At 49.7% G+C, this 70,089-nt stretch overlaps 3 protein-coding genes across 6 annotated transcripts; all 3 read right to left on the bottom strand.

Moving 5' to 3' along the window:
* Window positions 1-13,682: 13,682 nt before the first annotated feature.
* Window positions 13,683-24,958, bottom strand: BUB3 (BUB3 mitotic checkpoint protein). Of its 4 annotated transcripts, none has more exons than XM_043597789.1 (8): window positions 24,729-24,958; window positions 24,068-24,262; window positions 23,368-23,437; window positions 21,379-21,530; window positions 18,600-18,758; window positions 16,755-16,932; window positions 16,252-16,468; window positions 13,683-15,273 (listed from the first exon to the last, which is right to left on the bottom strand). In XM_043597789.1, the coding sequence occupies exons 2-8, from the start codon at window positions 24,260-24,262 to the stop codon at window positions 15,258-15,260; spliced, it is 987 nt and encodes a 328-aa protein (XP_043453724.1). In that variant the 5' UTR covers window positions 24,729-24,958; the 3' UTR covers window positions 13,683-15,257. The 4 variants fall into 4 exon arrangements, with proteins under 4 accessions (XP_043453724.1, XP_043453725.1, XP_043453723.1 ...); XM_043597790.1 differs by having other exon boundaries at window positions 13,683-14,029; window positions 24,729-24,840; XM_043597788.1 differs by having other exon boundaries at window positions 13,683-14,029; window positions 24,676-24,798.
* A 3,547-nt stretch (window positions 24,959-28,505) lies between these two features.
* On the bottom strand, window positions 28,506-36,877 carry HMX2 (H6 family homeobox 2). The gene is made up of 3 exons (XM_043597786.1): window positions 36,754-36,877; window positions 30,528-30,796; window positions 28,506-29,592 (listed from the first exon to the last, which is right to left on the bottom strand). Exons 2-3 carry the CDS (start codon window positions 30,793-30,795, stop codon window positions 29,039-29,041), a joined length of 822 nt encoding a protein of 273 aa, XP_043453721.1. The 5' UTR covers window position 30,796; window positions 36,754-36,877; the 3' UTR covers window positions 28,506-29,038.
* Window positions 36,878-39,816: 2,939 nt separating this feature from the next.
* Window positions 39,817-42,917, bottom strand: HMX3 (H6 family homeobox 3). Its single transcript, XM_043598178.1, has 2 exons — window positions 42,518-42,917; window positions 39,817-41,890 (listed from the first exon to the last, which is right to left on the bottom strand). The coding sequence occupies exons 1-2, from the start codon at window positions 42,915-42,917 to the stop codon at window positions 41,217-41,219; spliced, it is 1,074 nt and encodes a 357-aa protein (XP_043454113.1). The 3' UTR covers window positions 39,817-41,216.
* Between the last annotated feature and the right edge of the window lie 27,172 nt (window positions 42,918-70,089).

The raw sequence follows: 70,089 nt of genomic DNA, 5'->3' as shown, positions 1-70,089 counted from the left end.
TAAGTTTGTACGTATCCCCATACTGCTTATCTACCTATACTTCCGATATCTCTAGGCTTAAGAAAAAAATACCTAATTCGTGCCTCCTTCCTCTTAGCCTCAGGCCACTTTGCTGGCTCAGGTGTCTGCCCCTGCCCCACCCCAGTAAACTGTAAGCTCCTTGAAGACAATGATTATATGTGATCCATATAATTGACTAATAATAGTTACATATCAATAAGGCTGGAAAAAATAACAGCCGTTGACAATGTGTACTATCAATATGCCATATACGGGTGGGAATCACTTTACACCCATTAGCTCATCTAATCCCTAGGCTGTTATCACCACATAGATTAAGGACACACAACTCAAGTTATTTAGCAACCATAGTTACTCATAGTTAGTGAGTCCTAGCATCTGCATTCAAACCTGGCAGGTCTACTGCACAGCCCATCCTTCTAAACCCAATGCTATGTCCAAGGCCGGTCACTCAGCAGTGTGAAGATCGGGGATGGATGGATAGACGGATGAATGCATGCATGGATGGATAGATGGATGGATGAATAAGCAGGAGGGTGGGTGGATGAAAATGTTAGGAAAACAAAAACAGTGACCCACAAAGGGCATACTTTGGTGGCCAGTGGGCTTAGCAGCATTAAGGCATGTTCCCGAGTGAGGTTAAGGCTATGGGTTTGCTGTATTCCTAGTCTTGCTAAAACCTAAAATCCCCACCACTGGTCCTAAAAGCATAAGAGGTCATATGAGAAGGAAAGGATGAAGGACAGACAGAAACATGTGAGTGTCCATTCTCTTTTATGAGCTTTCACAAATCCAAACTTGTCTGGATCAGCATGAACCCACCTTCACAAATGGTAGGGAGTCAGAAGGGTCATCTTCATATAAAAAAGGACATCTCATTATGTCCCAGAGACCATGGAAGCAAGGCAAAAAGGTTTTAGCACTTTTGTCCACCACTAAACACTTGCCCTTAACAACTTTAAAAGCAAGAGGCTTTGAAAGAATGAGAGCCCTTTCGAAAAAAAGATTTCACACTTGCTTCTAATTCTCTTACTTCTTGTGTTAGTCAGGGTTCAGGAGGAGAGCAGAGACCCCACGAGAAAATGGAACGGGACTTTCTTGTAGGAATCTGACTGTATAGATACAGTTAGGAGAGGAGCTGGGCGAGGGGTATGAAGATCCAAACGGGTGCTGGAAGATCAGCAGTCACCTGTCAACCAGAGAGGGCAGGCACGTCCAGCTACAAAAGGGACCACAAAGGGGAGCTGGACAAAGGCCTCTGCGTCGCTGCTGTCCTGTGGGTCTGCAGCCACACAACTGGCGGTGGGTCTTAGGCTCTAGCTGGGCATCAGGGCTTCGGGGCTTCGGGTCAAGAAGAAACGCTGGATGCAGATGAGAAGACGGCAAGGATAAGCAGGGCACCCATTACACACTTCTGCAGCCATCCATCTCTGCACCTGACAGCCGACAAACCTTGAAGAATGATGGCCATGTTTCTGGTCTGTGTATATTCCTCTTTGGGCCAACTTTAACCCGGAACCATACAGGCAAGGGGATGCTGGGAAACGTAGTTCTCAGCTTAAGCAAGGCAACCCAGCCTAGTCCACCAGACTCCTTTAATTAAATATAGAATACTTAACGTTATTATTCATATCTTTGGGGAGACTGTACATTTTAATCATAATTACGTGATAAATATTTCATGGTATATATCTTTGTCATATAATTAGGAATAAAAAATGTAATCTCAAAAAGATTCTAAATAATTCAACTGGCTGAGGATGTGATTAAAGCCATGATTGAAATATGGTCAGAGGTAACTCAAGGTCTTCAAGCATGATCTCCCAAGAAACATGTCACAACTAGGTGTTTTACAAAGGGCACTGAAATGGAAATGACGCAAAAGGAAAAAATCCGGGTGCTTTAAGTGTGGGGTAAAAACCTAAAGAACATATCCAGCTCATGTTATAATCTGGCAAGAAACAACCTAGTCAGTTTTATGAAATCAATATCCCTTCTTCTCTGGCCATTGTTGAGGCAGGGGCATTCATTTTACTCATTCATTTTGAAGATTATCTTCTTTTTTTCCCAAACCCCTTGAGGTTAGGGGCTGTGCTGTTACTTCTAAGGGCCCTCACAGCACCTAGTACCAGGACGACTGGCATTTAGAAAACATGTCTTGGCAAATTCCAATCTAATTCCGTATTTACTGCATCCTACTTCACGCAAAGCACTATGTTTGGTGATGGGGAGCTGCGAACCAGTGGGGTTCCTGACCTCTAGGGGCTCATGAGCCAGCACAAGAGACAAGAGACTACTCGTGCACAAAATATACTCTGAAACAGAAATAAACTGGACTTTGAAAAGTACAAGGAAACATGCTTTGGGGAATACGGGAAGAGGTGAGATCAATGTGATGTGAGAAATCTGGGAAGGCTTCTTACAGGAGGTGGCAGGAGCAAGGCCTCGAAGATTAAAACTTCCAAAAAAGGTTATACATGTGTATGAGAGACAGACTGGCAGAGAGACGAGAGGGAGAGGAGGTAAGGAGGGAGGAGGGAGACTGAAGAACCTGTTTGGGGGTAATTTGGGGCCTGACTTATCAGTGGATCACCTAAAACATTCTCCATGTGTCTCCCTTAACCTACAGCAAAGTGAGTGCCCATGGCTTCCCCCACTAGATCCCAAACATAGTAATAAACACTTCTATCAAGGGTTACACCCTGGGTTTAAAGAACTCATGCCCCATGGAGGAAACTAGAAACTCTCAGATGGGTCAAGCAAACTCTTGTACCATCCAACGACATCCACCCTTTCGGGCAGTCATTCATGCAGCATACATGTATTTACTGAGCACCTACTCTAGTCCAGACACTATAGAAAAAATAAAAATCAAGACACAGTCCTCGTCCCAAAAGAACTCACTACCTAGCAATCTGGAACTTAGTATGGGTCAATAAATATATACAAAATGAATGAATGTGTGAGTGAATGAACAAATGAATGAAAGGGAAATAATACACATCATCATCAACTATTTAGGTACAGAGAAACAAAATGGTGTAGTGGGTTAAGTGCTCAGGCTCCAGAGTGAGGCCAGGTATGAATCCTGGTCCTACAGACAGTAAGCTGTATGACCCAGAGGATGTTAATTTCTTGTTGACTTGGGGGGTTATTAATATCATCCTCAGGGCGCTTGGGTGGCTAAGTCGGTTGAGCGTCCGACTTCAGCTCAGGTCATGATGTCTCGATTCATGAGTTCAAGCCCCATGTCAGGCTCTGTGCTGTCAGTGCAGAGCCCACTTTGGATCCTCTGTGCCCCTCTCTCTCAAAAATAAACATTTAAAAATACATATGTGTTTAAAAAAATAGTAATAACAACATCATCCTCATTGATTTGAGAGGTAACACTATGCAAGGAAAAAAATGATCCAGTGTCATTTAGGAAAGATGGATAAAATCATTTAAGGGCTCTGAGCAGGTAGAGGTAAATCATTTCGGTTTTTAACTTTCAAGCTACTCAAACATTCAAGAAACATTACAAGTCCGTATTTGTAGAAGCTGAGAACCCCTGCCTTCCAAAGGCAAAGGGACAGCGTGTTAGGCCATGCCAGCATGGAGAGGAGCCTGAGAGAGCCAGAGAAAAAGCTGCAGCCTCAGGTGCCCCCGGCACCCCAGGGCACCCAGCTGAGTGGGCCAGAAGCATGTTCTGTTCTATGTGAGCCATGCAGAGAAGCAGGGATGAGAGTACCTCCTAAGCGATTGCCTGGAAGAATCCTTCCACGATGCATGTTGTTTTTGTGTTTTCGTGCACTGAAGATAAAATGTGCTATTTCACGGTTCCCTCAAATAGCCCAGTTATTTCATGGCATCACATATGCCAGACTGGATCCAACACTTGGTCTCATGGGCATACACTGGGCTGACTGTCCATTGCCACCCACCAGCGCCTGGACCAAATGGCACAGTGGGGTCTCGAGCACCTACTTCAGAAATCCACCAATGGCCTTACTTTCCTAAGCCAACTTTTACACAACTGCTGTTTTGTTTTTAATCTTATTTATTTTGAGAGAGAGAGCACGAACGAGCGGGGGGGGGGGAGGGGGGCAGAGAGAGGGGGAGAGAAATCCCAAGCAGGCCACGCTGTCAGCGCAGACCGTGACATGGGGCTCAATCTCATGAACCGTGAGATCACGACCTGAGCTAAAATCAAGAGTCACATAACCGACTGAGCCACCCAGGTGCCCCACAAATGCGTTTTATGATCCGCCCGTGGATTGAAGGGAAGGGAAAAAGAGAAGTAAGAGAGGAACAGAGGGAGAAAAAAAGAAAAGTGAAGGACTGTGACCCCTGAATTACAGATCTGCAAGATTAGCCCTAAGCAGTAGCCAAGAGACCTTGAATCCTGTGCTATGAATCATTCAGCCTGGCACAGGCTTCTGATCTCTGAGGATGAGGAGGCTCTTGTGAAAGACCCCTGTTATTCTTTCCAGCAAGCACTTGGCAGTAATGGAGAGTTCCATGAGAAAAATGGCCACGACTTCATGTTTTCTGTAAGGCCCTCAACATTCAGTAAGAGGCCAGGCCTTCAGAAGCTTTTCAGATCTCTGTTCTCCAGATGTCCAAGGCTTTGGGTACCCCTCGCTCAGCAAGTTCTGACAGAGGTTGAAGGCGGCTTGTTTCGAACTGATTTCTTCAGTTTCTAGTTCCTGACCTTTGTATTTCTGGAGGGCTAAGAAAAACAAAGAGGAACTTCTGCCAAAATTACTTCTGCCAAAAGTAATGACAATCCCACCCACAAATATAGGCATAGGCTCTGGTACATGGTCGCCCCTTCCAACGCGTCCACTTCTCTCTCGCCAGGTTCGTCTCCCAAGTTGCCAAAACAGAACCTTTTACAGGCATTTTTGTCTCTTTAACTCCAAATCTACAATTAGGTGCTCAAGGCAACAAGAATTAAAAATAACTTTCCCTAATTTTATTTTTTCTTCTCCGCTAAGAAGCTCTAGTCAAGGAAAAACCCTTAAAAAGATGAAGTCAACCAAGAAATTTGCTGACAGAGATCTAAACACTGTCCAAAAGGAAATAGAAATCATCTTCCCTTCTGGTTTTTACCTTTTCTAAAATAGTCACTTGGTGGCCAAATTAAAATTTTGCTTACAGAGCCCAATTTAGATTTCAGGTTAGTCCTATTGTTTCCCAATGAATCCCAAGAAGTTAGTCTCTGCAAGTTTCCCCAGGTTAGTCCCCACTCACCAGCTGAGAGGTCTGGGGTAAATCAAACTGTTTCACTATTTTCACCCAAAAAGTGTTTCTTTAGAAATATTAAACATGCCCAGCCTCAGTAACAGAGATGGCTACCAAGTGTTTCCAGGCAGTGGCCCTGTTTGATGCACGGATCAAATTATTACTACTATTACCAATAATGTGTTAATCGCCATGAAGAATTCACCTTTCAAGAGTCCAGTATATTTCCTCTGATCTCATTTGCTTTTTCTCCTGTTGACTTACCACAAATTCTCTGTGAGTCCAACTGAGTGAGATTTCTCTTCCTCTTCAACAGCTTCAGATCTGAGTCAAAAGTAAACCTCCGGGGGTGCCTGGGTGGCCCAGTTGGTTAAGCGTCCCACTAGTGATCTCAGCTCAGGTCATTTCACGGTTTGTGAGTTCGAGTCCCACATCCAGCTCTGCATTGAGAGCACAGAGCCTGCTTGGGATTCTCTCTTCCTCTCTGCCCCTCCCTCGCTCACATGCACACGTGTGTGTATTCTAAGTAAAGAGACAGTTTTTTAAAAAATAAAAGTAAATAAGAGCGCCTGGGTGGCTCAGTTGGGCAGCCAACTTCAATTTCGGCTCAGGTCACGATCTCACGATTCAGATCTGGCTGGTTGCTGTCAACGCCAAGCCTGCTTCAGATCCTCTGTCCCCCCTCTCTCTTTACCCCTCCCCCATGTGCGCTCTCTCTCCCTCTCCCTCTCCCTCTCTCTCAAAATTAAATAAACCTTTAGCAGCGCCTGAGTGGTTCAGTCGGTCAAGCCTCCAACTTTGGCTCAGGACATGATCTTGCAGTTTGTGAGTTCAAACCCTGTTTTGGGCTCTGTGCTAACATCTCAGAGCCTGGAGCCACTTCAGATTCTGCATCTCCCTCTCTCTCTGCCCCTCCCCCGCTCGCTCTCTCTCAAAAATAAACAAAAAAAAAACATTCAAAACAATTTTTAATAAAAATTTTTTTTAAATAATAAACCTTTAAAAAAATGAAATAAAAATAGAGCAAATCCTGGATAATGATGGACAGCACAAGCACAGGATGTTTTGAAATAGTACATATTACTGCAAAGATGAAGTCCAGCATTGACCAGTACACGTGCTTGTGACAAGCAGAAAGCCGAGCCGCCAAGGAAGGACCGAGCTCTCAACGAACAGTACCCATTCTAGGCTTCCGCTAGGAGCTGAGGTCAACGTTCACCTGCCGGACTAGAGCAACAAAGGGCAACGTGCTGAGAGCCTACGTGTTAACACACTTGTCCTCCACGTGTAGGACCAGCTACGTCAGTCACATCCGGGAGGCTGTGCTTCTCCATGATATCGCCAGCAATCTGGGTGAACTAAGAGTGAACCCGGCCACAGAGCTGCTTCCACATCCGAAGCCTGAAGGTGCACACTGCCATTATTCTGACCAAGGGTATTTCTGTAAATGGAGAATGCTAATAACTGACTGCCATGTTAAGCTGTGAAATAATGAAAGAATTGAGTGATTTTTGTCAGGTGATTCAGTAAGAATGTTAGGCCTTACCGGCTGAGGGGATATGGCTAATAAAACACCAAAGACAAATCGTCTGGGCTCTTTAAGAATACATGGCTGGTACTAAGAAAATCTTCGAGAGCCAAGTATTTTGAGAATTATAAAGTGATGTTATAACAAGGTCAGGAGTCTAGGTACATAGGTTTTAAATTACTGCAATAGCCTGTAACAGAGTCCTATAAACGGGATGAAAGGTACTTCATTACAACATTGGAAAAGCAAAGTTCGGTGCTTCTGAGACCAGGAGGTATAATTTGTACGGCGTCTTCGGGTGTGTTGGCTAGGATGGTCAGGGGTCAAAGAATACTTCTTGGGAAATTAGCTAATGAAATAAACCACTGGAAATGAGCCTTCACGTACTCTGGTCCAACGCCCTGCTACATTAAAGCGAAGGAAGGCAAAACATCTCTCTTGCCACGTCTCTATTCAAGTCAGGGGATTCAGAAAGTCATTCCCCCGGGGGTGTATTCAAGGAAAGCAAAACAACAAAATAAAACCAATTGCTTTTCATTGAAAATAAGTTCTGAAAGCCAGCTGCCAAACCCTGAGTTACACTAAACGGCCAAGCTAACTTGTGTTGTTTTCTCTCAATGACCACTCTCTGCCCAGTCAGTCACGGTACAGTCTAGTCTTTACCTGCAGATTTCTTTCCATCGGGATACAAAATTCTTCCCAGCTAAGAAGCCAACGCCCCACAACCCCACAAGTTCTGTGGCTATCCTTCGAAAACGAAAGCATTGTTGCAACGCGCCTCTTCTCAGGGGAAAAGTGCCCTTGTGCCACCAGTCCGACGGGCGTTTGGGGGCAGCGGGCTAAGCAGCTTTCGTTCCTCCTTGCGCTAGTTCCGAAGCAATATGGCCAGTCAGGTGCCATTGCTTTAAGGAAAGTGCTAGAAATGGGCCTAACAGCTTAAATAAGTTCTTTCCCAGGTGAAAGATGGCGGCTGATCTCACTCATAGGAGAAAGTGGGCACTTAGCTCAGGCACTCCACCGTATAACCTGGCTCAGCTGTTTCCCTACGAATGATCCTGTCTTTGTCCCTTTCCTTCTACACAGTAACCACTTGATGTAGAATAGGGTTGGGCTCATTCCGGGATAGAAACAGTATACCATCTCTGCACCTTTTAAAAACAGGAGCAATGGGGCGCCTGGGTGGCGCAGTCGGTTGAGCGTCCGACTTCAGCCAGGTCACCATCTCGCGGTCCGGGAGTTCGAGCCCCGCGTCGGGCTCTGGGCTGATGGCTCGGAGCCTGGAGCCTGTTTCTGATTCTGTGTCTCCCTCTCTCTCTGCCCCTCCCCCGTTCATGCTCTGTCTCCCTCTGTCCCAAAAATAAAAAAAACGTTGGAAAAAAAAAAAATTTAAAAACAGGAGCATTACCACAGGAGCATGAAGGCATAAGTGAGTACACTTCAGAAGAATGGAAAATGGGAATGCAGTGAGAGAGGGCTACAGATGAGGCCTCAAGTGTGTGCAAAGCTTTATTTTAAAGATAAGCAATTAAGTAAATATGGCAATGTTAACATGGCAAAATCTGGATGGTTCTGAGTATTTCTGAAGGCTTGAAAAAGCTTGCCAATGTTTTTAAAAAGATACATATACTGACAAACTTAAGAACTAGGAATCTTGCTCAACGTCACTCATCATCAGGGAAATACAAATCAAGGCCACACTGAGATACCACCTCACGCCGGTCAGAGTGACTAAAATGAACAACTCAGGAGACTACAGATGCTGGAGAGGATGTGGAGAAACAGGAACCCTCTTGCACTGTTGGTGGGAATGCAAACCGGTGCATCCGCTCTGGAAAACAGTGTGGGGGGTCTTCAAAAAATTAAAAACAGAACCACCCTATGACCCAGCAATAGCACTGCTAGGAATTTACCCAAGGGATACAGGAGTGCTGATGCATAGGGGCACGTGTACCCCAATGTTTACAGCGGCACTTTCAACAATCGCCAAATTATGGAAAGAGCCTAAATGTCCATCAACTGACGAATGGGTAAAGAAGATGTGGTTTATATATACAATGGAATACTCCTTGGCAGTGGGAAAGAATGAAATCTGGCCATTTGCAGCAACGTGGATGGAACTGGAAAGTATTATGCTAAGTAAAATAAGTCATCAGAGAAAGACAGATATCGTATGTTTTCACTCATATGTGGATCTTGAGAAACTTAACAGAAGACCATGGGGGGGGGAGGGAAGGGGAGAAAATAGTTACAAACAGAGAGGGAGGGAGGCAAACCATAACAGACTCTTAAATACAGAGAACTGAGGGTTGATGGGGGGGGGGGGAGAGGGGAAACTGAGGGATGGGTATTGAGGGCACTTGTTGGGATGAGCACTGGGTGTTGTATGTAACCGATGAACCACGGGAATCTACCCCCAAAACCAAGAGCACGCTGTACACACTGTATGTTAGCCAATTTGACAATAAATTGTATTTTTAAAAATAATAAAAAATAAAAAACTAAAAGCAAAACCAATATAAAATCCTTACTATGCACACACACACAAACACACACACACATACATACACACACACACACACACACACACACACACACACACAAGAACTAGGAATCTTATAGATAACCTGAGAACTACATTAGTATACTAAAATGAAAAATAAAACTTAAAAGTCAATTATTAAGACGTGAGAGCCATGAATTGAATATTTTTTTATCCAAGGAGAGCCAGGATTTGCTATTCATGGACACTGTCAGGCAAACTTTCTGCTATATACTCATTTGTAACTCCATGAATTAGGTGTTTTCTCCATTTTCTGGCTCAGAGATTACCTGACCACAGGGGCACCTGGGTGGCTCAGTCCGCTGAGGGTCCGACTTTGGCTCAGGTCATGATCTCACAGTTCGTGAGCCCAGCCCAGAGCCTGGAGCCTGCCTCAGATTCTGTGTGTCTCTCTCTGCCCCTCCCCACCTCATGCTCGGTCTCTCTCAAAAATGAACAAACATTTAAAAAAAAAAAAAAAAAGGAAAAGAAAGGAAGAAATTGACCTGACCACTGTTACTCAAGGGGTCAAGCAGAAAAGTGAGGATTCAGTCAGGTTCGAAGGCTGGACTCAAGCTGTCTCATCACACTTGCCAAAAAAAACCAAGCAGGCACAATTCTGGAGGAATAACAGGCCAAACAGGTGAGGGGGCTCTAAGACTACAGGAACTCGCAACACTCTTTCCTCTTTAAAGTACTAACCAGAAAGTTCTTGAACAGGGGCTCTCTGTCCACACTGCTCTTCCTGGTGCCCAGGCTGTTACAGTGTCTGCGTTATTAATGAGTTCAGGTTTAAGAGCAATCACCAAACCGAACTGCCCCCTTCACTAACAGGATAGGTGTGAGGACCAAAGGTCAGCCAAGTGCTTGAAAGCAAAACCTGGTCACACTAGGGCGTCACAGCACTTGCCAGCCAGAATTGCCTGCGTGCTCATCACTGCCCGCCACAATCCCTGCCCCAGACTGGAAACCCAGCAAGAGCAGGTACTTTATCCTACCTCCCACCGGAGCCTCGACACACAGCAGTGCCTGGCATACAGCAGGGCATTAAATATTTGTTCAATATTCCTACTAGGTGGCAATTAAAAATAAGGCAAGACACAAACTATGAGAAAATTTCCCCCATTTAAGTGTATAAAGCAGGGTTCTTCTATATGACCCAAGTTTTATCAAATGATATATGCCAAAGCCCTCCACCGCCGTGTCGCTCAGGAGCATCTTAGATGCAGGCACCTGCAGCCTCTCTGGAAATGCCGAAAGAGTGAGGCCATGTGAGAAGCAGCTCATTTACCAACTGTCACCAGCCATTTGGAACACCTGCCCAATATGACACTTGGGGGTGCAGATTTGAAATCCGTGTCTTGAGTTCGCCAGGGCCAGACTCCTCTCGGCCACCGCCGTAAGATCGCTCGCACCCAGGCTTCAAATGCTCTAGGGGCTGACCAGCCACCGACGACTTCAAAGCACGCCTAGGCCGCCTCCTCAAAGTAAATGTCACAAAGACGCATGGCACGTACCATAAATCAAACCATCTCAAAGAAAATCTCCAAACACGTTCACCCAGGCATTTTCATTTGATGTGGTTAACAAAAACGCTTATTTACAGGAAGATGTGCACAGAAAATTCTGAAGGATGGATATTCTGAGTAACCAAACTGTCATCTCCTATTGTAGGACCAGGTGATGGTACAATTCATTTTTTGCATGCAGTTATCCAAATCTGTCTACCATAAACGTTAATTCTGTACCAGTTGTCAAGTGCTTATTGAATTAACAAAGCTAAAGATCACACGTCCAGCGCACTGGACACCGAAGGGCTATTCCAAAATTACACTGAAAATTATTCTGAAAAAAGAGATCACCCCGATCATTCAACAACACCGAAGTGGTGCAGTGCTCATGTGCCAGAGCATACAAAACTGTGTGCTCCCCACTTCTGATGGAACGTAACAGGTGAGGTAAGGTGCAGACATACTAAACAGGTACAATGCCAGGCAGCATATGCTAAAGGTATACAGACAAGAGGTGCTTCCCGCAAGCTTCGAAGAATATACTCTCGCGAGCTGCAGTGACGAGGGTTTCATGGAAAAAGGGATCTCGAACGGGACCTTACAGAAGGATTCAAATGAAAACTCAAAGAGCAATTCAGAAAAGGGAAAAGTCTGAGCAACACTGTGAAATCTGGCAGTCAGCACGTGTACCTGAGTAACAGTAAAGCAAACAGCCCAGCACTGAGTACAAAATCCTGATCTTTTTTCTGGGAACGGTAAAATGTACAGTGTTGGGGGGACAGGGAAGGGGGTGTGGGAACAAGGGACGAGGGGAAAGAACAGAGGCTCAGGGGCAAAGAAATTTGGGAAAACTAGGTTTAACAAAGTTAACAGGCACGTCTTCGTTGCTGGAGTTCTCCAAGCTCTTAACAAGATAATGTGCATTGAGCTTCCGCCCCTGGAGAAGAAATCTAGTCGTATTTGACCACACAATCCTTTTTCACTGAAGAGATTAATGGACAGCAAAACACCTTGGGAAACACGTTTAACAGATAACAAACGCAAAACAAGAAAGGGCTTGAATGCCAGAGGCCAAGTGTGTAGTCTGGCCTCGGTCCTTCCAACAGGGCCAGGATTTTCCCCAGAACAGAGGAGGAACTGATGTACCCCTAAGTTTCTACACAGAACTCAGAAGCAGGTGTCGCTGCCACCACATCTCCATCCACTTGTCAGAGTCCCCAGCGGTCAGCCCCCTTCTTCTGCGAGCAACGGGACAGTCAGCAGTGGCTTCCTGGTGATCTGCGGGCCTCGGACACACACCTTCCCGTAAAGTGACGCAGGGACGTCTATGAGCAACGGGGAGCACTTGACAATCCCAAGCACAGCGTGAGTAAAAAAGCAAGTGTGTTTAAAGTCTTCAGTGGTATAGAGCAGCTTTTTCAAATTAGAGGTGGCAAGGCATTTGTTACACACACACATCAAGGGGACGTAACCAGCATTTCTTTAGAAAAAGAAAAAAGACAAGCAGATGCGTCCCAGGCACAAAGGGCAAGTTTATGAAACGTGTGTCTGTTACACATACTGTATCGACCTCTGTGTTCCAGACTGCGGTTCAAATAGATTTCCTCCTGGGATCACAGCTAAAAGGTCTGAAAGTCACTGCTCCACAAGACGGGAGAACTTAGGACAGAGACCGAAGGCTGCTGCACGCCCCCAGATGGGCGGAAGACCCTTTTAAGACAGTGGGAGAGCAGCAGCACAAAGAATCATCGGAACTGGGGCACCTGGGTGGCTCAGTCGGTTGAGCACCCGACACCTGACTGCGTGCGGCTCAGGCCATGATCTCCCGGTTCGTGGGATAGAGCCCCAGGTCAAGCTCTGTGCAGAGCATGCTGGGGATTCTCTCGCTCCTTCTCTCTCTGCCCCTCCCCAGCTTGTGCACACACACTCTCTTTTCTCAAAATAAACAAATACACTTAAAAAAAAAAAAAGAAGAAGAGAAACTTAAAAACCATGACGAGACCGTGGAGAAGGGAAATCACTGAAAACACTAAGGAATTACACTGGGTCATTTGGGGGGGGAAGCAGCTGTCATCATAAGCAGGCAAACCGCGAAGTGGCTAACGGTCCACAGGGGAGGCAAGGAGACACATTCAGGCTGAGACGAGTTTCAGGAGAGAGGAGAGGACATCCACACAGAAGTACCAAAAAAAGCTCTCCCACACCACCTACTTGAAACAGGTCCCAAACGTTGCTTTAATTTCAGTCACCTCTGACAATACCGTATTAATTCTCTTTCAGTTAAACAATGGTTTAAATTTCTGCTCTGTCCACGACCAAGTGGTTATGACTCTAAAAAGCACATAATCACACTAAAGAACCAATACCGTCAGTTAGTCTCTGGCTGTTACATTATTGCCCATCCCAAGGGCTTCACTTTGATTTAGCATCTGATGGAGAAGTACAGCCGGGTCTGTCATCTGGCTCTGCGTGCGCGTGTACGGGGACCGCGCCAGCCCAGGGATGTATGGGCCACATGTGCCCTCCCGCACCAGCACCAGGAGAGCGCCAGGCCAAAGGGCGCCCGTCAGCCGTGCACGGTCCGTGCCCCCCCCCCCCCCCGTGACGCAGCCCAGGCGGCTCAGGGGCCCCGTCGATCCAGAAGAGGGCACCAGGGAAATGGCACAACTCCAACAGATCACTTTAGCCAGGACTGAATCCCCAACGTACACCAGAATAGGCATAATTAAACGAGGCAGTGTGGACTTAAAGGTACAATGTCATCCCCACCAGGCCCTTGATGGAGGGAGTTTTGCTTTACAGAAGCCTTTTTATGAAGTAAATTACATTAATTACCAACGTTTAAAAACATCCAACATTTAAGGGTTCTGAATCTCTGATTTATTAGGCAGCACGGAAATAACAGGTTTAGATTATTTTACAAAAAAGAGCTCAAGCTGCTCATAAACAACCACGGGGCTTGCTGGGGTGGGGACAATTCTTCAGACCACCGCACGAGGACACAAAGACTCCTCACCCTACACAAAGTCAGCATGAAAGGGCACACAGACAAGTTGTTTTAAGACAGAAAACTGGGAAATCCACATACTAAATAAGGTGTCCACAATGACTATAACGCATCCCTTAGGGGATAAGTATGCATTTGTAGGAAGCAAAACAAAGCTTTCCACAGAGAAACCACTTTCACGAGATGATTACGTGGACCTGCAATGAAGAAAATACATTTCAAAAGATGGGTTCAGACTTGTACTAAGTTTCCACTGAAACACTTAAAAATAAGACCTTTCTCTGTTATCAAAAGAATTTTTTTAAAAACACGTCATGGATCAATTTCAGTAGACGTCCAAGTCCCATTCAAAAACGTACATGTGCAAAGAATACATATGAAACACCAAAAGTTTGACAACAGAAATACTATCTGGAACCAGCTAGAACAGGCCAAGCCAAGTTCGTGTTCTGCTTCAGGGCATTACATTAAAGTGAATCTCATTCTCACTATAATTTTTTTCTTTTTAACCTTAATCACCAGCGGCTGGGCAACTGAAATGGACATGAGAACTATATAAATGTCAGAGAAATATGTAAACCTCATTAATGTTTCCAAAAATTCATTTAGAGATAGAAACAGGTCCAAATAGATGCCTGTCTAAATGTACTGCAATTACGTTACAATTATTTTTCCAAATACACAGATATGCTCTGTCTTTTCTCAGCTCATTACTGACTCAAACAATTTGCCCTTCTGGGATCAATTGTTTGCTAATAAATAATTGTTTACAGTCACAAAATGAAGTTAGGAGGTTTTCTTATTAGTTTTCCTTCTGCACCCTAATAAGATTGAAAACTAGCTGATTCCCAGGAGTCTAACCTTAACCTCGCTTTGTTGAACAGCCCAGGAAACGATGAACCATCTGCTTCGGAAAATAATGGACGGCCAAGAGGAAATACTGTTTAATTGTAGATTAACCTCCTCATGAGGCAGTCTGAAGCAGCTTTAGAATTAGCAACTACAACCAGCAAAAGAAACAAATGGCTCAAGAGCCTTTTCCTCCACCATTTAAGGTCCAGAAAGAATGCAAAGGGGTTTTTATTACCTGTGTTTATTTACAAACATGTTATTTCCACAGTGGAAACAAAAATTATCAAGGTCAAAACTGACTCTCAAAAGTGCAATCACTGCCCTCCAATTTTGTTTGCCCGAATACCTTTAATGCAGCAAACCATCAACCGTCTCATGCACTTAAGAGTGTTCGGTTTAAAAGAAAAAAAAAAAAAAAATCAATAAAAACCACTTTTCCATTATTTTCAGGTTCTTATAATATTAAGATTAATATATTTCCCTGGTTTCTTTGTTATTAGTAATAAATCCACCATTAGGCAGTACGAATTGTTTTATTATCATCAACATGGCACTTAAGTAAATGAAATCTTGTCAAGTACATGGTGACCTACAAGTTCAAAAGAAAAAAAGAACAGCATGAGATCAAAATGGCCGGCCAGGACAAGAAACACAAAAGTGAGAGATTAAATGCAAACACAGCCCTTTATCCAACAGGCTTCACATACTAAGTCTTTTCTAAAGTCAAATCTGTAAAAATATGCATCATATGAAATATTTAACACTCTGCCCCTTCTCTGGGACTCAACCAATTTAGCAAGGATGTTAAACCATTTTAACTCAGAAAAGCAGAAGAATCTTGAAAACATTCAGTCATTCTATATTTACTGAGGCCTGGGTAGAGAGGGACAGAGAAGAGGGACAAAGACCCGCAGGGGCAGGTATTTTACGGTTTAACAAGCACCTAAGTATCAGTTTTCCCTTAGGCCTGGTACAGGTAATTAAGTAAAGAGCTCTGCCCTGTTGGTACCAAAAAAAATGTCAATTGTTCCTCTCTGTCAACAGTTACAACCAAGAGCCAAAGACAGCTATGAAAATTTCAAAACTACGGAAATCTGCTATTCCAGGCAAGGCCATATTATTCTGGGTTTCCAGTAAGACCTGAAGGTCATTCACTTTGTGTAAATATTAAAGGAACAACCTCGGTGGAGAGGAAAGATTTTTGGTGGTTCAAATTCTCAAATATCTTAAACAGATTCGCTAAAATAAATTATTCTTGAATTCCTCAACTTAATTTTGAAGCAATGTGCTAGTAATAACTCCAGAGATTCAAATAATAGTGCCTATTCAAGAAGAATGAGAGTTTGACATTCTTCTCTACCAAACAACTGGGCACAATTTTATCCATCAGACGTCTATCAACCTACGGATATTGAAAGCTTGGGAGAACAAGATAAAATCAACTCCAACCCTACAGTCAGCTGTAATATCGAGCAGGCATCAACAATGCTATTCGTGAATTTAGAAAAATTAATAAATCCTGGGTTGAATGCAAGAAAAGGCTCAAATACAGGTGAAGCATACTCACTTGGGTTTTGTTTCGGCATCTGTCACTTGGCGAATGAAGATACCATCTTCAGGATGTTCCGTGTCATCCATTTCATACATATACGATGATGCTATTGCGAGCGTGGTCCCATCATTACTGAAGGCAAGCGATGCGATGCTGGTGGGGTACCGATGGAACTGGCACAATCGCTTTTTGTTAAACGGATCCCAAATGTTGACAAATCCATCAGAGCCGCCTAGAAGTCATTTCAAAAGAGGTAAAAGGGTTCTTAAAAAGCAGACACAGGGAAGAAGAAAAAAAAAAAAAAAAAAAAAAACCAGGACCTTTCACGGTTAATTTTTAAGATCACATGAGTTACATTTTCCCCACAGAGGATCACATAAAATTTCTGCTCCCTAAATATCAGAAAAAGCAAGCACAATTTTTTTTTAAACCCTGCCTAAGTATAAATGCCTCATGTTCAATTACAGCAAAATCTGTTATCTCAGTGATGCGATGCAGGTTCACCTGCCATCCCGTACCTGTAGCAAATGTATTATGGATGTTGTGAAAGGAAATGGCATTGACCGGGTAAATCTGCTCAATGTTATTCTCCTTTAGTCTGTGACACTTGAAGGCGTACTTCTTCTTCTGCACTTCAGGGCTCGGGTCCAAGTACTCAACTGCCACTCGACCTTCGATGGAGCTTAATACATAACCCTGCCAAGAGGGAAGCAAAGAAGGACAAAACTGGTGACTCCAGCTTCCCAAAACAAAGCACTGATTCCCAAATTCAACCTGTGCTAAAGACGGTTATTTCAGAAATGAAAGGTAAGTACAGCCAGGTTTTAATCAGGTGTAGGTTTTAAGCTGTACTAACAAAGCTATGACCATTCCAGAACTTAAGAGAACATGAATACCTGTTCTATAGAAAAAGAACAATAAAGCTATCACATCTAGTAACTTTTTAAAATATAGACAAGAATCCTAAAGGGCTTCAGTATCATTTATTCGTCCTGTCCAGAGGGGGCTCAAGAAGGGCTCAAATGTGTTCCATCAGTTGGATATAATTTGCTATGCCCTGGGCCTCTCTACCTCCAACAACTGTAAGAAGGGGGATTCCTCCAGTGGGGGGATCAAAGATCCAAATGAGCTAGAATGCCAGCCTTCCATCTCAGTCATCCTGCCCCTTGCATTGAACTACAGCAAGCTGAGCTCACACATAAACGACACAGATTTTCAACAATGTTCAAAAGTGGGTTACCATTTCAAAACTTTTCTCACCTTTCCTTGAAATGACAGTATGTCAAAGAAACCGAAACATAAGATAAATAAGGAGTCTGTATTTTTTTTTTTTTAATTCTTCAAGGTATGAAAACAAATTATTCCTGAAGAACTACTTAGGGAGAAAAAAAAAAAAAATCAGTGAAATCTGAAACTTCCATGACCCACTAGAGATAGTCTAACAAAGTTTTAGATGTGACCTAAAAATGAGATTGATAAATGCAAGGATATTTTAATCACATGCTTAGATCTAGAAAAGTTTCACATAACTGCCATTCCTTATCTTCAATGGAAATTTACAATTTCCTGAGAAAAAGAACAGGGATCACCATTTAAGGCACTAGCCTTTTGAGATAAAGGGTCAAGAGAATAACCAGCATAACTGCATCCAGATCCTCAACCATGAAAGGACAGCAGAAGATTCCAAAGATAACTGCCGTTTTTAATGACTTTTCCTCTTGTAAAATTCTTACAGCAGCTGACCACACCACCAACTCTCCTTCAAACTTTCAGGATCTGAGGGGAGAAGGGGCTCAGTAATAAACAGGGCAGTCTTGTTTAGCAGTGATGACAAGGGAGGAGAACCTGTATATCAAAAGTCATTATGTAAAGAGCATGGCCTCTCTAACTTCAGTGGCTTTTTTTTTTTTTTTTTTTTTTTTAACCCAAGTGATGCTGTCAGACCTGCTCAAGAGCTCCATTCGTGTTAGGGTTACAAAGAGGCCAAAAAAAAAGAGAAGAGCCAATTCCATAATCCTGAGTTTCCAGACCTAAGTCTGAATTCATGGGTTTGGTGAATGGAAATGTCTGCAAAACCCTCTTGGATTACCGTATACCTGTCAAGCATCCTGGACCAAGGAATCAGAAGACCTCTGTTCCAACCATGGTAGATGATTTGATTTCTCTGAACGTCAAGGCCTTCTCTGAAACTGGGTTAACACACTACTCTGTAACACAAGGCTGCTGAAAACGTAACAGCAAATTCTAAACCACTACTGATTACAAACAAAAGAGAAGCGAAGCTTTAAAAGGCAATGACCAGTGAGATCCTCTTATTTTCAAACTGAAGGAAGGTTGGGGGGCGGGGGGGGACAGGTGCGCACCTGCTTGTTGGGAAAAGCCCGTATGCAGCGGGTCTGGTACTTGAGGCTGGACTCCCGGCGCTGCTGTACGTAGCCCATGTTCCGCAAGTCCCACACCAACACCCTGCGGCCTGCAGTGCCCACAATCAGCCGGTCTCCAGACACTGAGAGGGTATACACCTTTCAAGAAAGACCAAAACTCACTAAAATCCACCTATTTGCCAGAAAATGATATTTGGCCCCCCAAAAGTCCACTAATCATAAAACCATAAAAAAGTTAGCCCATCAGGTTCTCAAACACCGGTATTAAATTCTAAATATTACAGCTTTACAAACCAAGTAATTTGCACAAAATCTTCAACCCAATATATTCTTAGTACTTAGCGAAGTATTGTATTATGTACATTCTAACTCTGCAAAAACACTTTGGAAGATTTAATTCTCTTGGTGATAAAACAAATTATTTAACAATTTTTCCAGTCTTCTTGCTTCATTTAGTAACAATATAAAACCGTAAAAACTACTCAAAAAGGAAACAATAAAGCCATAAAACAATTCAAGAAACCTCTCCACGGGCATCTAACTTTTCATAAGATAATCATTTTCAAAGTTATTTTTCTATGACCACCTTTTGAAAAAAGATTTCATGTTTGACTCTAAAAATCTTGATTTTTCTCAGCTGTCACACTGAATAAAATTAGGCCTTTCTAAGAAGAATGAAGAAGCCATCGTCAATTAGCTGCTTAGTTGCTTTTTGTGGCATATGAACTCAAAAGACGAGGACAGTGGTCTGGCATGTGACAAAGCACATTCTTGTGCCCTGATGTCATACTAAACACTCAAGACAAAGTTCATCATTAGTGAAAATTTAAAAAGCATTTTCTCCCCTAAAAGCATCTATCCCCCACCCCCATCATACCCTTTCTGCAGTATTACAACGACTTTCGCAAAAAATTCCTTTATAACAAGTTACAGAATTTCCTGCAAGCAAGCGTTTCAAGTGGTTTATTTTCAAACATGCTATTTGGGGACCAAACAGATAGCAAACTGATGAAAAAGGCAGCACAATGTATTTTCCTGATCACGTTAAATAAGTTTTTTAAATCTAGACTTTAGATATATAATTGTACTCTGGTTATTACTTTCAACTAATAAGCAACTCTAATTGAACCCGATTTAGTATTTTAAAACCTGAAGAAACACTATTAAAAAATGAAGAGAACCCAGGCCCTGCAATGTAAGACACCTCTTTAACGTTCAGTGGTTAAAACACAAGGTTAGTAGCCACCGGTGTGTTAACTGCATACCACCAACCAAAAATACCAAGTTAGGTTTAACAATTAACAATCAAATCATCTCCACAATCTGGCCTTCAAATTCAACCAACTAATCTAAGGGAAATTACGAGGAATTAGAAAGATTCCAAACAGTAGATTTAGTTAAGCACATTTAAATAAGAAAGATGTAAAGCTTTACCAGTTTCCTCACAAAACACATTTGCAGAAAACCAGAAATTAACCTAAGACATGTGAAACGCCAAACTTAAACAACACAGAATCCAGAAAGAGATCGATTTATACTAGCACGATCAGATTGGGAATTTTATCTTAAATCTTTACTATACAGGTGACACACAAGCTTCTAATAGGGCTTTCTATCCCCACTGATCGTAAATCAAGTGAAACCACTGTCATGCCACTGACTAGGTCTATACATTTATCAAAGAAAGTATTAAAAAAAGTGACATAATGAACCTTGCTGAACCAATAAGCAGCTTGATTCAGTGTGGCTGTCCATTATACGATATTCTGTCTGCAATTTATCACAGCTCTTAACATGTTACATACAACCATAAATCAAAACTAGAAACAATGCAATTATTTTATTCTGAACAAAGGTCTTGCCAGGAGTAGATTCGACTGTGATGTGACAAAAATAATGGCTCTTTGGATGCACTACAGTATATAATGATGGCTAGCAGGAACTGAATAGTATATTTACACTAAGGAAATAGATTCAAGTGAAGGATACCTTTAAACTGCTAAAACAATCAATCTTTAAAATCAACTACCACCTGATAAAGGCTGATGAGGATACAGCAAGAATGCTCAATTACTTTCATTGTCCAGATGAAAAGGTTAGAATACAGAGTTTCAGTTTTAAAAAGCTTCCCTCAGTACAGCCTTCAAACCACATCGATCAATAATAAAAACAAATACACAAATGGCAAAAACCAAGGTATGCAGGACACCTTTCTCACCTCAAGTGATAACCCATCTCACCCTCTTAACAGTCCGCTCAAATGAAACCTCGGGTCCTAAGTGAAAATGAGTGACACTCCATCCTACTCCCTGGTTTGGGCATGTCAAACCCAATTTAAGGCAATCCAACGGTCTCTGCTAAATGACTTCTCTGAAAAGGCAAGGAGTTGCTTCTCAGTCCTGGGATTTAAAGCATTAATAATACACAGCAGTGGGTTTATTCACTAGTGCCATCTAGCACAAAGAGGACAACAGAAAAAAAAAAAAAAAAAAGTTAACCCACACACCAAAATTCATTTCCTTTTGCTTCAAAACATCTGTGTTGTAAAACAGACTCAATTAAGTATTCTATATGCCCAGCAGGGGGTTTGAACTCACGACCCTGAGATCAAGAGTCGCCTGCTCTACTCACTGAGCCAGCCAGGTGCTCCTCATCAACTGGTAGTTAACCTTCAAGTTCAACACCACCTTCAGCAAACGTGTACCAAGTCACATCACCCGTGAGACTAAAATTCCTGTTATGAATGGAAAGAGCCTACCTTTTCAGGCTGAGAGAAGGTTCCTGCATTACAAGGAGTTCTGGGATCCCACAATTTAACCGTCTGATCCCAGCTCCCTGTGACCATCACATTCACTTCTGGACAGTATTCAACACATCTGATAGGGGCATCATGGGTTCCAACAAGATTTTCTACAGTGGGGGGGAGAAAAAGAAAAAAAAAAAAAATCACCCACCTTTACTACCTCTCCTGAACAAAGATTCCTCAAGTGAATAGAAGGAAACATTCATTAAACTGTAATGAATCCGCTTCCACCAACTCGATGAAAACGTCCGCACACAGAAAAATGTCTCCATGACTACAGTCATCCATTCCTCTGTTCACCTTACAATGCATAGTTTGATTCACTGGCATGACACATACCAAAGGCTGACTTGAATTTCACATTGCATTAAATGGGTGGCATAGCTGTTATTTTCCTCACTTGATTCTAGATTCCTTAAAAATCAGAAACCTTGTCAAACTCTACAGTTCTGACTTTATCTACTGCAGGTTCTGGTACATGGAGGTACTCAAATATCTGCTGAATGAATGAATGAATGAATGAGTAGAAAACTCTGGTCTTCTGGAACTGGATAAAACTTGCTGCATTAGATTAACATTTGTAAGAAACTTATTTACGTGGTAACAGTATCATCTGAAAGCCAGGGGATAAGGAAGGCAGAGAGTCTCAGGATGAGTCCCCTGGCTTTCAAATGGTGGATCAAGTTTCCAATACACAATTTCCTTCCTTTCAATTTCAACTCTTCACCCAATCTCATTCATTCATTCAACTAACATCTGCTAAATGTCTAGTATGTGCCAAAATCTATACCACATGCTAAGGACACAACAAAGATTATGTGGTCCTGATCCTCAAACAGAAAAACCACCTATTTAAAAACGTATCACTGACACACACAAAAAAATTCCTCATGAAGTTCGGCAATGACCTCCTGCAAATAAACAACTAATTCCCTTAATTATAGTCTCCATATCAAAAATCTTTGTATTTCAGTGTGTTTTTTCTCCGAAGTTTTCCAACAAAGAGGACCCAAACCTGCAAGCTAACTTACTGTGTGGAATAAGCTGCTAACAAACAAAACCAAACATCTGCAGTTCTAAGTTACATGACAAGGGGACTTTCATGAAATATCCTCTTCTGAGTTGTTTGGGTTTTTTTGACTCAATATTGTGCCCATCCTCTTTCCATCCTCCCACTGTCCAGCTCACCCTCATGTAGTCATATCTTTGTACCTCGCCAACGGCTTCAAGTACAACTCTACCTAACAGATGCATATACAAAAAAGACATTTTTTTAATGCTCCAAGAACTCTGTGCATTTAAGTTCCATTGCACTTCTGCTCTGCTCCGAAGTTACCATAAAAAATTAAGTCATTTCCTATCTGCACCTTAATTAATTTCTTAATTTATTCAGTTAATTTCTGAAATTAACTATAAGAAAATGTGTCATTTTATTACTCATTCAATAAATGCAACTCAGGCATATTCTAGGCTAAATAATCACACAAGTGGAATTAATATAGAAGCTGGAGATGACTGGCTATTTTTACATCTAGTTTTTAAAAACCTATCTTCCTTCAGTCTGAACCAAAATAGCTTCAGAACAAAGAACACTCAAACATCACCACTTTCCTGGAAAATCCCAATGTACAGGAGACTACTGTGGAATCCAGTCCACTTCTGAGGACAGGTTAAAGTCATATCCTTAAGGGCAACTTCATGTAAAGACTTAGAATGGAGATCCTAATGGAACTGAATTTACTGAGAAAGTAAATGCATTGTATTTTGTGATCAGTAACTTACGGTTATCATTTTTAAAAAAATTCCTAAACTTAAGCCACTTTTACTTGTACCTAAACAACTTGGGAACTAAGCAATTCAGAAGCCACTTTTACTAAATAAACATTTACACTTTAGTACCTGAGCTGAGAAAACAATAAACTGGTAGAAATGTGGCCATATTACCTTGATCCGTGTTCAAATCATGCATTTTCAATTGATGGTCTAACCCCCCACTCCAAGCATGCGTTGGATCCTACAAAATAAAAGTTTCAAGACATTTAAAAGTTGTAGACGTTTACACAGTGCTTCAAAATTCCGGTTCCTACAGCCATCTGTTCACTTTGTGTGAACAGCCATTTGTTCACATGTGCGTGTATGTGAGAGGATGTGAGCTCTCTCTCTCTCACATACACATACATACACACACACACACACACACACACACACAACCCCAAGCGCACAAAAGAAAGCAAAAACTACATCAGCAAACTAAGGAGAACTGTTTCGGCACATTGGCTGAGAGGCAAACAGGCATTTCATTTCTATCTCCTAGTAGGAAAAAAAAAAAAAAAAACCTTCCTTTTTATAAGGCAACCAAATTTTACCGTCTGGTGGCAAATTTCAAATACAAGTGTCATGTATCCAAAAAGTTTGCAGGGTTACCCCACTGGAAAGGAGACCGAGTTTCCGACTTCTACATAACCCCAACGCCAAAAGTTAAAGTAAAAAACGGCATTTCGCTCAAGACAGGTGTTCAGGAAAACGTCAAGAGCTGCCCGAATGCCTACGGACAAAAGCTTCTACCCAATGCTGTTAGAAGGACGCTATGAACACAGGATCCCCGAAAACAAAGAGCGCAGGTGCGCGAACTGAGAACACGTACGTAGAAGGCACAGTCCAGGACGGCGCCGGTGTGCTGGTACTTGAGCCGCATGGAGTTGGCCGGCACATCGTAGAGGCGCACCGACGTGTCCCAGGAGGAGACCAGCAGGAACTGGGACGTGTTGGGGCTGAACTTCACCGAGGAGATGCCGTCCTCGGGTGGCTGGTTCAGTTTGAACTCGTTAGAACCGGTCATCTACGGAACAAGCGACCAGTCAGTCCCCAAAGGTCCAGGACGGGGTGCTGGGCTGGCCGAGCACTGGGGGGAGGGGGGCGGGGGGGGGTCACGGTGAAGGGGTCCCTTCCCGGCAAGGGGCTGTCTCACCGGGGAGGGAACTAGCGAACGTAGGCTACCGGGCGTCTGCGCCTGCGCGGAGCGTGCGCGCCCACCGCGGTCGGGACTCACCCGCTCCTCCCCCGCCGCCCCCGCTCAGCGCCCCAACCGGCCCGACCTCTACCGGCGCACCCCTAACTCCAGCCCCCAGCATAGCCCGCCGCGGGCTCCCGCAACCCGGCCCCTCCGCCGGGCCTAGCGCCCCAGACGCTCCGAAAATAAAGAACGATGAAAGCGAAACGAGCTCCCTACGGACGGCTCTGGCAGCTCCGGACCTGGGGAGTCCCCGACGGGTCCGTCCCTGCGCCCAGTGGCCTCGCCCCGCTACCTTGGGCTCCCTTCAGAAGCAACTTGGCCGCCGCTCGCGGACGCGCCACCTCCTCGCTTCCCTCCGAGCACTCGCGGGCTGGGCGAAAGAGGCGGAGAGGAAGCTCCAGCGCATGGCTGCAATTGGCTAATTTCAAACGCCAACGTCTCATTCGAGGCCGCCAATTGGTCCGCTCCGAGGCCCGGCGTCGGTCAACCCAGTCATCTTGTTCCGGCTCAAAGGCAAACCACGGTTTTTCCGATCACGTGGTCTCCCTTTATCACAAGGCTGAGCCCCCCGGCCGGTGAGGAAGGAGTGGAAACTACAATTCCCAAAGAGCATCGCGCCAAGGCTGAGCTCACGCTCTCTCCCGCCCTTGTGCGGCACGCTGGGAAATGTAGTTTCCCTGGGCCAACGCCCTGCCGGTTTTCTAGATAGTAAGTGGGAGAGATGCTCTTTCCAGCTTGACCCTTAGGGCCCCTCCCCCCCGACTCGGTCTCTCAGACAAAAAAAAAAAAAAAAAAATCCCATTTTGGTCAATACATCTATAGAAATAAATTATTCTCCCTTTCACTGGACATGCATATAGCCATGAAGTTAACCAAGAATTGGAGTGGAGAAGGAAATATTTGCCCTAAGCATTTGCATTATTTTGCCCTGATTTGTTCTCATTTTCCTGGAGTTTCCACCTGTGAACGAGGGTCTCACATTTCCCATTGTCTTAAGATCTATCGATATCACAGAAATTCACCCTTATTTATACTAGGCTTTATCCCTCCATTCCATCTTTTTTGCAAACAATTATTGAGCAGGCCTGGTGAGGGACTCTGGGAAGATGCATCAGTCACACAGTTCTTGTTCTTGGGGGACTCTGTCCAGAAGGGTGGACAGACTGGAAAACAAACAATTACTCTGCAGTGCATTAAAGTTCAAAAGCCTCTTTTAGACATATGTTTCAGCAGAGTCCGAAAACGACAGCTACAATGACAGCTTCTCCCCGTCCACCTCCACCCCAAAAACTCCCTAGAGTTTCTGTTTCTAGACTCCTCCAGAAATAGGAGAATCAAGAAGGTTGCTTCTGTAACTGACATAATATCCATGAAAGAAAAGTAATTCTTAATTTATACCTAGAATGCTGTGACTCGATTACTCTTGAATATCAAAAACTCACTGGCAATATTTACTTTAATCCACACTGCAACCGCTTTTTCACTGCCTTTTATGACACACAAAAAAAACTTACTTTCTTGTGTGATTTTCTATGAAGTGGAAGGAAATTGTTGGAGTTAAAGTGTTTAACTTTTAAGGTACACTAATAGAGAAAAAAATGTTGTTGGCCTTTACACATTCACATACCCTATTCAGGTGCACTTCTTTTTACGATTCTCAGCACAATAAACACACTCACAGTAACCACCCTTCTGTCCACTGTGCTGATATTACTCCTAAAAGAACAGATTCTTGCCCTCCCTCCTCACCAGTCCTCATACTTGGTTCTCTATCTGCTCTCTCTCAACAAGTTAATGGTGAGGTTAAGAATTTTAAAATGCAGTGCCTTGCCCCATTCTAACTTTGGCTAAATAATTTTATCTCCAAATAATTCTATTTGGTTCCCTCTTCCAGTTGTTTATTTAATTCTATTAGAGTTTCGAGATTCTGAACATGAATTATCTGCTAATAAAATCTAAGTGTATTTCATTATACAGTGTGTGTATGATTCAGGTCCCTCTGGGCAGGCAGTTGCAGCTGAACTCTATTTGAGTTTTAAGAACCGTCAATCTTTTAAATCCAGTTTACAGCCTGAAAGGAGGCTGATGATTTTGCTGATTATTCAAATGAATTGATAGTCTCGAGATAGGAGATCTGGCCACAATGGAGTCTTGAACATTTTAAATCCAAATTCAAGTCGTGTGTGTGTGTGTGTGTGTGTGTATTAACAATCAGTTACCTGTAAGAGGAATCCCTAGAAACTAATTACACTGTTGGATCACCTTGGACTGCTAATTTCTGGGTTAGTAAAAAGATTGAAATATCCACTATATGACAAACTTGAAAAGTGTCATCCTTGATATTTTAAGGGCAAAATCACTGCCATTAAGAGCCTAGAGTGGCTAGAGAAAGCCACTTCCTATAAGAGTAGTAAGCATAAGGAGGATATAGTGAGCCAATGCTGTTAAAACCATCATTGCTTGACGAACACATAATCTATTGAAATGCAGACAATAATGATATGGATGGAATATTCCTATACAAGTAGTTCCTGGAGAAAATGGGTTATTTCTCCATGGAATATTCAAATAACAACTTTAAAGGAAAAGAAGAATTTACAGTGGGTCATCTGGAAAGAAAAACTTCATGGAAATAAAATATGTGGACCAAATAAATTAGAAGAAAACGGATCCAGTGTCTCTTTTGTTTTCCCTCTCTGACTATACAATAGTCAGCAGAGTTCTCAGCAAGTTCTAGGGCTCAGTAAATATTTACTGTATTTAACTAAGCTGAAATGAAATAAGCGGACTAGAACAAACTTAGAATAGGCGAATGTATTCTTGGATAACAGCCTTCTGACGTCATCTTGAAAGAAATTGTAATTTTCATGAGAGCTTAGGTGAGAGGAAAACAATGACCTCAAAATGTGGACAAGAGACCCAGCACTTCAGGCAGAATACTGCGGGTCACATAGACGGTTAATAGGTATCCTATATTTTCATAAAACGCTGATTAATTTCGATGCCTCTCGGCTCAGAGACCAGTCTATCACGCAAATGTTTTCCTTCCAGAGGGTGAGGTCCTACTTCCGCGTTGCGCACTTCCAGCACCCTTGCACCGACTAAGAGGACCTCAGGATCAGAGGCTGGAGGGCCGGGGAGTTCTCCCCACGTGACACCGAGCCACCCTCCTCCTCTAAGGTCCAGCCATCTTTTCCGACGTTTTACAAGGAACAGGCGGCTGCGGTCAAACATTGCAAAACTCTGCGATTTACATGCCGCCCGCGCTGCTATTCTCTGGGCGCCTCGCCCTCCCATCCCGTGGCGCAAAAGCCTGTGGGCGTGCAGGCGGCGCGCCGCGATCCCTTTCAGCGCGACCGGCCAAGTGCTTGCCCTTGACCCCGCCGTTCAGCCACGCACAATGAAAACTATAAACAACAACAATTTTTGAAAGTGCGGGGAAGCGCCTCTGCCTCCCGCGCTTTCTTTGCCGAGTCTCCAGCCTCAGATCCCTGCTCAGCCGAATCGTCTCTTTTCGGCGCCCGGTTCCCGCGCCGCGAGGGACGCTCAAGTGTGCCACCGGCTTCGGAACTGTGAGCGGCTGCAAGCCTGTCGCGCCAGGCTAAGGGACGAGCAAAGCGGGCTCTTTACCTGGTTCAGGCAGCGCCACCCCACCTGACCTTCGCCCTCGGAAGGAGGTTCGTGGCACGGGTTACACGACGTCGCAGGGCGCCCTGTTGCGGACCAGCCCAAGGCGCTTCTAGTGCTGGGTAGATACTGGGTCCCGGGAGGCAGCGCTTCAGCGGTGAGGCTCCCGGCCTTTGTCCCTCTCCGCGCGGGCTCCGGAGCTGGATTCCCGTCCAGGTGCACCGTGGCCTGAGCCAGGACTCTGGGGCATCAAGGGAGTGGAAGGGGGTGCAGCTCCAGCCCACGTGCCGCCTCGGCGGCGCCAAGGTCGCTACCTTTAACCCCTGACCCCGGTCCCACCCTGCACGTGGGGAGAGCCGGCCTCTGCTGTCGCACGCTTCCACCAAAAACGAAGAAAAGCCGCGCGTCAGCACGCTGGGCAATCAATCTCACCAAAGTTGGCAACGATGCTTAAAATGTTTTATTTTTGTTTTCCTCTTTAAAAATATTTACAGATCTGAAATCTCCCCCTTTCGCCCCTACCCATCCTCCGGACGAGGGAAACGAAAAGGGGCGTTGAGCTCATTGTCCAAAGCCCCCCGCTGGCTTGGCCGGCTGCGTGTGCATGTACCTACATACAGGTGTCTATATGGGGTGAGGAGTGTACCTGGCTTGGTTGGCGTTTTTCTGATATTTCTTTTCTACCGGTCACTGTCGATCTGGCCGAAACCCCCTTTCCCACCACCACCCGAGGACATCCCCTCCGACATGGTTTTCAAAGCGTACTGGTTTTGGGGGGCGGGGGAGGGGGGAGGCGAGAGCAGGCGATGTGGCTGGAGAAAAGGCCGATAAATACCCGAAACGCTCGAAACGAAAAGTAGGGCAGAGGCCATAAATAAGAGATAACGAATACACATGGTGTATTTCTTAATATTTCCGGCCGCAGCCCGCCCCGCGCCGGGGCCCCGGGGAGCGCGGCGCGGGGCCGGCGGCCGCTCAGTAGTCGAGCTTGTTGTAGAGGTTGTAGAGAGGTAAGGCCGAGAGGTTGCCGCCGGGGTAGTAGAGCGGCGCCGGGAAGGCGAGCGAGCGCGGCACCGGCACCCGCAGCAGCGAGCTGTCCCGGAACACCAGCGGCATCCCCACCAGAGTCTGCGCCGACGCGTGCGCCATGTTGGCCGCCTCCAGCTCGGCCGAGAGCTGCCGCTTCCACTTGTTGCGGCGGTTCTGGAACCAAGTCTTGACCTGGGTCTCCGTGAGCTGCAGGCTGGAGGCGAGGCAGGCGCGCTCCGAGCTGCTCAGGTAGCGCTTCATGTCGAAGGTGGACTCGAGCTGGTACACCTGGCTGCGCGAGAAGACCGTGCGCGTCTTCTTCTTGGCGGCGCCCGCCTGCCGCTCGGCGCCGCCGTCCCGCGGCCGCTCGGGCCCTGGCGAAGGCGAGCCCGCGGGCAGGAGCCTCTCTTTCTCTTCCTTAAAGTCCGGGTGCGAAGGAGAGAGGAAAGGCGTGCGCTCCGAGCTCGCGGGCCCCGCGCTTCCGCTGCCCTTGGGGGTACCTGGGGAGTGAGAACAGACAGGAGGGCATGGAGTTGGGGAACCTCAGAAAGCCCCAGCTCTGGCCAGGACCCGGGGTGGGAGGGCGGGGGTGGTGATGGGGGCGGGGGGTGCGGCCGGCGGCTGCAGCCTTGGTCCCAACCCCTTTCTCTTCTCCCTCTCGCCGGAACCCGAAGCCCAGCACCCTGGCCTTGGAAAGCAGCGGGAGAGGGATCCGGCCGCTTCGAGTCTGGGGTCTCGGTGCCCCCAGCTTCGTGAAAGGACGTGTGGCAACAGGGGGAGGAGGTCTGGACGGTGGGGGGGGGGGAGGGGGACATTAGCATCATTTTAAAAGGTGATTTTGCCTTGTAATAACTGAGCTGGCAGAGTTCCCCGAGCTTTATAGTATGGCATCATTTCACAGGCCGTTTGTTCGGAAATCACGCTAAGGACTAACGCGGGGCTCCCCTCCGTCAGATGTTGTAAAGAGGAACCGTCTCTGAAAGGCACCATTGTCAATCATCTTGGAGTGGTAATCAGGCCCAGGGTGGGGGGCGGGGAGGGAGGGAGAGGAGAAAAAAGACGCTGGAAGAGATTGCGGTAGAGACAGACGGACCGCTGGCACCCGACTTCCAGACCTCTTGCTCGGAGAGTATCCGACCGATGCACGAGGGCGATGTTGAGGGCAGAGCCGTGTGTGCGGCCGGCCCTGTACCCAGCCCGCTGTGCTACACTCTCCCTCCAACCCAACCTTCTCCAAGACCGCGCCGCGCGAGGTCTGTGTTCCCAGTCACCTCCCGGGCCCCCTCCGGGAGGAGGAGACAACAACGCGCGCGTCCCCTCCCCTCCTCCCTCGACCCTGGGCGGCCGGGGCTCTGGCCAGAGGGGCCTGGACCCCGGCACAGCTTCCCGCCCCTAGAGCTTGCTCGCGGCCGACCCGGCGGCGTGAGATCCTTACCCAGGCAAGGAAAGGGGATGGGGGGGTGATGCTTGGAGCCCGGCTCCTTGGGGCCGTGCGGGTCTGGGCAGAAGCAGGCAGGTGCCTTCCAGCCGTCGTCCGGCTCCTCCTCCTCCGAGGACACGGACAGGCTGCGCTTCCTGGCCGGCCAGCCGGCGGGCTCCCGTGGCACCTCGGAGGGGCCCCCGCCCAGGATGGACTGAATGGTGAAGCTGGAGACGCCGCCGGCCGCCGGACACCCCTTGCCTGCATCTTCCTTGCTGCCCATCCTGGGTTCATAAGAAATCGGAGGAAACCAAGAACTCCCTTTAGAGACGATCTGGGTGGAAGGTGGTGCAGGCAGGCAGGCGGGGGGAGGGGCGGGGAGGGGAGCCAGGGGGAGGGGGCGGCGAAGCTGGTGAGGCGTCCCCTTTGCGCGGGGGACACGCGGGCACAGGATGGCTGCGCGGGGATCCTTGCCCGCCCGACTCTGGGTGCGCCCGCCCAGCCCCGGCGCGAATGCCCCTTCCTTGCCCGCCAGCTCGCGGGGTCTCCGCCGGCGCGGAGGTGGCGCGGCCTCATTTGCATAGAGGTTACCCCGACGCGGCCAATCGCAGCGCCGCCGAGCGGCCCCGGAAATTTTCAAAAAGCCCAGGCCCGGCACGCAGCGACTGTGCGCCCCGGAGCGCGCCGAGAACCCGGAGGGCATCAGCTGTGTGCATCCAGGGACAGCCGGGCGGAGAGCAGCATAGATTCCAGCCCCAGGTTCCTGGCCGCTCTGGCGACCCTGACCGCTCGGACTCCGGCCCTCTTGAGGGGCAGGGGCAGCGCGGGGCTCCGAGCTGGAGCGGCCCGACGCCTCCCTCAGGCGACGGTCCTCGCACCGCCGGAGGAGCTGGTACAGGCTGCTCCACCCACCCACCCACCCTACCCTCCCACCCCTCCGGCCCCGGACCGGCAGGCAGAGCCGGCGCCCCGCAGACCACTGCGCCCGGCGCGGGAGGGAGGGGGCGTTAAGAGCATGCGCTTCCGAACTGATGCCCTCCCTGGGACCCCAACTGGCAGGCCCGGGGCAGACAACTTCTGACCATCCCAGCCTACAGGTCCCACCCCTGCGACAGATCCTTGGGGGTGTGGAAGAGAGACCTAGATCTTGTGGCAACACATCCTGGTTCACGTCCTGGCCCCACCATTTACAGACTGTGAACCAGGACGAGTCAGAGCCTCACTGCCCTCCCTGGCGGAATGAACTTCTCATTAGCATCTCCCCCTTTCTCCTGTTTCGAGGATGTCCTTAGATAGGGATGGAAAGCTGCAGAAAGCCCAGGAGACCTAGGAGCTCATAGTAGGGACTCAGTAAACTTTTGCTGAATAGCCCACAGCCCACTCTCCATTTCACAAGTTTCTGGGTTTTTTTGTTTGTTTGTTTGTTTGTTTGTTTGTTTGGCAAATATTGCAGGTCACAGAATTGCTGCAGAGATAGAGGCGCTTTGATGCTGGGAAAAGGAGAAAGAGGTGAGAACGGGTCATGATTTTAGAATTCGGCAAAGTCCATTCAAATCTCATCTGGGTGACCTTGAACATGACACTGAAACCTTCTGAGCCTGGATTTCCTCCTTTCCTAAACTTGGGGGAAGAAATGCCTACCTGGAAGAAGTTATAGTTAGGTCTGCATGGCCAACTCCGAGGCGGCGAGGGGTAAGTGCTCAATAAACCGTGGTTCCTTCCCTCCTCCTGGCGACCTCTGAGCCCTGGTTCTTGCCCCTTTAATTCCCTATCAGCTGTTATTGGACCTCGAAGCAGCCAGGCGCAGGCAAAACATTACAGGGGCACAGTTGTCTACACAAGCTGAGAGGAAAGGAAGGTGAAGTAAGGCCCCGAGGCACTCAGGCAACACCAGCTCGGTTTGCGACCCCAGGACCGCTCCACCAAGAATTCTTGGGAGCCCCCTGCCCCTAAGATATTCCCCCAAATGCCACCAAGGTGATAGGAGACTCTGGAATCAGTCCCCACAAATGTCCAGACGCTGCACCATGACGGTGCAGTTCCCTCCTCGCCCGCGCTGCGCGGGGTTATTGAGTAAAGCGCTTATAATATCATTAGCCTCGGTGAGTTACCGACTGCAGCCCTACCCGTGGCAGAACCTCTCGCTACTTAACTCCTCGAAGGGCTCGTTAATGGGCTAATTGATTAGGAGTCGGCGGAGCAGCCGAGCAGGGGCAGGCGAGGGGGTGGAGGCTAGGGGCTGTGCGCCACGGCCCGGGAGGCCGGCGAGGGGCAGGTGCCGGCCTCCGTCACCGCATTAACCTCTTCAGGGCTCGGCGGCGGGGTCGAGACACATTACAAATGGTCAGCTTTAATCATGGTGTCAGCTCATTAACCCGGAAGGACCCGGCGCTGAAATACAATTTGTGCGTCCTCTGCGCGGCCGCGGCACAAGCTCCAGGGCCACGTCGCGGCCTGTCCCGCGCGCTCCCGCATGGCTGAGGGACAGAGGGGAGGTTCCTGGAAAGACACAGCCGACTCTCAGCCGCCTGCGGCCTTTCTGCCTCCTCAAACACCCTGAGTGGGCATTATCTCCTGGCCTTAGCCAAGGCTACCCTAAGGGAAATTGGCCAGCCCCGGGGAGTAGAACCCACCACCCTCTGGGGAAGAAAGCAGAGTTGGGGGGGGGGGTGCGGGTGTTGATTGGACCCCTCCAAATTAGTAAATACCTGGTGCCAGCAACCTGGAACACGCCGGGAGCCTCCCATCATTCTTCACGTTAATCCTCATAGCCAATCTGTGGTGCAGATCTTTAACCCCATTGTCCAGGCGGTGAAACTGAGGCTCCCGGGGAAAAAGTGACCAGCCCAGGCAGAGTAACCAAGATTGAAGCTCAAGGTTGTTCCACTGCCAATACCAGGCCCTTGGGAGGGGGCGAGGGGTGGAGCAGACGTTGGTATGGAGTTTGGCATGGAGTCCGTGAGGACCTCAGCTATCTTCTGAGCACGGGGTCAAGGGCCCACGGGGTTGGCCTCTGCCAGGGCGGGGACCCTAAGAGGTGGTGGCAGGGCTCTGGGGTAGGCTTCAGAGATGCAACTCCAAGACCGGAAGCAGCGAGGGACTGAGCTCAGGTGGGGAGGAGTGTGAGCTGACCCATGCAGCCTGGTGTGAAGACTCAAAACTAGGAAACCACGCAGCCCCGCGACCCCACAACTTTGCCCCCACCTCCACCCCCACCCCAGGCTAATTTGGGAGGTCAAAAGGAGCCATCTGGCCTCGTACTCTGCTTGCACCCTACTTTCTCTCGCATCGACCGTCTGGTCTACACAGAGGTGCGCTACAACTGAGTCCTGCGTAGCTTCTATCACCTGCACACCCCGCACTTCATGCGCACGCACTGAGCTGTATGCACGCGCTTGCATAAACGCTTACGCGTTCACACGCATTGAGGCAGCAAACGTTCTCTGAGCTCTGACTAGTGCGCGCGCACAGGCGCGCGCGCGCGCACACTCACACTCTCCACTTAGCCAAGGAAATGATGGTGGCAGCAGGACGGAGGCGGGGAGGCCGTGGCGGAGACCAGCGGACTCCCAGCTCTGCTACCCGAAGGACTCTCCTCTGCTATTCTGAACGGGTCACCTGCGTTGTCTTCCGCCTCCCCCCCCCCCCCCCCGCGTGCACTGACCGCAGTCACACCGTAGGGGCCGGAAGGCCAAGACTAGATCTTCCCACCATCCCTTTGGGGCATCCGAGGGTCCCCGAGACATCACCCAGAGCTCAAAGGCCCAGACGCCCTCTCCTGGGCCCAGCACAGCTGTAAAACACACTCCCAGGAGCCCTTAGCTCCAGGAACCAGCACCCACAGACACCCATTCTCTCTGCCCTCGAGTGTAGCAATCGTTCAACTCCGCACCACCTCCCACCCCACCCCTCGGAGTCTCGGGATAGCTCCGCCCCTCCCTGCTCCATTCAGATTAACCGCGGAAACTCTGGGCTCTGGCCCCTCCTCATTTTGGGGATCGCTCCCTCCCTAGGAATTAGACACAACCGGGTTCCAAGGAATGATAAACTTTCCGAGATTGAAAGGACGCTTAAAGTTTAGGTCTCGAGATTATGCCACTGCTCAATATTAAAGCGGCCCAGAGCAAACTTGCCGAGCCTAATAAAAATTGATCCTCTCTGCTCTGCAGCAGTTGGGAAATAGGCTGGCTGAGCCGAGTAATAGTGGAAGAAGGCTCCCTCCGAAATGACAGATGAAGTCATAAACAAGTTTGATCTTGGAATCAAGCTTCGATAAATATTAAACACAGTCTGCCCCCCCACCTTTACGGGACTGGATTATGATATATGGCGCGTCCAAACTTTAAAATAAGGAAATACCAGAGAAAATGATCTCAATAAATTTTCTAAGTATAAACGTTGATTATGTTTCGATTTTCATTCAAGGACCTCTGCTGTTCGTTCTTTGGTGCAAATGACATCTCGCAATAGGCTTTTGGGGAAAAGGGCTCCCTATTTGAAAAAGAGAGCCCCAGAGGTGTACAATTTATGTAATCTGCGGCTGGAAAATGAATTGTGTAATTTATTGGAAAACAGAAAGTCATGAAGATTGGATCAGCATAGCCGAGCCCCGACACCGCCCCCCCCCCACATCCATCAAGTTCCAATTAACAGCCTAACCAGAGAGCTTTAATGGGTTTCCAATCTAGTGGCCTGATAGACTCATCAATTCCTCTGGGAGAAATTAAGAAAATCGACCGCCCCTTGGCGACGCAGTGTCATTCCTTTCTGCAACTATATGTCAAATTAAAAACACAATTAAAATTTAAACTGTTTCAATCAAAGGGTGCCCTGCAACCTATGTTTCACTTAATAGAACTTTGATGAAAATCTGATGCGTGCACTCCATCACCACGGGGGGCGAGGGCGGCGAAGGAGCTCAGGAGAGAAGGGGATTCTTTCTATTTCTTTAAGACATTTGCGCTCGGGTGAGGCACACCAGGTGACTCCACCTGACCGCTCCTAAGTGATGGGCGCAACGCGCTCTCCGGGGCGCTCGCTCGGTCGCTCTACACCTCAACCCCAGCTCTTTTTCCTCTTCTTCCACCGCAGCCAGAAGGAATCCTTCTGGAACCCCAGAAGGGACCCAGGTTGTGGGCAGTTTCTCCCGGCAGATTCGTCTGGAGCAGCAGCCAAGGAAGGGTTTGGGCGAGTACAACCCGTGTGCACCTCCTGGGAACTCTCCAACGAGGCACGCAGCCTCCAGCTATCCCTTGCCTCAGGTCTCCGAAACTGCCCGACGCTTGCATGAAGGTCTACCGGATCGTAGAGGCACAAGGGTGGGAAGAAATCCCAGGCGGTTAAATGGACCCCGGGGAGAGCTAGGACTGCGCTGCCGTCTGAGACCAGTTTCTCCAGAAGCTGCCGCTCCCCACCCGAGCAGCCTTTGGGGTACTTCCACGGGAGGGGCTCACACTCCGGGACAAGCGCACCCAAATCTCAACTCGAGATCCGGGTCCGAGCACCAGGCGGGGCTCCAAAGTACAGCCGGCCTAGCTATCTTTTGCGACCTTTTCCTCTCTTTCGTCACCCATCCAACCCCCAGTTGTTTATAGATCAAAGGGTCAACATCCGCCCGGCACACCTCGACCGGGGCACGTGCACCCTGGCGCGCACACTTCCAGAGGCGTACGCCGGGACGCACGGATCGCTCGCGCCCAGGAGCCTGGGAGAGCGGGCTGGCAGGGCGAGGTGGTGGGCAGAGAGTGGGCGGGAAGCCTGGAGGAGGAGCCTGGCGGATTGCCTCCTCGGGGCCACGTGTCCGCGCCCTGGCAGGAGTAGTCCCAAGAGGGGATTTCTATGGAGCCCAGGGTTCTTGCACCCTGACTCCATCTTGGCGACCCAGTGGAGGCATCTTTTCCTAGCTGCTTTGCAGAGTCTGGTTTTAGATAGCTAAGGGGAGAGGCCCTCTGGATGGGTCACTGGGCCGCGGGGCGTGGAAAACCGAGAGAGGTGGGGCAAAATGGAGTCTCGGAGGCGGGCAGTTAAGTCTGCACCCCGCAGCGCCCCTCGAGGGAAGTTGAGGTGCCCCGCGCACACGCAAGGGCGCGTCGCGCCGGCTTGGGAAGCCCAACAACGCGAGGCCTCGCCAAAGCTCCCAAAGGCCAAAGGCTGCGCAGCCCTCGGACCCTGCTCCCATCGCCCAGGCCCTAGCTGGCCCAGCGTGCGCCCGCCCGCAGAAGAGAAAGCACATCTCACCGACCTTGCCTTCTCTTCCTTTCTTCGGGCTCTACCCTCCAGACGCGCGCTCTGGGAGCGAGGAGAGGACGGGGTTCTTGCGGCGGTGCCTCTGGCTCTGGCGTGCCGGGAGCCTGCCAGGAGGACGTCCCGGCTCAGAATGAGCGCCCAGTGGCGGGTGGGGGGGCAGTTTATATCTGTCCCGCTATTGTTTGATGTACACACACCCGCTCTATTTACTACCAAATAAAAGAAATACATCTGTGTTGCCAACAGAAACAGCTCGCGCGCTGGCTGTGCCGTCTCCCAGGGCCCGGAGGCGATCGAGGGCGCTCAGAGTGGCAGAGCCCCACATTGTGGGGACCTCGGCTCCGAGTTCGGTCCCAGCCCATAGGAGTATGGGAGTCCGTGGTGGGTGTTGGCAGCCTCCGCTAGTTTGTCCCAGATGGGAGAGCAGGAATGCACGAGGCATTCCTGCTGGAAGGATTTCAGGCTTGCCTTATGTAGCAAGGGATTCTACCCAGCTTGCCTTACTTAGCCTGAGGCTGTAGAGAAAACCAGCTTCCCAGGGTCCCCTCAAACAAGGTGTGCCTGACTTTGTGTGTTAGCCATAGCTGTGATGATGAACACATATGTGGGTGGGTGTACCGCAAGCACCTGGGTATGGTCTTCATTAGGGTCTATCTAATGTGTTCGTGTGTGGGGCGAGTGTTTATATCACACGGGAGTGTCCCCTATGTGTGGTTTGCTGGTGTGTCTATTTGGGTGATGCAGAAAGACAGTGTCATTTGCACTGATTTGAGGACTGACAGGGAGTGCAGATAGGGAAGGGTCTGAAGTTAGGGTAGGTGGAGAGAAGGCTAGGTTCTGCGATGGGGGGGGGGGGGGGGAAGGGATCGAATGGATAAAATCCGGAGTGTTGGTTCAGTGTCCTAGGGTAGGGGACAGGGGCTGCCCTGGCATCCTGCAATGGAATGTCCTGGAGGAATTGGGTAGATGCACCTTCAGACACCCCCCCCCCCTCTGCTGAGGGGTTCCAGCAACTCCCCCGCAATCCCTGCGGAGGCAGGGGTGGGGAGGGGCATTCTTTGTAGGGGAAGATGACCCCAACAAGCTCTTGGGGTGTGACAGTCCCACCAAGAGCTTTCTTGGACTCTGGGGACACTAAGGCCTCAGAAAGCCCTGCAGTAGAGCCGAGGATGCTTCCTGTGTAGAGCGATGCATGGTGCCCCCACACTCTGGCACAATTCTTTCTCTTGCATTGGGAGAAATACCACCACTCCGACTTGACAGGAGGGAGGTGGAAGTTTCCCGCCTGGGCCAGCTTCAGGCTCACACAGCGGCCAGTCCCTGGAGGTGGCCAGATGACCCTTCTCCCTTAGGGCAGCCACGGTGGCTGGGGGGGGGGGGTTGGGGGCGGGAACACGTGGGTGCAGGGCAGAGGAGCTCCCCCGACAGGAGGGAGAGAGAGAGACGGGGAGAGCAGGACAAAGGATAAACGCTGCATGTGGGGAACCAGTTATTTCTCGACTTTGTAAAGACTGGGTCAGTCAAGAACCGTTTTCTAGAATCCAAACACAAATAAAGAAGTATTTTCTTGGCATTTGATAGCATCGTGTTCTGGCTGTAAAAATCTAAGGATGTGTTTGCTATTGCAACATTATTTTTAATGAGCTGTTATTGGCCTGTCCCACAGTTAGTATTGCCAACAGTAAAAGGCATCACTGTGTTTTCAGGTAACACAAGGAACAACATATTTTGACCCTGAATTTCTGTTTATTTTTCATTTACGACACATGCCCTCGTTTTTATTCCAAACCACCGGGAAATAAAGGGAGGTCTATCTTCACTGAGGTTCAGGCTAAAATTGTGCCATAAATACGCATGCCAGTTTATTTGGGGGCAGTTTCCCATCAATAGAAAACGACACCCAACATTTCAGCCACAGCAGACTCAACTGTGTGGATTGGGTTTGAAGAACCCAGCAAAGCGCGGGGAGAGGGAATGCGAGCGCGTGCAGGCGCTCCCCAGCGGACGCGCCGGGCGGTGTGCTCTTCGGCATCTTGACCGTCTACAGGTTCTTCATCTCCCCCTTCTGGCTCCCCAGCTTCAGACTTGCCCTGCCTGGAGTCGGGCGTACAGACCCCACGCTCTAAGGCAGGCAGCCGCGCGGTCGGCGAGGAGCGCGCAGGCACCTGCTTCCGCCCGCAGACGCGCGCTGCGCTGGGCCTCCCCGCGCGCCGCGCCTCGGCTGGCCGCCCACCGAGCGCGTGGGAACGGCCAGCGCTGCGCTTTCTGGCATGGGCCGGGGTGGGGGCAGAAGACCAGAGAGGCCGCCGCTGAGGTGTCGGGCGCCCGTGGACAGAAAAGGGTCTGGCCGGGAGGAGACAAGGTCCTTTCAGTGGCCGCGGCCACAGTTGGGTGGTCTCTGTTCCCCGGCCGGGACCGCGCGCATACCCGAGCCGCCCCGAGAGCCGCAGCTCCTCAAGGCTGGCGGAGGCCTCCCTGTCCGGGAGCTGGCAGCCGCCTTCTCTAGGGCCCTCTCGCGATTCGGCCTCTCCCAGCTGGACTTCGCGACCCGCCTCCGGCCACAGCTAAATTCTAAGTCCACTCCCTTCTTTCCTCCCCCCGGCCCCCCGCCCCTGGCTGCAACCGAGCCCACCGCGTTGCAGGCCCGCTGACGAATGCCTAGGAATGTCCTGCCCAGAATCTCGGGGCTTCTGAAGGGACCGTGGCCTGGGAACGGAACACGGGGCTGTAGCCCAGCGTTCAGAAATTTATCAGCCATCTCGGAGCTGGCGGCGGCCGCTTCGCTCAATTTCTCAAACTAGATGAGCCTAGGTCCTCGCCCCGCGTTACCCTCTGAGCGCAGGGCTCTGCAGGCTTCGAAAAACACTGGGGAGAGCGCAGCCCTGGTCGGGAACAAAGCCGCCTCTGTCTCTGCCACCTCCTGGATTACGGGGATGTGCGTCCAGCTCGGACTGGGCGAGCGCAGAGTCAGCCAGAGAGCGAGGCAGAAAAGGCTTCCAGAGACACCTGCCCTGCGGAAAATCGTCCGAAGTTTACACACTCTAGCGACACGAAACGCTTCGCTTTTCCTTTCTTTTTAATTAATTCGATTTCACGACAACAGTAAATGTAACAATATTTTGTGGGCTTTTTTTTCTCTTTTTCTTAAAAAGGGACTGAACCCGCATAGTGGCGAGGGAGATGGGGGGCAGGGCGGGGAGAACACCAAGCTATCGCAGAACAACAGGTGTAGCCGACAAAAAGAAAACAGATTGGGGGGCAGAGCCAGGAGCCCTGTGGAATTGAGGGTGAACTTTACAAGAAATCTGTACATATATCAAATAAGTTAAAATTCTCCTAAGTTGATTGTCCTTCACTTAAAGCGCTCCAGTATGCGTATCTCACTCCTTTGAGCATTGCTACCTATCTCTGTTTCTTTCCTCCCCTCCCTTTCCCCTTCTTAATTTTCTCCTAAACCAATGACGAAGATTACACAGTGAAAACGTCTGCTTCTCTCCCTGGAGAAAGAGGCAGGGCTCTCAGGAAATTTTGTACAATATTGCACAGCTCGAAAGTACAACAGTTACAGCAGAACAAAAAGGTAGGGGGAGAGGCTAAAAGACAGATTTTTTTTTTTTAAATATTGGATGGACTTTCTCGAAACAGGGCACAAAGCAATACTGGTAATAATAATAATTTACCAACAAATGAAATCCCCAAAATAAATGCTACTAATAAATAAGACCACTCACACCGGGCCAGATGTGGAGCTGTTTCAATAATCAGAAGTCTGCTTGAGGCCTGTCTTATCTTTTCCCTTTAAACATTTAGAGAATCGTTCAGTCACGAAGCGGGACAGATAAAGAGGTCACCTGTGACACACCTCTGCCGGAAAAGTGGCCTGAGTCGGGGTTCCTCCCAGAGGCTGCTCAGATTCTGAAAATTAGGGAGGCTAACTGGAGGTGGAGAGGAAGAACCACACCCAGAAATCCAGGAATAAAAGTACCACAAGTTGAATTCTCTCTCTCTCTCTCTCTGGACTTCTGAAAATAGTTCTATATATAAAAAAAAAAAAAAGAATAAGCTAAGGGGGTTATGTTTCTGGGGCTTATTTCTTTAAAAATAAAACCAAAGAAACACAGCGCAATGCAAATTTGGGGAGAAGTGTTGCACCTTTTACATCTTTCAGCCAGCCGAAATCTTCGACCCGGCAATTTTGTCTTTTTCCTGCTCTTTCTTAACATAACCAAAACCAAAAGAGAGAGGAGAAGCGCCTCAAATCCATTAGGGGTGAATTGCACGAAAATGCATTGCAAATACTTACGAAACGCTACCGATTGGGGGAGGGGAGGCCGGGGCCGCGCGCCCAAGCCCCGGTTCCCGAAGGCCGCTGGACGTCTCGGCGCCCTCGGCCCGGCCCAGTCTCCTCCGGGATCTGGGAAGGCGGCCGGGCGCTCCCTCCCCCTCCCCTGCCGCGCCTCAGACTGGCCTCAGCAGCGGCACGGACGAGACCACCGGGTGCGAGTAGTATACCGGGTGCGGGAAGGTGAGCAGCGGCTGGCTGACGGGCACCGGGGCCCCCGCGGCCGCGGCCGCCGCGCCGTCGGCCGCCGAGTTCTCGTGGTAGAGGATGGGCACCCGCACGATGCGCTGCGCCGCCGCGTGGCTCAGGTTGGCCGCCTCCAGCTCGGCCGCCAGCTGCCGCTTCCACTTGTTGCGGCGGTTCTGGAACCAGATCTTGACCTGCGTCTCGGTGAGGTGCAGCGACGCGGCCAGGCCGGCGCGCTCCGAGCTGCTCAGGTAGCGCTTCATGTCGAAGGTGGACTCGAGCTGGAAGACCTGGCTGCGCGAGAAGACCGTGCGCGTCTTCTTTTTGCGGCACGCGGGCTTCTTCTCGGGGCTTTCGGCGCCCTTCTTCCAGTCCTCCGCGCCCGGCGTCGCTGCCGCCGCCCCCACGCTCGCCCCGGCCGCTCCCGGAGCGGCCTCGCCTTCCTTCTTGCCTTCCTCCGAGTCGCTCTCCTCCAAAATGATCTCGTCCGGGCTCTTGGAGTCTAGCTCCTTGTGGTCGGGGTCGGCCTTGAGCAGTGGCTCCGGGGAGTCGCGATCGGTTCCCGAGGCGGGGGAGGAGTCTCGCAGGAGGGCCTTCTCCGAAGCTGGGGAGAGACAGACAGACGGACGCGCACACACGCACACCGAAACAGCCTTCAGAGAGGCCTGGCGCCTGGGGGCCGCAGGCTCAATCCGCGGTAGCCTCTGGGCCCCAGGCCTCGAGGCCTCTCCGTTCTCATGGGCCTCCTTCCCGGCTGGGCCAGGGCAGGGGCTCCGCGCCCTGGGATCCCCTTCCTCCCGAGGGCAGGCGACAGACCCGGACGGACCCGGTGGCGGCGCAGCCACTTCCTTTCTTTCCCTCAGCTCCCCCGCCAGGGGCCCACGGAGAGATTCTCCTCTGGCTTGGGCCCCACCGGCTCACTCCCTCCATCCAGGCCCTGTCCCCAGTCGCAGCCGGCTGAAGCCTCCGCGTTCATACCCCAGGCCACTTGTCCCGGGAAGCGCCGCGCCCCCGGCTCCAATTCCACCTCTTTTCTCACCAAGTGGGATTGGATTCCCTGGCAGCGCAACAGAGCGCGCGGGCGGTAGGTGCAAGCCCGGGGCCGGAGGAAGTTGGCCAAACAGCGGGTTGGAGGGTGCAGGGGTCCCAGGGTTGCGGTGGGAGGCAGCGCGGGGCGGGGATGGTACTGGCGCGCAGGGAGGACAACGAAAGTTCAAAGAGAGGTCGGTACCTTCAGGTCTCGAGAGGTGGCCGCCGGCGGGGGTCAGGGTGTAGGGGTACCACCAGGCCGGGGAGCGCTCCAGGTAGTGCGCGGGCAGGGCAAACCTCTGCGCCGGGATCTCAAAGCGGGGGAAAGCCAGGTCGCCCACCTGCGAGAGCGCGAAGCCCGCGGCGCCCTCCAGAGCCCCCTTGGCCGCAGCGGCGGCGGCGGCGGCCGCGGCGGCGGCGGCGGAGGCCGGCGCGAAGAGCGTCCGTGGGGGCGGCTGCGGCTTAGGGGGTGGCCGGTGGTGGTCTCCGTTGAGCAGGTTCTTGATGGAGAACGGGGACTCCTTGGGCGCGGGAGGTGGGGGCGGCGGCGGCGGGGGCTGCGCGCTAGCCGTGCCAGGGGCGTCCGGCCCGGGCTCCGGCATGGTCCCCTCTCCTCCGGGTCCCGGGGAGGGAGGGATCGGGACGGGCGGGCGGCCGGGCGAGCAGGCGGGCGGCCGGAAATCAGACCATAAACGGAACTCAACTACGGGGCGCAAAGTCGGGGGCCGCCCCAGGCGCAAATCCAGCGGCGGGAGGGCGGGGTGAGGACCCGGCCGGGGCGGGCTCGCATGTGGGAGGGGTGCTGAGGGGCGGGGAGCGGCCCAGCCGCGGCACAGAGGGAGCGAGGCGGCTCGGCGGCGGCTGCAGCTCCCGGGGAGGAGGCGGCGGGAGCAGTCCCCGGCTCGGGGCTGCGTCAATCCGGCGCCGGATGCTAATGATGAAATCAAAATGTCATCCAAGTTAAATGCGGGGAGTATACGGCGATTGGGCGCGTACAATGGCAAATGGGATTAGGCAGGCGAAGGCGCAGCCGAGCCCGGGCCCCGCAGCCGCCTCCACCACCGCCCCCTCCTCGCCTTCGCTCGGATTTTGGCGCTTTGGCTTCGGGCTATAAGAGCCTGCCTGTTATTGGCTTTATATAGTCCAATTAGGCAGCAAATGAGGACAAGCCTATTAGCACAAAAGGATATTGGCTCCCGCTAAAGAGGCACTCGGAGCGCTCGGGCGAGCGCAGGAGGCGAGCGAGGGACGCAGAGCCGGCGGCGCCCCCCGGCCCGGAGCGCACTGACAGCCAAGGCGCCGGGAGCCCGAGCCTTCCTCTGCCCCCTGCAGTTCGGGGACCCGCTTCCAGCCGCCAGGCCTGCGGGAGGGGGAAGGGGCGGGCCCGGCCCGCCCGGGTCACCTCGGGGTTATCCGCGCTCGCAGCTGCGGATCCCCCCTCCCCCAGGGGCTTGACAGGGTCCCGCCGCCCCCACGCAGCTGGAGAGCCACGCAGCCCCGACCTGGGAGGCAGGACACGACCTCCCGCCCTCGGCAAAGTCAGCACTTCCCTACCCTTTGGGGTCCGGCGGCCTCAGCATACTCCCCAAAGCCTGCTAAGGGCGCGGCCACGAAGAGGGGGATTTGGGTTCCCGTCTAATCGTTAGGGAAGGAATCAGGGTGTAAGTCCTTGGACTGCATCAGCGGGCTCAGGAATCAGCGTGGCCTTGGCCTTTGGCCCTGGGAAACCGAAGAGTGAGCCTTTCCTCTGGAGCAGGAGTGGGTGTGAGTGTCTGTGCACCTGCGGGTGCGCGCAAAACGGGCCGACACCCGCGCGTCACTTGGTGGGGCTCCTGGGGCAGCAGCGTCGCGGCACCGACGGCTACGCTCCGAAGGGCGCTCCTCTTCTCTGGCCCGGGCCCCAGAAGACAGCACTTTCTCCCGGGAAGTCTCTCCCGCCGGCGCTTAACAGCGGCAATGCGAACCGAAGGCACAGCGGCGCACCTTGCTCAGCCCTGGCGGTGGCAGCGGCACCGCAGCGTGTCCCCCAGGACCGCCGAGTCCCTAGAGAACCCTGCTGGGCCTCTGAGGGACAGCTGGGGGAAGATCACTCTACTCCATCGGTTTAAAAAGCAACTCCCCAGGTTGCACAAGAAGCCCGGAAGGCAGGCATTTAAGACTCTAGATTTAAGCATCAAATAAAGTAGAATTGCTTGTGGGGTCCCTTCCCGAGAGACAGCTCTCTGGTCAGAGAAAGGCGGCGAAGTGGCCATCACTCCCCTCCAACCATCGTGCGCTTTCATGCACCCAAGGTGTTTTCATGGCCCCTTCGCTTCCCGATTGCCTTATTGGCAGATGCATTGGCCAGATGCAACCGCTTTGGTTCCGCTGTTGAGAACTGGGTTTGTATTATTATTTTCTGATCCGGGGCTTCAGACCCCGCACCGCCCCCCCAAATCTCGATGGGCGCATTTAACGCTTCTTTCAGCAAACATTCATCTACCATAGTGAACCCAATTTTTGCTTTGGGAACCTGGAAGCATTGTAAATGGTACTTCCGTAAACAATCATTATTCTCATTATTATTACTCCCTTGAGTTGGTACAGAGAGTTAATGGAATGCAAAACGCCATACCGTCCAAAATCTGAGTTTGAAAGCAATCACCGCCCTGATTGCCCGCCAAGCAGGGTGGGTCTCACACTTGGGTTTTACAGATGGAACAGGGCTCCCGGAGAGACTGGGTCAAGGTCACCCAACTGGTGCCGGACACCCAGAAGTCCCTTTTTCCCCAGCTGCAGAAAAAGCTCGTTGCGCGCAGCGCCTACGCAGGTTGGGTGGGCTGGGCTGGGATCCGCCCGCCACGCGGCGGAGCCTGTGACAGAGAGGCCCCTGTGTGTCCTCGCGAGTGTCGTGGGAGCTCTCCCATCCGAAGCGAACGCGTGCAAAGTTGGCTAAAGTTCTGACTCGCGGAAGCCGCCTTTAAACTGAGACGAACAGAAAAGCTGCTCATCCCCCGGGGGAAAAAAAGAAGCGACCGACAGACATCGCTGAGAAGTTCTGGCGGGGGGGAGTGGGCTCTTGGCTGATGGCAACTTGAAGACTAGACCCAGATGGGAAGGGGTCCAGGCTGGCAGGAGAAGAGTCTGGACAGCCGCCCCCGCACTCAGTGAGGCCGCTACCGGAGCCTCACTCCCTCTAGTTCTCCCAAGTTCTCCCGGTGTCTCCCTCCCAGGGGGCGCGCAGGTGCGCGGGTGTGCGTGTGTGTGTGTGTGTGTGTGTGTGTGTTCACCGGAAAGAGGAGTTTCTTGGGTATCAGCACCTTCGGCCCATACTCTGAATTTCAGGGATGCTGGGCTTGAATAGCCTGTTGCAGAGAGTAAATCTTTCTTTCCTTTCCGCTTCCAGAAAGCTCTTGGATGTGGGGCCGCTGGCGCGGACACAGCCCTTCACTCGCTCCCTGGCGAGGGGTGTGGCCTCTGCTCACTCGCGCGCAGGACTCCATTCAATGGCAGGCGAACAGCGCCCTCTATGGGACATCCTCTAGGCCAAACGGCAGGCTCCGCGGGAGAAACCTCAGCCCCTGCGAAAAGGAAAAGCGTTTAAAAGCCATCGCTGTCTAACCCTTCCGGGCCAAGGCTAGAGAACAAAAGCATCCCCCCCCCCACCCCCGGCCGGATTCCTGAAAAAGCAGAGTGTAATCGCCTGATCTTTACCCGGCCACCGTAAGAAGTGGTCTCACCTTCATCCCACCCTCCTTCCCTCCTTTCCTGCCCCTGTTTTGGGGCCCATTTTCTGTTCCTGCTAGTAACTGATCGCTGAGGTGCCCATCCTGACTGCAGGCTAGATGTGACCCCTTGGGAGGGCCAGTGGTGTTCGGTAAGCGCTGTGTTCGTATCTGATTGCCTGAGTGAATGAATGAATTCATAGTTCCCATTTCAGAGGATTTGTCCAGTTGATTATAGTTCTTCCGGTAGCCTGATCATATCCAAGAGTATTTTTCAAAAAGTTTAGTGAGAACCTGAGGTCCTTTGATGACACGTTTTACAACATCTAAAGAGCCCCAGCATAGGACTATTGGAGAGGTCTTTCCCGGACTGATCAAAGGTGGGTGAACGTTTAGAACAGGGTCTCTGCAGCCCAGTGGGACAAGGGCAGAAGGGGCCTGGAGAATGCTAGTGATTAGCACCCAACTTTCACAAAAAAGAGTGAGGCCTGGCAAAGGAGTGTTTAGAATGGTGTTCTCACCTGCCTTCCCCCACTCCCACCACACATACAAAGCACAGCTATATATATGCACACTTAGAAGTCAGTAAGTACTGAGCTCCCAAGGGGAACATTTCCATATTCTTCGAAACTTCACCTGCTTTCCTCCAAGGGTCCTCCTTGGAACAGTTTCCTAGGATAGCCCACCTGCTTACCCATGGAGTGGGGTGGGACCGCTCAGGCCTTTCGCCAAGGCGGCCAAGCTCACAGGCACGGAGTCTCCCCGCAGAACGGGCACGGATCCTGCTGACCGCATGAGCACTTAGCTCTTCTGACCGGCAGGTCCTTGATTTGTAGGCAGAATGGATAATAGCTTGGAGTTATGATCCTGGGGAAACTGTGCCCCAGCCAGCATGTGCTTTGGCCCTCTTTCCGGGAAAGTTCCCTTATCTGTTCCAACACTGCCAGGAATGCTACCAAAGACCCCTCCCTTTGGCTCCTGATTGTGACTCTGAGACGCATCCTGAGTCAAAACAGAATTTCCTTATAGTGGCCGAAGGTCTAGCCCTTTCCTGAGAGTTAAGCGTGATAATTACTGGAGGTAATGTCTGCTGGCAGTTTTTGGGTCCCCACTATATGCCAGGCACTATAATCTGGTGAGGAAGATGCTGTTATTATCCCTGTTTGACAGATGAGGAAACTGAGGCACAGGGGGTGTGACGAAGGGAAGGTAGTCTCAGAGCATTGTTACAAGGACCGTGCAGGCATTCAGGAAGTGCTACGTAAGCTGTGTCTCTTACTGTTCTTATTCTTTATTCAGTTTTTCGGATGAGCCCGGAACGGGCCAGAAATCCATTCTTACAGGGTTTCTCCAAGAAAGCTAGCAGTCTTACAAGGGAAAGATGCCCCAAGAATTGTTGCCTTGCCCCAAGGAGGTCTTACTCACTATCAAGGAGCAAGCTAGCTCTCCCATCCCTGACGCCTGTTCTCTTCCTGGTTCCCTCTTTGTCTTCTCAAAAAAAGCCTTTCTTCCCAAAAAGAATCTCTCACCTGTTCTCACTGGGGGAAAACAAATGCTTTTTTTTTTTTTTTTTGCATTTTGCTCTCCCATATCTTACCATTTGTAAGTGTCTGGATACCCTCTGGGCTCTGGCTAATAATTTACTATGACTTTTTTTTTTTTAAGTTTTTTAAAGATTTATTTATATTGAGAGAGAGAGAATTCCGAGCAGGCTCCACACCATCGGCACAGAGCCCCATTCGGGGCTCGAACTCACCAACCGTGAGATCGTGACCTGCATCAAAATCCAGAGTCGGACGCTTAACCAACTGAGCCACCCAGGTGCCCCAATTTGCTCTGACCTCTGATGAGACTCTGAACTTCTCTGTGTCCCAGCCTCTCCATATGAAATACAATGGGGTGCACCAAAACCACTCTGTTAGGCAAGCAAGGCACCCGTCAAGTCTTGGAAGACGATACTCTTTGTAGGGGCACCTGGGTGGCTCAGTCGCTTAAGCTTGTGACTCCGGCTCAGGTCATGATCTCGCGGTTGGTGAGTTTGAGCCCTGCGTCGGGCTCCGTGCTGACGGCTCAGAGCCTGGAGCCTGCTTCAAAATCCGTGTCTCCCTCTCTCTCTGCCCCTTCCTTGCTCGCACTCTGTCTCTCTCTCTCCAAAATAAATAAACATTAAACTTTTTTTTTTTTTAAAAGGAGCCACTCATTGTAGAAAAGGCTTCACAAGCTGTTAGACTTCACCCCTGGGTCTTCCGTCTAGGGTCCAGCCCTTCCTTTGAGAACTGTTGTGCTCTCCACCCCTCTGCTCAGGGGGGCTGCTATCCCTGAAGTGCATTAAGCCCCACTGTGGACACAGACACTCCTCTTTGCTTTCTCATACACAGCTGAGACAGGCTGGGATTTCCAAAGCAAGGCTTTCTAGATATCAAGAATATCACCATAATGTACCCAATAAACCTTGAGCACCTAATATGTCCCAGGCTCTGTTCTGGGCACTTGAGATGCCTCAGGGAAGGCTGCGCATTACTCAGCAATCTTCATTACTGCCTCTCAGAAAACAAAACAAAAATTCGAAGTCTTGGGAAAGTGGACACCTTGCTTTCCTCTTCCTCGTGCAACACAAAGTTCCCCGCCCTCCCTGGGAGGCTTACATTCTGGCGGAGGGAGCAAGTAAATGATAAGGTACGTTAGGGGGTGATAAATATAATAGATAAAACTTAAAGGGGGACAGAGCACTGAGGTTGGGGGGTGCTATAGCATCACATCAGGTGGTCAAGTGAGGCTGCGTGAGAAGAAGGTGAGGTTTAAGCAAAGACTCTGAGCAGGTGCATTAGGCTGAGTGTTCCAGGCAGAAGGAAGTGCTTAAGGGCTCAAGGCAGAAGGGTGTCTGGTGTGTGGAAGGAGCTATAAGGAGGTGCGACCAAAGGGAATGTAGCAGGAGAGATGGGAAAGGTGGGAGTGCAGCACACGGGACTCTGGAGACCTCGATAGGAATTTGTCTTTATTCTGAGCAAAATGGAGGATCACGGCAGAGTTGTAAGTTTTACAAAATCAGCTTTTTTTGAGGGTAGTGTACTGCACAAAAGAAATGCACACAGTCTGCTCCCCAGCGTTTATAGCAGCACTATCAACAATAGCCAAAGTATGGCAAGAGCCCAAATGTCCATGGATGGATGAGTGGATAAAGAAGATGTGGTATACATCTACATGTATATATATATACATACATACAATGGAGTATTACTCAGCAATCAAAAAGATTTCAATCTTGCCGTTTGCAACTATGTGGATGGCACCGGAGGGTATTGTGCTAAGTGAAATTAGTCAGTCAGAGAAAGACAAAAATCATAGGACTTCACTCCTATGAGGACTTTAAGAGTCAAAACAGATGACCATGAGGGAAGGGAAACAAAAATAATATAAAACCAGGGAGGGGGACAAAACAGAAGAGACTCTTAAATACGGAGAACAAACAGAGGGTTACTGGAGGGGGTGTGGGAGGGGGGATGGGCTAAAGGGGTCAGGGGCACTGAGGAATCTACTCCTGACATCATTGTTGCTCTCTATGCTAACTAACTTGGATATAAATTTCAAAAAGAAATTAAAAAAAAAAAAAAAAGAAGTGTGCACATTCTGAGAGTATGGTTAGATGGGCTTTGACAAACTAATTCAGTCTGGTGGTATGCTATGGTCAGTGGAGGCTTCCTGGAGGAGGTGTTCGGCTAGAGTGTTGATGAGGACGTTGTCAGGTGGAGCAGAGAGAAGGACAAAGAGACAGAGGAAACAGCCGGGATGTGGCCGTAGAGGTTGGAAAAGGGCTTCGCCTGGTGGGGAGGATGCACCGGAGGCTAGAGGAACAAGCTGAAACCTGGCCAGAGAAGCTGTTTCCCTTGCGTGGGCCCTTGACTTCCTGCATCAAAATCAACAAGACTCCGCCAAACCCACCGAATCACATCGTGGTGGTGGTGGTGGTGGTGGTGGTGGTGGTGAGTCACGGGCTCAGGAATCTGCCGTTTCTGTCACCTGGGATCGGCAGACTTCTAGCCGTGTACTCGTCTGCTACGGCTGCTGGAACAGAGCGCAACAGAGTTGGGGCTTAAAATAATGGAAATCTCTTCTTTCACAGTCCTGGAGGCTATACGTCTGAAGTCAGGGGGTTGGCAGGACCATGCTGTGAGGTTCTAGAGAAGAATCTGTCCTAGGGAAGGATGCCTCTCTCCTGGTGTCTGGTGGCATCTCGAAGTCCTGGTCATTCCTTGGCCTGTAGCTTTATCACTCCCCTTTCTGCCTCTGTCCTTACGTGGCCGTTCTTCCCTCTATGTGTGTCCCCGGGTCTTTACAGGGCTTTCTTATTAGCACCCCAGTCATTGGATTGGGGCCTCCTCTAACCCAACATAATCTGGTTTCACTTGACTCATATCTTACATCTGCAAAGACCTTAGTTCCAAATGAGGTCACATTCACAAGTACGCGGAATTAGGACGCCAACATGTCTTTTTGGGGGCCACAGGTCAGCTCACAGCGCCCAGTGATCCCTCCTCCCCTTGAGTATGGGCTGGGCCTAGTAACTTGATTCTAACCAATAGAATAGAACAAAGGGGACGGATGTCACTTCCATGGTTAGGTTACAGAAGACTCGAACATCTGTCTTATTCGCTGATTAACTCTCTCACCTTCTCAGCTTGCCTGCTTTTAGGAACTAAGGGCAGCCTCTTGAAGGTGTAGGCAATGGGGAGCGATGGAAGGATTTTTCAATCAGAAGCAAGAGGGTGCGCTTGGGTTTAAGTTCTGGAAAGGTCGCTTGAATGAGTTGAAGGATTTGTCAGAGGAGGGAGGAACAGAGAGCTGGGAAGGCCAAGGTCAAAGTACCAAGATCAAGAGCCCTCTTTCTGGTTGGCAGAAGGCTGCCTTCGTGCTGTGTCCTCACATGGAAGAGAGAGGTCTCATGTCCATTATGAGGGCTTCATTCTAAGGGGCCCAAAGGCCCCCATCTCCAAATATAATCACACTGGGGACTGGGGCTTCAACATATGACTCTGGGGGTGGGGGAGAAGGACACTATTCCGTCCACAGTAATAAGGAAGCAAGGATCCAGGTAGGGTCAGAGTTGAGGTACCACAGAGCTCCTGGTGCACCCAGACATCTCCAGATCACCCTGGCCAGGCCTCACATGTGCTGCATTTTAAAAAGCATGTTTTCGGGCACCTGGGTGGCTCAGTCCGTTGAATACCCGACTCTTGATTTCACCTCAGGTCATGATCCCAAGGTCATGGGCCTGCAAACCCTGCATCAGGCTCTGAGTTGAGCATGGAGTCTGCTTAAGATTCTCTCTCTCTCTCTCTCTCTCTCTCTCTCTCTCTCTCTCTCATCTCTCCCTCTGCCCCTCTCCCCACTCATGCTCTCTCTGTAAAAATAAAAAAATAGAAAAACATAGAAAAGCACTTTCTCACCCAACCTTCCACATCTTCCTCATGACTCTGTGGCCAGGGGTCTTTATTACTGCCTCTCAGAAAACAAAACAAAAATTCGAAGTCTCGGGAAAAAGTGGACAACTTGCTTTCCTCTTCCTCGTGCAATTTGCTGAGCCTTTACTCTCCCTGGTCCCCTGGTGCAAATCCGTTCACTAGAAGTCAACACCGGGCCCTCAGCTGCTAAGAGTGACACCAGGTTGAACCAAAGGTCTTCACGCAGGGCTCAGACTTTTCCCCTGAGGTCACAAAAGAAAGTTCTCTCTTCTTGTTTTGGTTATAACGGGCCTGACAGGAACTGGGAATCCGTTTGGGAAGTGGAGTGCTTTAGAATGTAGAGCTAGGCAGGCCTTGCCTCTGATCCCAACCTGGCTGCTTCCGGGCTGCATGGATTTTGGCAAGCCGTGTGCTGCCCCGACACGTTGGTCTCCTCATCTGGATGACGGCCACGACAGTGCCCACTTCTTGGCCAGCTGTGAGGCTGACACGAGGTCGTGAGTGAGGAGTGCTCCGCGTGGCCCCTGGCTCGGTAGATGGTGGCCGACGAAATGTTGGGAGTGTGGACGGAGGGCAGGAGGGAGGTGACAGGGGGTACGAGTCCATGCAGGCTGCTAGAACAAACATACCGTAGACTGGGGGGAGCTTAGCAAATATTTCTCTCTCACGGTTCTGGAGGCCGGAAGTTTGAGATCACCGTGTCAGCATGGCCGGGGTCTAGCGAGACCTGGGTTACAGATGGCTGCCTCCCTGTTGTATCCTCACGTGGCAGAAAGGGAAATCTTCTCTCTCATGTTGTGCCTCTTCTGAGGTCACTCGTTCCAGTCATGAGGGCTCCTCCCTAATGACCTGGTCACCTCCCCGAGGCCCCGCCTCCAGAGGCCATCACCTTGGGGGTCAGGGCTTTGACAGATGGATTTGGACGGGAAGGGACACAAATAGGAAGTCCTATTTGGGGGGACTAAGTCCTATTTGGGGGGAAGTCCTATTTGGGGGGTCAGTTTAAAAACATTAAAACAATTTTTTTTTATTTTTATTTTATTTTTTATTTTAAATTTTTTTAAACGTTTATTTATTTTTGAAACAGAGAGAGACAGAGCATGAACGGGGGGAGGGTCAGAGAAAGAGGGAGACACAGATTCTGAAACAGGCTCCAGGCTCCAAGATGTCAGCACAGAGCCCGACGCGGGGCTCGAACTCACAGACCGCGAGATCATGACCTGAGCCAAAGTCGGACGCCTAACCGACTGCGCCACCCAGGCACCCCCCCAAAAAATTTTTTTAAAAAGAAGTTCTTGTGGTGAAGGGGAGAAGAGGAAGGTGGTATGGAAACCAGGTCTTTAAAGGAGGCGGGATTTCAACAAGCAGGGGTGAGAGGGGGTAGAGGGCATTCCAGGGAGAGAGGACAGCATGTGCAGAGACCCAGAGACCTGCAGATAGAGGATGGGGTGGACCCATCCGCAGGGCATGTGAGCAGGGCAGCCGTGGGAGTGAGGGTTAGCTGTAAAGGCAGATTTGGTCCGAGTTACGAGAATCCTAACACTCAGCCAGGGGAGCTGGGATACTCTTGTGGCAGTGAGGAGCCACAGAAGGTGTTGGAGCAAGAGCATGGCAGGATTAGAGCTGTGGTTCATACAGATAAACCTGTCATCAGAGTGAGGCTGGGTGGGAACAGAGTCTGGTGGCTGGGAGACCAGGCAGGAGTTGCGCCTACAGTTCAGGAGAGAGATTACGAGGGTCCAAACAGGGAGATGGCCATGGGGATGGAAGGAAGGGCTCGATTTGAAGTTTTTCAAAAAGGCAGGGCCACAGAACCCAAAAACTACTTACAAGTCAAAGTTGGGGAGAGGAAAGAGCTGAACGCGCTCAAGATTGCCGTGTCCGGCAGGACAGTCATAAATTACTGAATTTCCATGATTCTTTTAAAAAAAAATTTTTTTTTAACGTTTATTTATTTTTGGGACAGAGAGAGACAGAGCATGAACGGGGGAGGGGCAGAGAGAGAGGGAGACACAGAATCGGAAACAGGCTCCAGGCTCTGAGCCATCAGCCCAGAGCCTGACACGGGGCTCGAACTCACGGACCGCGAGATGGTGACCTGAGCTGAAGTCGGACACTTAACCGACTGAGCCACCCAGGCGCCCCTAAATTTCCACGATTCTTACACACTATCAATCTCAAAGTACACCAGCAGTTTAGTACCAAGATATTTAGGTAAAAGAAAAACCATGAAATCACTACAATAAATATACACAGTAATTGTTGTCCATTATCTCAATTTCAGAAATATTAAATATAAAAGCATATCTACTTTAGAATCAAGGAAATCTCATCATTTGGGGAACATAGAAGAAAACCTGGTTCGAGGAGGGGGCATATGAAATTGATGTTCAAAATAGCCTGTCTACAGGAGGGTTGCTCCTCCTACTCTGAGGATTTATCAAGCTGGGGCCCCGGATTTACTTTGGCCTCATGATGATGCGTGTACTTGCCTGTCCCTTGACTTCAGGCGTGGCCATCTGACTTGCTTCAGGCATGTTGCAAGCAGGGGGTTGAAATGTACTTGTACAGTGAGTCTTGCCCTCTTATGCCATAGAGTTGAAGAGAATTTCCCCGGGGGCCGCTGCCTCTCTTTTAGGCTGGGCCCCAGATTAAACAGACCAGAGCCGAGGCTCTGGTGAGGCACCAAGCCTGATCGCACACTCAGCTTGAAGTAAAATTTCTCAGCCAAACGGAGGCTCCATCAGCCAGCTCACATAATGAAGAGCGGTTGATTGGGGCGCCTGGGTGGCTCAGTTGGGAAGCATCTGTCTTCAGCTCAGGTCATGATCTCACGGTTTGCGAGTTCGAGCCCCGCGTCGGGCTCTGTGCTGACAGCTCAGAGCCCGGAGCCTGCTTCGGATTCTGTGTCTCCCTCTTTCTGCCCCTCCCCCCTCTCAAAAATCCCCATTAAAGTAAATAAAACAATTTTTAAACAGATTACTATTTCTTGAATACTTTCTCCGTGCCAGGTGCCAGCCTGTGCTCTGGAGAGTCAGGGATGAATAGGACAAAAGAGAGATCTGATCTCCCAGGGTTCACACTCTGGTGGGGGAGACAGACTAGTAAATGAAGTAAATAAGACTTGAGACTGAAAAAAATAAGCAGGATAACGATATGAATTTTCTTGACGGCCGACCGTAAAAATACTACTATAGAGCAATTCTCTTGTTTGATAATGCTGGCGTATAGCCTCCCACATAATTTGACTTTAACTGCAGATTTAATTTCCAGATTGTCAAACCTCGAGATTAAGCCCAGAGATCAGGGTTCAACCCTTTCGCGGGAGTGACATTTTTCTCCGTCACCCTCTCATCAAAATGTCCTGGGTATCCATTCCAGGGCAGGCGCTGGCTAGGCACATGTTGGATGAATGTTATCGCGTTCAATTCTCTCCCACCTGCAAGATTACGCCTGAGGAAACAGAAGCTGGCCAACGTGCCCAGGACCCCAAAGCTGGGAGGGGTGGGACTGAGACCCGAATTCCAAGCCCAGCATTTTATCCACAGAGCCCTGCTGCCTTCCCCTGTCCCCACGGCCTTCTGCTCCCACTCCTGGCATGCGATGGATGTCAGGTTATTGAGACACCTCCTGGCCCAGAGATTGCCCCTTCCCTTCCCTCCCCTCCCCTCCCTGCATTCCCAGTAGCCAAGTTTGTGACACACGGCCACGCCCACTGACTGGAAGTATTTGGACACGTTTTCTAGCCACATGCAGGACCAAGTGAAGGAAGTAGGTCTGGAGAAAGAGAAGCAAGCAGTTGCCCGGCAGAGACGAGCTGGCCCTATCCCTGATGACTTTCTTGTCGCTGGTTGCACCTACTTCCTGAGGCCTGGCTGCATTTCCATCTTTAGGCTCCGTGTATCCTTACACTAAATGTCCCTTTTCTGCTTAGGCTAGCTTGAGAACTTATTCTCACCTGTCACTTTGGAAAGAATTTCACTGATTCTTACTAAAGTGTGCATGACTAAAAACAACAACAACAACAACAACTCCCTCTGATATTTGTAGCACGTGTTTATAGACGAGGAGTCAGTTGTGATGCTAAATGCTTCATGTATCTTATCTGACTTTAAGCCCATGCTCTTAAATTTATGCCACACTGTGTCCCTGGCAGGCAGAGAGTAAGTGTGGGAAGTCAGACCTGAGAGGTCAGCCTGGGTTTGGACGGTCGGGGATCGGGGAGAGTCTCAGCAAGTGCAACCGGCAAAGGCTCCTTGGCTGACCCAGCCGAGAGGCCTCAGGTGGTGCAGACACCTCATGAGGGTTTTCTCTCAGCAAATCTTGGTTGTGACATCAGGACATAGCCACCACTCTGTTATGTTGCACTGGTGTTTGTTTGTTTTTTAATTTTTAATTTTTTTTTTAAAGAAGGCTCCACACCCAACGTGGGGCTCGAACTCATGACCCCAAGATCAAGAGTCACGTGTTCTGCCGACTGAGCCAGCCAGGCGCCCCGGTTGCGGTGTGTTTTGTGTGTGTGTGTATGGGGGGGGGGGTGTCTTCGAGCTATGCAGGAGCCTCTTGAGGCAGGCGAAGCTTCGGGATTTGGGGGGGGGGAGGCATGCTTCTGCCTCCCCCGGTGAGACTAGGAGGTCTGCACAGAGGCAGTAGTGACACGGCCATGCCCGTGACCTGGACAAGCTCCCCTCTCTTCCCGGGGACTGTGGCGAGACGAAGCGCTGGGGTGAGCATCCAGGGCCCCTGCACTGCACCCACTGCGTCCATCGTCCTGTCTGGACCAGGCCCTGCTGGGTGGGTTGGGCTGTGCATGAGGACACGGCGAAGGGGGGGTGCCCTGGAGCCGGACCGCCTGGGTTTGAGTCCTGTCCCTGCCACTTACCAGCTGGGGGAATACAAAGTGCTTAACTGCTCTGCGCCCCAATTACCCATCTGTAAAATACGGATAATATGAGTATCTTCGTCCTAGAGCCGCTGAGAGGATCAGACGAGAGAACGTGTGGAAAGTGCCTCACAGAAGGTTCCTGGCACAGACTCCCTAAATGCCAGCCTGATAACAGGTGGGATCAGTGTTACTATTTTCTCTGCTTCACAGGTGATGGCTCTGAGGCCCAGAGAGGCAAGAGGCCTGCTAAGGTCACCCGGCTAGATAGCGATTGCCCTAGATTGGGGTCCCCCAAAGTGGATCCTGAGGTAGGGGTTTGCTTGATTCTGGCAGTTGCCAAGGGGGACTGGGTAGGGATGGGGAGAGCTAGGCAGGAAAGACAAGGGGGCTGAGTCAGGTGCGACTTCAGGCCAGGTTCTGCAGTGGATGGGCTCACTGTGATCTCATGGGGGAGCCCTGATGAGTCAGGTATGCCCCCGAGTGCCTGTGTCAGAGTCAGAGATGCTGCACCTGTCATGTTCCTGCTTCCCCCGGAAGGCCACCCGGGGGGGGGGGGGGGCACACAAAGTCCCAGGTGTTCACCCGCAGCAGCCTTATCATTGGGCAAAGTGGCTCCAGTAGCCCCAAGGCAGGCCCTCCCAGTCACAGGTGCTTGCAGAGAGAAGCAGGGGCAGCTAAGGCCGTCTGGAGACCCAGCCGGGGCCCCGGCACCGACCTCTTCCATGGTGGCATTAGGACCCCAGTCTCTCGCTTCCCGATCTAGGTTTCCTCTGCACCAGGCCCTTCCATCCCTCAAACAACCTAATCCGGCAAGACCCGCGCTCCAAGACAGAGGCGATCCTTCCGCGTTTGCCCTTTGGGGGCTGTCCGCTGGCTTGCCCCCATTTTCGCAGCAGTATTGAAGCAGTGGGGAACCACCCCCACTCTGAGGACAAAAGAAGGCCATCTCCTCGGCCCCGTGCCTTGTCTCGGCAAATTTGTGGCAACCATTTCAGTTTAAACATATGACAATTAAATCGTTAAGAGTTCCGATGCCGAATTAATTACCCAGTAGAAAAGGGATCAATTGTGTAAATATATCATTTATGTAATGAGTCCTGGCTGTGATTTAGATGTCCAGATTGTTTTTTTTTTCTTCCCACTTCTGTCCTGAAAACAAGTCTAGCCTCCGGGCCAGGGCCAAACAAACAGCCTCTATCAGGTCCCAATCCAGAGCATTAAGTGGCCCAAATAGACAGGTGGGGGCAGGTGATACAGGGGGCCGAGAATGTGGGAAAATTGGAGCTATTTGCCAAAATGAGCCAAGTTCCTCCTATTATTCTTCATGTCTCTGCAGAAAATTACTCTTCAGAAACAGGGAGTGGAAGTTAAACACCCCCTTCAGCGGCACTTCAGGTGCGTCTCACTTCACACGCCCTCCATTCCCTCCGCCAGTCCCCACCTCCCGTCCAGTCGTGGCAACCTTTGCTGAGAACAGGGGCCACCGCTGGGGGCTCCAAGAGGTGGCAGGGCGTCCCCCCTACCCCCCCCCCCCCCCCCCCCGCCCAAACATGGAACATTCTTGGGATCATCAGAGCTGACCTTCTCTGCCTGCCCAGCCCAGGGGCCAGGGAGCAAATTCCCTCCTATGCTGCTTCCAGACAAGGCATTAGGCGGGCTCCTCCGGGTGAAGCAATCCCGCCTCAAATATTTTTAATCCGTTGAACGCTCTTTACTGAGCCCTCACTTTGTGTTTTTGTGTCCCTCCCTCCCTCCCTCTACTCCCCCCAAACCCCATGCTCTCCCCTGCGCACAGCCCCACACCAGTCCCCAGGATGTCTGAGAGCCAAACCGCCCAGGGGCCATCAGTCTTCAGGGTCCGCATGGAGCCCAGCACCTAGGGGACCGGCACGCAGTTGCAAAATGTCAGCCAGCCTCAGGGGGCTTGGAGTGGAGAGAGGGCCTCCTCAGCCGAGTGCCCATCACCCCCTGCATCTCCCACGGAGCCTCCCTTCTCTGAGACCCAAGCCCATGCGTTCTGGGCTTTTTCTGGTTGTTTCCCTCCCTCTGCCTGGGGGCCTACCCTGCCCTGCAGTCACCAATCAGTGCAGCGGAAATGAGCTGGCTTGAGTTCCAACCCCAGCTCTGATCCAGGGAGGTGGGGGTAGAGGGGACCCCAGACAGGACTTGCAAGGCTTTTGCCTCCCTGAGACTCAGTTTCCTGATCTGAATGACAAGACCACAACTCTGTGATTATAAGATCCCCACCAGCTCAGCTCCTTCTGGGTGGGATGTTTTGAAGGAAGATACCCATCCTGGGGGCGGGCAACGGGGTAGGAAGCCCAGGCTTGGTTTCCGAGGGGGAAACACAGAGCATAAATGGTCCAGGAAACCTTGGCCTTGGGGAAAACGAGCTTGGAGGGGGCAATTATACATCAAATGCCATGTATTTGTCACGATTTCATTGCTTAATTGATGTTTTATTGCTCCCACTGACACGTGTGATCGAAATGAAATTGCATCTACAGGAGGGGAAGTGAAATTTATTTCTGCTTGTATCTTAATGGGGGGAATAAAGCGTCAATTAAACAATGAAGATGACATATATTTGATGTATGATCTGAAGAAGGAATATTACTCACTAAAATGTTATTTTACAATTTACAGTAATGGAGCACCTGGCAATAAGGAGAAGCACAGTTCACACATTTTTCCATTATTTAAAAATAGCAAAAAAACCACATCATTATTAAATAATACAAGAAAATTTCACTTTTAATAGCATAGTATAAGAATTGTACCAGCAGGTGCCCTGCTGAGTTACCCAGTTAATGAGTAATAGGTCTGGGGCAGAGGAATGGGACAGGCGATCTTGAAATACGAGACGGTGGGGTGCCTGGGTGGCTCAGTCCATTGCGCATCCGCCTTCAGCTCAGGTCATGATCTCTCGAAGTTCATGAGTTTGAGCCCCACGTCGGGCTCTGTGCTGACAGCTCGGAGCCTGGAGCCTGCTTCAGATTCTGGGTCTCCCCCTTTCTGTCTCTTGCTCACTCACGCGCTCTCTCTTTCTCTCTCTCAAAAATAAGTAAACATAATTTTTTTTTTTAAATAAAGGAAAGAAAAGAAAAGGAAATGAGATGGACATAAGCTCGGGAAGCCACAGTCATAACGGGAGCTGCCTACTGAGTTCCTGTGTGCCAGGCCCTGTGCTGAACCTGACCTTGGTCCTAAAGTTCACAGTAACCCTGCTTTACAGACAAGGAAGCTGAAGCTCAGACACCTTAACTGAGGTCAGAAGGCAAATATGCAGCAAATTCAGGATTTGAACCAGGTCAGTCTGACTCCAAGGGTCGCCTCTGGTCTTAATGCCAGCAGATACTTAGCAGACTCCTGAGGAGAACATTCCTGGAATGTGGAGACAAAGGTGAGAGGAAGGAATTTAGGTGAGATCAAAGGCCATTGGAGGGAGTAGAGAGGGAGGAAATGGGAACCACAGGGGAGCACATGGAAAGTTCTGAAAAAAAGGGGAACCCGCGTGGACATATATCTGAGTTATGTGCCTTTCGTAAAAGATCACCTTTAGTTCAGAACTTAAGTTTATGAAGAAGAAACCATGGCCCATTAAGGCTGTACCTACTTCAGGAAAGAAAGAGATTCTGTAAACTGAGTGTCTGTATAGCAAGCCCAGGAATTTTGCATTTATTTTGATTATCAAATTGGAAGTTGAGTCCTTCTGAAAAGATATATGAGGTCAATATTCAACCACAACATGCCTATGACTATAGAAAAACAATCAGAAAACTTTCTGGCCTTAATAGGATAAAGAATTAATATCCTCAATGTTTAAAAAGCATTTACACATTGTTACAAAAATATTTACCAGATACAGAACTCTAGGCCAAGAATGTAATCGGTGAGTCACAGACACAACAGATATACTCTCTATCAGTCAAATAAATGCAAACGAAAACATCAGTGAAATACCTTTTTATTGGTAAGTTAGCAAAACTAAGGGAAAGATAATGCTTGATGCTGATAAGGATGAAGAGAAATACTTTTATGTCTCTATTGGGAATTGGCATCAGTGTGAGTTTTCCAGAAAAAAAAAAAAAAAAGAGTTGGTGTGGATTTCTATTTGTTTTGAAATCTAAGGACAAAATGATTGTCAAAGAAATTCAAATAAGTTTATTTGAACAAATAATAGCACATAGGGAATTCATTTAGTGGCAAAGCCGACAGTAAAGAATAAATTAAACTGGCTGGGCCCTGACGAGACCAGCCAGCTCACTCAAATAGGGGGTGCAGGTTCCATCTCAATATCAGCAGGGAGTTACATGCATGCAGAATATTTATTTTTATTTTGGTAGGCATGGTGGTTCCTGGTAAACGTGCAACTGTATTTGGGATTTGGCTCATTTTTAAAGTATTCTTTATTTTAAGTTTTTTTTTTTTTAATCTATTTTGAGAGTTAGAGAGACTCGGGGTGGAGGGGCAGAGAGAGGTAGGGAGAGAGAATCCCAAGCACTGTCAGCACAGAGCCCAATGTGGGGCTTGAACCCACGCACCGTGAGATCGTGACCTGAGCCCAAACTGAGAGTCAGACGCTTAACCGACTGAGCCACCCAGGCGCCTGGGATTTGGCTCATTTTTAAACCTTATGGTGACCTTATGGTCTCTTTTTTGGTAAATTAACGTGGATGAAGTTGGTGTTTTTTGGTTTTGGTTGTGTCCCGTTTGGGGCGGAGGGAAGAGAAAGAATTTGGTTTTATTTCCATTTTATTTAACTTGAAAGAACAATGAGAAAAGAGGCAAAGAATGCCATGGCGTCTGTCCCCTCTTCCCCACCCGGTGAACTGGACTGGAGCCCTGAAGGGGAGAGAGGCTGGGAACAGAAAGCGAAGGAGTCTTTTCCACGCAGACTTTGAGAGTCCGGGCTCCGGTATGGAGTCAGAGGCCAGTCTTGTACTCGCTTACAGAGGGGACATCCAGCACCGCCAGGTACAGGCTCCTGGCAGGGCCCAGGGGAAGTGGCAGAGAGAAATTCTTTGGAAGGATGCGGGACAATTCGAGAAGAGAGGGGACGGCTGGAGACCTGGCTCAGAAAAAAGCAGGAGCCAAAGGAGTCTAGACAGCTGTGAGCACACAGTGTGGCCACAAGCACTTTCTAGTGGGAGCTCTGCTGTTGTAGAGGCGGACTGCACGGGTCTCCCCCGCGCAGCCACCAGTCTCTGCTGGGAACAACCACCAACAGTCCCCACTCCCTCCCAAGACGAGAAGTCCCAGCAGGAGCATCTGATTGGTCAAGCCCAGGTCACATGACGGGAAGTTTCTCTGCAGCTTCCAGAGCGGAAGTGAGTCTCTTCCTTCACCTCCAAGAGCCAGGCAGTGGTGGGATTCCCTGTACGGGTTCCCACGCTGGGCGCCTGAAACACAGCAAATTTCTACTGCACAAGTTCAAGGTGGTGTGGAGAGAATTAAGTAAGAAAATGAATATAAGGCTGGGGTGCCTGGGTTTCTCAGTCGGTTAAGTGTCTGACTTCAGCTCAGGTCATGGTCTCTCGGTTTGTGGGTTCGAGCCCCTCATCTGGCTCTGTGCTGACAGCTCAGAGCCTGGAGCCCGCTTCCGATTCTGTGTCTCCCTCTCTCTCTCTGCCCCTCCCCTGCTCACGGTCTGTCTCTCTGTCTCTCAATAGTGAATAAACGTTAAAAAAAAAAAAATGAATATAAAGCCCTTAGCACACAGCACCTGGAACACAATATGAGCTCATGAGCTCGTCAATGTCTGTTGTTATCATTATTTTATATTTATTATTATTTTAATAATTATTGCATGTGAGGCCTAGACTTGGAATTGGATGATCCCGTCAGGAACTCTGACTCTTGAAGGTGTCTTGTGCAAAGGCAGTAGGTGAGGGTGCTATTTGATGAAATTCTAAAGTGACAGCTTTTGCGTAGAACACGTTCCATTCAGAAAAGGAATAATCAATAATATCTCATTAATAACCAGGATCAGTAACCGTGTGCTCTGAGCTCCACAGAACGGGTATGTGGATGTCCTTGGATCCTCAGATCATTTGGGAAGAAAAGCTATTTGGGGCAGAGTCTGTTGGGTGCCTCCTGGGTGCCTCCTCCAGCATTCCCTCCCCTCCTCCTGGTAACAGACCCCAGGTTTTAGGAAGGCACTTGGCTGCCTGGAGTGAAGGACTTCCTTGCAGCAGGGAGGACCATACTAGTAGATTTTAGGCAACCAGGTCTAAGCAGAAGTGTGTGAACGTCTCTGGGACATCTGCTTAAGGTTTCTTTGTTTTCTTTTAATGTTTTTATTTATTTTTGAGACAGAGAGAGACAGAGCGTGAGCGGGGGAGGGGCAGAGAGAGAGGGAGACACAGAATCCGAAGCAGGCTCCAGGCTCTGAGCTGTCAGCACGGAGCCCGACGTGGGGCTCGAACTCACAGACTGTGAGATCATGACCTGAGCTGAAGGCTAACGCTTAACCAACTGAGCCACCCCTGCTTAAGCTTTCTATTTGGTGCAGCCCAAATTAACCCTCCCCAGCACAGCCTTAGCATCTGTGTTCAGGCACGCAGAAGCGGGGCTCTGAGGGGTTAGGCAACATGTTCCTATGCCACGCGGTGGGTCCAGAGAATTGTGGGGCCTAGGAGGTCCGGTCCTCTCACCTCAGGGGCATGATCTCTTCAATAGGCCATACCATATCGCCTTGTTAAAAACATTACTGAGGGGCTCCTGGGTGGCTCAGTCAGTTGAGCTTCCGACTCCGGCTCAGGTCATGATCTCACGGTTCTTGAGTTCGAGCCCGGCATCAGGCTCTTTGCTGACAGCTTGGAGCCTGGAGCCTGCTTCCGATTCTGTGTCTCCCTCTCTCTCTGCCCCTCCCCCACTCACATTCTTTCTCTCTCTCTCTCCCCAAAATAAATAAACATAAATACATACATACATACATAAAAACATTATTGAGGGCTGCCTGAGTGGCTCAGTCAGTTAAACGTCCAACTCTCGATTTCAGCTCAGGTCATGATCTCGAGGTTCATGAGATCAAGCCCCGTGTCAAGCTCCACACGGGCAGCTGTTTGGGATTCTCTCTCTCTCCCTCACTCTCAGCTTCTTCCCCACTCATGCTCTCTCTCTCTCAAAATAAATACAAAAACTTAAAGCATGACTGAAGTATAATTTGCATGCCATAAAAATGTAGCAATTGAAAGCACACGGTTCAGTAAGTTTTGTCAAATGCACCCACCCGTGGCCCTACCACCCCATCCAGAGAGAGAGCATTTCCATTTCTCCAGAAAGTTCCTAGCCATTTCTTTGCAATCACCCTCCCTTTCGGAGCCTCAGGCAACCACTGACCTGCTTCGTGTCAATATAGATTATTTTTGTCCATTCTAGGATTTCACATACATAAATGGACTCACGTGATATCTACTCTCTTGTGTCTGGCTTCTTTGGCTCAGCTGAATGTTCTGGGGCTGGATCCCGATTGTTGCTGGCACAAGCAGTTCATCCCTGTTTCTTGCTGACTAATATACTAGTGTATGAAAGTACCACTCTCTGTTTACTTATTCACCTATTGAAGCACATTTGTGTTGTTCCTAATTAGCGATGCTATATGCACGTTTTTGTGCAAGTCTTTGTGGACATATGCGTTCGTTTTTCTTACGTAAATGCTTAGGAGCGGACGTGCTTGGTCACACGGTAGGGCTATGTTTAATACATTAAGTTTACATGACACTGCCGAACAGTTTTCAAAAGTATTCCACGGTATTTTGCCTTTTTAAAAACTGAGCCTGGGTGGCTCCTTCGTGTAAGTGTCTAACTTCAGCTCAGGTCACGATCTCACGGTTTGTGCGTTCGAGCCCGCGTTGAGCTCCGGGCTGGCGCCTCAGAGCCTGGAGCCTGCTTTGGATTCTGTGCCTCCCTCTCTTTCTGCCCCTCCCCTGCTCACCTCTGTCTCCCCCCCCCCCCCCCCCCGTCTCTCTCTTTCAAAAATAAATAAACATTAAGAAAAAAAAAAAAAAGAGAATCTCATTTATTGAGGTGAGGTTCAATGTAGGCCCCTCTAAGTGACCCGCCGGGGGACACACAGTCCTTCAGATCCTGAAGATCAGTTTGAATTTGCTACAGGCTGAATGTTTGTGTCCCTCCAAATCCATGTCAAAGCTCTAACCACCAGTGTGACGGTATGAAGACATGGGGCCTTTGGGAGGGGATTAGGTTTGGATGAGGTCATGAAGGTGGAACCCCCATGATGGGATTAGCACCTTGCACGGAGAGGGCGAGACCAGAGCTGGATCTCTGCCATGTGAGGACACAGCTGAGCCAGGAAGAGGGCTCTCACCAGAACCGGACCATGCTGGCACCTTGACCTGGGACTTCCAGTCTCCAGAACTCTAAGAAATAAGTTTCTGTTGTCTGAGCTACCCAATGAATGGTATTCTGTTACAGCAGCCCAGGCTGACTAAGCCAGAGATCTGTGTGCAGCCCCTCAACGTGACCTTGAACAAGTTACTTCATCTCAGTGAGAATTGCCTTCTGTAGCTATAACCTGGCCAATAACAATAATAACACCCACCCCATCTGGTTGTTGTCAGGATTCAGTGAGATACTATTTGCGGGAATGCTTGGTGCATCATGGTCGCTCCTTATCTTGACGTTAGCTTTATGGTGAGGGGATTTTACTGGAGAATAAGGCATCTTTTGTACTCTGTAGTTGGAGAGCAATCTATCATCACGTTTTATAAGTTGTAGAAATAAGTCCTTTCAAATGGATTTGCTTCAACAGTTCATATTGGAATTGTTGACACTTCTCGGAGTCATCAGAGTCTGGATGGCTGTGTGTAACTCAGCAGGTGGGAAGGCTGTTGACAACATTAATTGTTTCATAAATAGTGTCAGGATGGGATTTTTCCCCCCTTTGGCTTAAGCCAAGTTACTGAAAAACCAATACTGTGCCATATGTTTATACTCTCCTTGGCACATAAACCGGATACTTTACGGACAGGGATGGGTCATAAAAGGCAAGTATTCACTCAAGTCACATGTTTGATTCTCCATCAAAGAAAAACAGCCATAACTATTCCAATTCCCCTGAAATTTTGTTAGGATTAGTTGTGAATTTCAGACCCCAGAGACAGCACCTCCAGCAGAAAAGGCTACAGTACTAAGGACCCTCCCAGCCCCTTCGAGGTAGGTGACATGTCAAGTAAAATTCAGAGCACGTGCCCCGTTTCCTCATGGGCTTTCCGTATAGCAAATAAGTTAGGTGAAATCGACTTGGAATTAGGAAGGGTAACCAAAGAAGTGTCACGATTTACCATAAGGGTAAATCCGGTCACCCACTGGAGTTTTTAGTAGTTGGATGGTGATGAGTCGATGGCCTCCCAATGGACCTGTGGTCATTTGTCGTCACAGGGGAATTGCACTATGTGCATGTGCAGCCTGAGTTCGCTCCCCAGTGGCCAGTGATGGGTCTTGCCTGAATGTGTTCCTGGGATGGGGGCAGGGGGGATGTCGGATCCAGGATGGACCCTGCTCCTCCCTCGAAACCCATGTTTCCGTGCCCTTCTCGGAGTGTGGTTGAGCGATACCCCAGGACTTCATTTTCTTTTTAAGTAATCTCTGTACCCAACGTGGAGCTCGAACTCATGACCCCAAGATGGAGAGTCACACACTCTACCGACTGAGCCAGCCAGGCACCCCAACCCCAGGATTTCAAGCTCTGTCTCTGGTCCCTAAATGACCACCAACCAATTCATGATGGTGAAAAACCCTGGTACTTGAGCTAGGCTTGCTAGGAGGTGACCTTGTCAGTCTCCCAGGTGGCAAGTAAATGTGGCATGGATACTACAGTTAAGGCTGATGTAAAGAACCTTCCAGAATGATTTTGTCCCTTAGCACCATGCTGATTTCTGACCCATGCTTTTGCTGCTTTGTCTAGAAGGACTAATTCCCAGGCAGAGTCCAAATCCAGTCTTTTTCCGGAGGCTCCCCAGTGACTGTAGGACACCCCTGCCCCTGCCCTGCCCTGCAGTCTCTTAGACGGGCATGCTAGGGGACTTCTCCGTGTTCGGGTGACGGGCTCTGGAGCTGCAAGAGCCCTCGTGTTTCGCCATGCTGCTTCCCACATCAATGAGTCTCCGTTGCATAAAGGTAGACCCACAATCACAACAGATGAAGCAGGAGAGGAGAGCCCCCCCCCCCCCCCGCCTCCCGGGGAAGCTGGGGGTAGAGGTGGGGCTTCAAACACACCTACCATTTTACCAATGAGAACATGTGCCCACCGCTTCACGTTTCTGACATTTGTAAGCAGAGCACGGTGCTGTTGCAAACGTTTACTTTTTTCTGGAAGACATTGTCAGAAACTACCGACAGTGATTCCCTTAGTGGGAGGGGCTGGGGGAAACCAGTGGCTTTTGCTTTTTCTTTATAACCTTCCACTTACGCTACAGTGGAGCAAAATGGTTATACTAATTGGCACGAGAGACAGGTTGCTGGGTTTGAAACCCGGTGCTGCCCCTTCTCACCTGGGCGACCTTGACTGTGCCACTCGCAGTCCCTGAGCGTCTATGCCCTCATCCATAAGCAGGGATGATGCCGTGTCTGCCCTGCACGATTTTTGTATGTTGAAAACCACATGAGTGCTCTCTAAATATTAGCTACTTTTCTCTTCTACTTGAACTTTATAAGTATACCTACCCCCTTGATTTGATAAAGGTCAATATGTATTATCTATGCAATAGGATTATTGAATTTTCTTCTTTATAATGTTCTCGATGTATAAAATCCTAGTTAAGCATTGAAGGAAATAAAATGTAATTGCCTCAACGTTTGCGCAGGAGATATCCATGAGAGTGAGGGAGGAGGGGAGGCGGGGGTAAACACCTCTGCTTTCTGAGGTCCTGCAGACAGAGACCGAACAGGAGGGTGCTGGGCCCCCAACTTCCCCGGCAGTGCTGTCTCGTTGCCCTGTTCTGGCTGGGCCTCCGCTAATCTCCTTGGCTGCTCTGGAGGTGAGCTGGCTGCATGAAATATCTCTGGGGGTCATTAGTCTGGAAAGGGTTCATTCTAGAAGTAATCAGGCCTTCTGCCCCTCTGCCTCTGACAAAACTCCTCAGACTTTTTTTCCCTTTAACTTACATTTTAATTAAGAAAATTGCCTTTGGTGAAACTCACAAAAAATTCTTGTACTTCGGAATCAATACAATGCGCACAGTCTAAAATGAGATTAATAATGGCCAAACTATCTATTTTGGGTGTAATTATTTATTCATCAAAAAAACCCAGCTGCTTAAAACCATAGTCCATCATGAACGCATAAGACACTTCCACCTCAATTCTGTTGTTAAAATTCCCTTCTATTGCTCTGTCTGCTGTTAAATATAAAAAGCAGGAAGGCTCATTCTCTACCTGCATACATTTTAAATAAGAATTTCAACATTATCTTGTCCATTTAAAATAATTGTATGAAAATGTGAAGAAATATGATCTTGTAAAAGCTCCAGTCTGACGCACCCAGGGAGCAAAGCCGTTTTTATTTAAAATTCATGGAGACTGTGGCAAGATTGATCACAAGCAGCTCCTTCCCAGGACTGTCCTGCAGGGCTCAGCCACCGCCCCAGACCTTACCAGGGCCGGGGGGCATTCACTGCCTCGGCCCGGACAGGGTCAGGAGCTGGGCAAGGAGCAGATTCCTCTGGATTCTTGCACCGCATGGATCCCCATCAGGCCTCCTTGGGGGGACGAGGGAAGGACCAATGTGTCTGGGGTTTGGGCAAGGCTGAGTGTCCCTTAGGCAGGGGCTGGGAGGAGGCCGGGTTGGGGAGCAGGGAACTCAGGCCAGGCTGAGGACAGGAAGGGAGATGGTGTTAATGGAGTTTCGATTGTTTACCATCCAGTGGCTGTTATGACTGGCTCTCAGAAAGAAAGTGGCAGGAATCACAGGGGCGCCTGGGTGACTCAGTCGGTTAAGCATCCGACTTCGGCTCTGGTCGTGATCTCACAGTTCATGGGTTCGAGCCCCGCATCGGGCTCTGTGCTAATAGCTCAGAGCCTGGAGCCTGCTTGGGATTCTGTGTCTCCCTCTCTCTCTGCCCCTCCCCCGCTCCCGCTCTGTGTCCCCCTCTCTCTCTCTCAAAAATAGACATTAAGAAAAATTAAAAGAAAAAAAGAAAGCAGGAATCAGAGTATTTCCCCTTATGGTTGTGTACCCCTCTGCAGTGTGGGGAGTCTGCCCAGAACCAGCGACGTTGGGTTCAGTTCCGCTCTTTTCTTTCTATGTGACTGTTTTTCATTTCTCAGGGCTGCTGTTTTATTTATTTTTTTATTTATTTATTTTTTTCAACGTTTATTTATTTTTGGGACAGAGAGAGACAGAGCATGAACGGGGGAGGGGCAGGGAGAGAGGGAGACACAGAATCGGAAACAGGCTCCAGGCTCTGAGCCATCAGCCCAGAGCCTGACGCGGGGCTCGAACTCACGGACCGTGAGGGGCTCGAACTCACAGACCGCGAGATCGTGACCTGGCTGAAGTCGGACGCGCAACCGACTGCGCCACCCAGGCGCCCCAGGGCTGCTGTTTTAAAGTATCACAAATTTAGTGGCTTAAAACAACACAACTTCATCATCTTACACTTTGGTGGGTCAGAAGTCCAAAATGGGTCGCACCAGGATAAAATCAAGGGGTCTTCAGGACTGAATTTCTTCTGGAAGCTCTAGGAGAGGATCTGTTTCCTTGCCTTTTCCAGCTACTGGAGGCTGACCATCTTCTTAGGCTCTCGGTCTCTGTCTCCGTCTTCAAAGCCAGCAATGAAGGGGGGAGTCCTTCTCACCTGGACTCACTCTGACTCTCTTGCCTCCCTCTTTCCCCTGTAAGGACCTGAGTCATCATAACCATCAGCCAACATCCTCTCTCCACCTCTAAACCCTTAACTTCATCACATCTGCCAAGTCTCGTTTGCCATGAAGCTAATGTATTTACACGTTTGGGGGAATAAGGCGTGGACATCTTTGGGGGCCATTCTTCTGCCCACCCAAGGACCTTGGACAAGTCCCTTGGCCTTTCTGGGCCTCAGTGTCTTTGTCCTAAAGTGGAACCGTGCCCAGTACCTTACGGTGCTCTTGTGAGGACCTAAGGAAACACAACAATAAATGTGTGTTGGAATCGGTTAAATTCCTTACAGAGAGAAGACGTTTTTTGGCGCATGGGAAGAAACTCAGTTAAAAAGTCTTCTCCCGGAGGGGACGTACACAGCTGGGTTCTGCTTAATCGAATTTAACATTTGTTTCCTCCCTAAGTCAGTTTGTGTCTGTGGGTGGCTCAGTTCTTGCTCTATCTAAAACCCCAGACTGTGGGCAGACTTTGAACTCTAGGGAGCCCTACGTGTGTACCTGCAGCCAGGACATTTCACGTGTACCCGTTGCTTGTCAGTCCCCAGATGGAGCCCAGGACAGAGCTGGCCCAAATAGCATGTAGAAAGAGGTGATACCAAGGCTCCACGGTGGTGACTGGTGAGGCGAACCCATGGCCCTGGGTGTGAATTTGTTGACATACAGATTCCCGGGCCCCCTCTCAACACCTGGGCTGGCGCCTGGGAATCTGGATTTGAACAACAAGCTCCCCGGGGATTGTGCTGTGCTCCCGAATTTGAGAACCAGAGCTCTGAGCACAGGGTCAACTGTGTGAGGTCAACTGGCCCTCGGCACATTTCCTTCTGAAGCCTTCGGCCTTCTCCCT

Source organism: Prionailurus bengalensis, chromosome D2, assembly GCF_016509475.1.
Source record: "Prionailurus bengalensis isolate Pbe53 chromosome D2, Fcat_Pben_1.1_paternal_pri, whole genome shotgun sequence".
Classification (NCBI taxonomy): domain Eukaryota; kingdom Metazoa; phylum Chordata; class Mammalia; order Carnivora; family Felidae; genus Prionailurus; species Prionailurus bengalensis.
This window is presented reverse-complemented; position numbering and strand designations above follow the sequence as displayed.

Bases quoted from the DNA above. Each gene is read 5' to 3' on its own strand.
- HMX3 (XM_043598178.1), bottom strand. From the start codon at position 42,917: ATGCCGGAGCCCGGGCCGGACGCCCCTGGCACGGCTAGCGCGCAGCCC. The intron at 41,891-42,517 runs GTACCGACCTCT...GTCTCTCCCCAG, and splicing joins CCACCTCTCGAGACCTGAAG to CTTCGGAGAAGGCCCTCCTG.
- HMX2 (XM_043597786.1), bottom strand. From the start codon at position 30,795: ATGGGCAGCAAGGAAGATGCAGGCAAGGGGTGTCCGGCGGCCGGCGGC. The intron at 29,593-30,527 runs GTAAGGATCTCA...CTCACTCCCCAG, and splicing joins CATCCCCTTTCCTTGCCTGG to GTACCCCCAAGGGCAGCGGA.
- BUB3 (XM_043597789.1), bottom strand. From the start codon at position 24,262: ATGACCGGTTCTAACGAGTTCAAACTGAACCAGCCACCCGAGGACGGC. The intron at 23,438-24,067 runs GTACGTGTTCTC...TTTATTTTGTAG, and splicing joins TCCTGGACTGTGCCTTCTAC to GATCCAACGCATGCTTGGAG. The intron at 18,759-21,378 runs GTAGGCTCTTTC...CTTTCTTGAAAG, and splicing joins CCTTCTCTCAGCCTGAAAAG to GTGTATACCCTCTCAGTGTC.